We start from the raw sequence: 68534 nt of genomic DNA on the forward strand, positions 1-68534 counted from the left end.
TAAGTTTGAGGTTGGCTTTCTTGAGCACGTTGAGAGTGGACTTGAGGTTGTGCTCGTACTCCGAAGTGCTTTTGCTTTTGACGACTATATCGTCAACATACACTTCGACCTCCTTTCCAATCAGGTGCCGAAAAAGCTTGTCTACCATCCTTTGATAAGTGGCTCCGGCATTCTTTAAACCGAATGGCATCTTTTTATAAGCGAAAATGCCGAAATCAGTAATGAAGGCCGTTTTTGAAGCGTCAATCTCATCCATTAAAACTTGATGGTATCCTTTGTACAGATCAAGAAAACAAAAAATTTCAAAGCCTATCAAAGCTTCTACTTTTTTATCTATGTTCGGAAGGGGATAGCAATCTTTGGGACAGTGCTTATTTAGATCGGTGAAATCTATGCACATCCGCCATCCTCCTTCCTTTTTCTTGATCATGACAGGATTGGCCACCCATGAAGGATACTTCACTTCGAATAACACATCCGCCTTCAATAATTGACGGACTTCGTCATGGATGACTTGACTTCGTTCTGCCGCAAAGAGTCTTTGCTTCTGTTTTATCGGCCGGACCGAAGGATCAATATTTAACCGATGAGTGATTACCTCGGGGGGCACTCCGGTCATGTCCAACGGAGACCATGCAAAGACGTCTTTATACTCCTTGAGGAGCTGGATGGTTTTTTCCCGAAGTAGAGGCGTTCCCGCGAAGCCGATCTTAACCGTTCTGGATGGATCGTCTTCGTACAGCTGAACTGTCATCGAATTCGGCTCCGGTATGACTTCGGTCATTGCCTCTGACTCCGGCTGCTGTGATTGCTATGCTTGGTGGTGCCGATCTGACTGCTCGGCACTTCTAAGCGCAATTTGCAGACATTCCTTTGCTCTCTTTTGGTCACCTCGGATGACCGCTATCCCTCCTTTAGTAGGGATCTTGATGGTGAGGTGATAAGTGGAGCAAATGGCCCGAACTGTGTTGAGCCAGTCTCTTCCCAGGATGACGTTGTACGGGGACCGAGCTTTCACCACGAAAAACTCAATCATCGTACTGGAGCTAGTAGGCGCTTTCCCCACCGTGATCGGAAGGCTGATAATACCTTCAGGGCGGGTGTCCTCCTGGGCGAAGCTCTTCAGGGGAAGCGGAGCCGGACTGAGCCGAGCTGGGTCCACTTCTAGTTTGTCGAAGCACTCTTTAAAAAGAATGCTGACTGACGCTCCTGTATCCACAAACACCCTGTGGATCAGTTTGTTTGCCACTCCGGCTTGGATGACAATGGCGTCTTGGTGAGGAGAGATGGCCGGGACGGGATCAGCATCCGAGAACGTAATCACTTCGTCCTGCTTCAGCCTTTTATGCGTTGGCTCCTCTCGATTGGAGCCTCTGCGCTCTGACTTCAGGGACGACTTGGTCTTCCCGGCAGGGAGAGCGTCAATAGTCTGGATTACTCCATCATATTGCGGCTCGTCATCGTCTTCGGGATCCGGCTGCCTTTTCGGATCCTGAGGAGCGCAGTTCGCACCTCTCTGCTTCTTATTCTTCTTTGACTGCTTGCTTTGGTATTTTTTCAATGTCCCTGCCCTCACAAGAACATCGATACCTGCAGCCAAGTTTCTGCACTCCTCAGTATCGTGACCGTGGTCTTGATGGTAGGAGCAGTAGTTATCCTGGGGTCGGCGCGCGGCTGATTTCGTCATCCGCTTTGGCTTTTCGAACAGGTCAGAGTGCAGTTCGAAAATTTCCGCTCTCGGCTTGTTCAGCGGTACGAACTGAGCGGGCGGCTTCTCGGGATTGAGACGGGGTCCCAATCTGTCTTGCACCGGAGTCCTTTGAATCCTTTCAAAAGGAGTTCGGCGAGGATGTCCCTGATCGCCAAAAGGAGTTCGGCGAGGATGTCCCTGATCGCTATGATCGGGCTTCCTCCTGTCTCCTCGGGATGAGCTGTCTAAAGACCGTTTGCGACGGTCAGCCTCATCGGCACGGGAGAACTGGTCCGCAATGTCCCACATCTCTTGAGCTGTTTGCGGACTGCATTCCACGAGCTTTCTGTAGAGAGCTCCGGGCAGGATTCCATTTTGGAATGCCGAAATGACAAGTAGATCGTTGAGATCATCTACTTGTAGGCATTCCTTGTGGAATCTCGTCATGAAGTCGCTGATCCTTTCGTCGCGACCTTGACGTATAGAAAGCAGCTGAGCCGAAGTGATCCGGGCTTCCGCTTTCTGAAAGAACCTCCTGTGGAAAGCATCCATTAGATCTCGGTAAGATCTAATGCTGCCTTGGGGGAGGCTATCGAACCACCTTCTCGCGTTCCCGATAAGCAGCTCGGGGAACAGCTTGCACATATGGACCTCATTGAGACCCTGGTTCGCCATGTTATACTGATAGCGTCCCAGGAAGTCATGAGGATCCACCAACCCATCATAAGTCATCGACGGAGTTCGGTAGTTCTGTGGAAGGGGAGTTCGGGTGATATCGTCCGAGAACGGAGTCTTCAATGCTCCGTACATGGCGAACCCGACATCTCTTCGGTATGGAGGAGATGGAGATCTCCTGTGATTCCGGTACCGAGGAGGAACAGGAACATGTCGGGGTTGAGGATTCTTCTTCCTGGAAGACACGGCACTACTGCGGTAGTGACTTTCATGTCTGGATGAGGAAGGAGAATCCACCGTTTTCGTCTTCGGCTCTTGGCTCTTTTGCAGGAAGGCTAAGAACTCATCCTGCTTCTCAGCCAAGAACAGCTTGACAGCCTCATTCAAATCAGGCTGCTGGGAAGACTCGGTGTGTGGACCTTTTGAGCGGCTTGTTCCTTCATCGTGAAAACTGGAAGTAGATGTCTCCCGAGGCTGTTTTCCGGACCTGCGGGCTGGACTAGCTTCCTCATGGTTTTCACGAACGGTATTACGGGTAGTACGTGATCTGGTATGCATTTTTTTGGGGTGGAAAAAGGGTCAAAAATTCGCTTTATCACAAATTTTGTTCTCTGGTTCCCACAGACGGCGCCAGTGATGGATCCGCGAATTTCTGATGTTAGTAAATGCTGGTAGAGAACAAAGACTACGACACAAAGAATTTACGTGGTTCGATTTACTGAAGTAAATCTACGTCCACGGGAAGAAGGGAGGGCAAGATTGTATTGCTTGATCTGGGATTACAGCTTACAACACAGACTTGCTATATGATATTTTATCTCTAGAGAGCTTAACCTTTTTCTATCTGATCTAAGTTCTATTTATACATTGAACTAAGATCGTGGCTTGCATCACCACTAATGATGGTTGTGGATGTCGTGGAGGTCATGGCCTAAGATCGTGGATGTAGCGTAGGTCATGGCCTACGATCGTGGCCTGAGTTGACACCACGTGGTAGTGGGTGTGTTGGAAGTTGTGGAAATCCTGTATGGGTCCACTAACTCCTTGTTCGGTCGAATGCTGAGACCGAACTGCTTTGGTTGCCGATCTGAGAGTAGAGCTTGATGCCGACCTGAGAGCAGAGCTTGATTGGTTGGCTTTTACCGAGCTGTAGGCTGAGGCTGAACTCTTTGGTAATGCCGAACTCATACTCTTCCTTGGGCTTTGGGCTGATGGGCCGTCATTGCTGTTGGGCTTGTTTAGTACGCACCCCATCAATTGTCAATTTCTTGTTCCAAAAGAATACAGATATGATACAGCATTGAAACAGTAGTAGGAGCATGTTTCTACGGCATACAGCTTTTAATGATTGATGGTTGAGAGTTGCCGTTTTAATAAAAGCACCAAATGAACTTTTCAAACATTGTTGTAAATATTTGTAATGGAATTTGCTACAACTAAAGCTATCCAATGTCACATCAATTGATTAAAAAATGTCATTCGCCTAATTCCCAATTTCTTGAATTGGGCTTAGAGCATAGTTACCGCAAGGGGCCGGGCCGCAAATCGCGAGTCCCGGCCCGTCCTGCGCGTTGGAGGGAGAGACGTTGCGGCCTGGGCCAGTCCCGGGGTCCGGCCCGGGCTCGCGTCGGATGGTTCCATGCCGTGACGGAGCTGCAATTTTTCCCAAAAATTGGAAGAGGAAGAAGAGGGAGATGGGTGACGGAGCCCAATTTTCTGATTTCTTTTGCATTTGGAAGAGGAAGAATAGGGAGGGAGGGAGAGAGGAAGTTGAGCGAGGAAGATGAAGAAGAGGGGAGGCGTAATTTTTAATTTTTTTGCATCTTTTTTATGTTATAATTTTTAGTTTTTTTGCATTTTTTTATGTTATAATTTTTAGTTTTTTTGGATTTGTATTTGTTTTTCTAGGATTTGTAATTTCTTTTTTCGAATGAACAATTTATTTTCCTAGTTTGAATTGTTCAACGTATTGCATTTACGAGTCAAATAGGTTGAAGTTATGAATAGTGTCAATTATTAGTTGCGGCCCGGGTTGTGGCCGGGTTAGAGCAGTTGGGGCCTGGGCTGCAACTGTAGAGAAATGATGACGTGGAGGAGACTCGGAGCCTGAAACCGGGCCGGGGTTAATGATGCCCTTACATTCCAATTCTAATGCGACTCAATATTAAATGAACATATATAGTCATGAAACTCTATTGTATTAATATTTTTTAAATTTTTACTAATTTTATATTAAAATTTTAATCGTTTATGGTTAAGACTATTTTTTATATAGGAAAATAGTACTCCTATGTGTAATGTGTTACCTCTCATTCTTGAATTTAATGATAATACACATGTTTGAAATATTGCTATCAGCATAATAAATTCAGGCAATTTTGCTAAAAATCGCTACTCTTTTTTTAAAAATTCAATATCTAACTTTTAAAATTTATGTTCCCATATTCTTGTAGAATGCAAACCAAACTATAATTATTTTCTCCAACGGTTTCAGACAATGCTAGGCCCTCACAAACGTTATCTTTGTTTTAGGATTTTCATTTCCTCGTTACAATGTTAAGAATTTCAAAAAAGTTTAGAATTCAAAAATTATTTTTTCTTCAAAAAAGATAAGAAAAGACATCCAGCAGCTTTCACTGCTATGAATGTATCAGGGGCTACTCATCAACCAATTGTAGGACAGTACCATAAATCCGTTACCTATGATTACATTATTTTGTATATATATCCATGTTACTCTACTATTTTCTCTTAAATTTGAAATTTTTTTGGAAACAATGTACTCCTAATTAATTTATCATGTGAAATATTGCTGTTATAGTTTTATACTTTTATCCAATCTTTATATTTTTTCCAAATCTATAACTATTCATAAAATATCAATATTCTATCTAATATGGAGTTTTTTAAAATAGAAAATAATCATTTAAATCATGAAGTTTGATTATGTTTGATTATAATTTGGATAGTCACGTGAAGTTTAAAATTATAATATTAAATTACTCCTACATGATTTCACTTTTTTTTAATTGTTCCATCCAATTTCAGTTTTTTTTTTTTTTGAATTCTTGCATCCAAGAATAAAAATATAAAATGTGTCTTTTAATGAAATTCAAAATGACGTATTTTATTTAAATAAATATTTTTCTTTTCTATTTTAATACTACAAAACATTGTCTTATAAATTATAGTACTACTAATTGACTGCGTCGATCTTTTTTCAGTTACATTAATTTTCAAATTGATTGTGTTCATTTTTTTCGTACTCTTTTTGAAAAACATTTGTAGCAAAGTGCAAATATGGAGTTTAAAATTTTGAAATAGAGAATCCTTTGACTGAAGAAGATCATATTTATTTTTATGTTTTAGGAAAATGACGCATAGGATACACATATTTTTTTGTTATTTTAAAAGTATCAAAAATTACTAGTAGTATTTTTTTGTTATTTTAGAAGTATAAAAAAATTACTAAGTACTATTGCTCCCTCCGTCCCCTATATGTTTCTCACTTTGATCCGGCACGGGAGTCCTATTTTATATGGAGTATTAGTTTTATACTCCCTCCGACCCATAAAAATATGGGTATATGATATCACACGAGAATTGAAACAAAATTGGTAAAGTAAGAGAAATTAGGGGAATGATAGTTAAAGTAGTGTTAGTGGATAGTGAAGCTCACGTTATTATTAGTATGATGGTATATGTTTTAAATAACTTGATGTGTATGGTAAAAATTGAGATAACTTTCTATAAATGAAAATCTCATAGTATTTTTTTATGGGACATATGAAAATAGAATGTGCACATATTTTTCTGGGGCGAAGGAAGAAACAAAATGTGAGTGATAATGAGTTAGTAGAATAATAGTATAAAATAGACCAAAATGAGACAGCTAATAGTATAAGATAGACCAAATGAAAAATTGAAACAATGGAAAATTATGAATTTCATATTTTGGGAAAGGTATACCGCAATAGAAATTGTAGTTAACCATAAAATTAGATTGAACCAAATTACAATTATCACACCTAATGTCCTAATGCATTTGATTGGCTAATAGATCTTCTCAACTAACTAAACGATTCTAATGGTATGAAATAGTACCATACTACAATAATTGGAAAATATTATTTTATAGTGTACATAGATTGTAATCTTTGATCCATTAAAAAAGCAAATTTGAAGTCTTGAAGAAAAGGGCAAGGATATATTTGTTCAAAATAAGTTGTTAATCATCATTAGTTGTAATAGTCGGCTAATTAAAAAATTATGATGATAATTAGTAACAACCAAAAAATAGCATGGAAATATTCAAACGAAGCAAATACTACTTACTATGAGATAAGTTGACAGCCTATCACAATAACAAATATGCTTCTTGGATTACACGTATCACTAAGAGAATGTTTGGTTTTATTGATTTTATTTAAATTATGTGACAACCATGCCACCAAGTTTTTGGCTGGAAAATTGAATTTAGAAGAGAACCAACGTGAAATCCAGCACCAGACCAAACTTCACAAAATAAATTATAAACAAGATAGTGAAATCAAGGGTCACCCAATTTGGGAGTCTATCGTCATTGACAATAATATTATTAATTTCATTTTAATAATTTGTAATTTGAGCTATCCACAACAATGATACGATACCCATTATACATACGATACTTTCAATTTGTACAATCTAATGTTACAATTTTTAATTTCAATTTTTAGTGTAACAATATTTTTTAACTATTTAATTGCGAAAATTTAAGACAAATCAACCTCTTCGCTAGATAAATAAATCACACACTCGATCACTTGAGAGTGGAAATTATATTTTTTTCAATACGATAAATTAGTGAATTAATAGATTCAGTGCAGGTACATTATTACAATAATGTTTTTATTTATTTATTTTTATCTAGTTATTCTCGAATTTATTTGGCACTATGTTATTGGCCAACTTTAATTACGATTCATTTCATATGATATCGTCTGTTAATTATTTGTGTTAAAGGAATTACTAGTTTTCATATTAGACGCAATCATCAAATATATTTTCCCTCTGCGTTGAAATATGTTTACAATCACGAAAGTTCGTTTTAAAATAAGGCACTCCATATTTTTAGAGATGAGAAAATATTATTTAAAATGACATGCATCTAATGAGAAATCTAGATGAAATTACCGTGACATTCTGTTACTACTCTTTTGGGGATGATTATTATTTTCATTCTTAGTCTATCATCCATTATTAACGACGACCACAATATTGCTTTTGGTCTTCTAAATATTGATGGTGTTGACTATCTTTTTCTTTATGTTCGATTTAGTAAAGTTTATTGGATTAATCAGCATGTATCTTTCACATGCTTAAACGTCTTAATTAACTTCCTTTCCATTCTTAGGGAAGAGAGGATATACCATCACACGATGTAGAAATTGATGCGTAGTGGAGTACTTAATTTTTGCCTCATCATTAAACCGAATAAATCCCTATTAGCTAAAAATAGAAGGAAGAATCAGCCAACAAAATATAATCGTTAAATATTCGGTGCCGGTACTACTCCCTCCGTTCCAATTAAGTTGAGCGTATTACTTTTTGCAATGTCTCAACTAAGTTGAGTCATTTCATTTTTTAACATAAAAAACAAAACATTCTATCAATCTTACTTTATTCCCCTATTTACTTTATTTTCTCTTTATGTTTCATATTTTTCAATACAATTTCTTAATTTTCGTGTCCAAAAGTTATGTACGGGGTATCAATTTAGTGCGGACGGAGGGTTACTTATTTACAATGCAGTAAAAATTGGAAAAATAAATCAAAACCAAAATAAAAATCAAAAGTTTGTGTAAACGGGCCCTGCTGACGAAAACGGGCCCAGCTAAACGAGCTGGCATTTTTCAACTCTTCAACAGTCTGTTTTCACACACACACACACTACAGAAACCCTCCACTCCCCATATTAATAGCCTCTCACGTTCCCTATCTCTCTCACGTCTCACCCATCTCTTTCTCTCTCTGATATTTTCAGTTTTGTTTGCTCAATAGCCAAAAATCAGTTTCTTGTTTCCTTCCATCTTTCTACGTCCTAAAAAATCATTCATCATTTCTTCTGTCATGGCTGAGGAAACCAAGAAGGCAGCTCCCGAAACCGCCGAGGAGGTCGTGGTTTGTGACGTGCCGGTGGCGGAGGAGCCCACCAATGCCGTTGCGGGGACGGAGGCTGAGCCGGAGAAGGCCGTGGAGGGAGAGAAGGAGACAGAAGTTGCCGAATCTGTTTCCTTCAAGGAGGAGAGCAACAAAGTCGATGATCTCATTGATCCAGAGAAGAAAGCTTTGGACGAGCTCAAATCTTTGATTCAGGAGGCCTTGAACAAGCATGAGTTCACCTCTCCCCCACCTCCGCCGCCCTCCGCCGTTATAGAGACGGCGGAAGAGCCCAAATCTGAGGAGGTGAAGGAAGAGCCCAAATCGGAGGAGGTGAAGGAAGAGCCCAAATCCGCGGAGGAGAAGAAGGAAGAGCCCAAACCTGAGGAGGAGAAGACGGAAGAAGAAAAAATCGAATCTTGTGAAGCAGTTTCCGAAGCAGCGCCGCGGGCGCCGGAAGAAAAGGAGACACCGGAGGAGGCGGTGGTTGAGAAGGTGGAGGAAAAGGTTGAAGCTGCTGAGGAAATCAAGGAGACCATAGTTCAAGAAGTGAAGGCTGAGGAGGCCGCCGCAGCTCCGGCGGAGGAGGAAGTAGCGCCGGAGGAGGTGTCGATTTGGGGGGTCACACTTCTCGCCGACGAGAGGAGTGATGCAATCCTGCTCAAGTTCCTGAGGGCTCGGGATTTCAAGGTGAAGGAAGCTTTCGCCATGGTGAAAAACGTGGTGGCGTGGAGGAAGGAATTCAAGATCGATGAGCTGTTGGTGGAGGAAGGAATCGGAGAAGGGCTCGAGAAAGTTGTGTATGTGAATGGAGTGGATAAAGAGGGGCACCCAATTTGTTACAATGCGTTTGGAGAGTTCCAAGATAAGGAGCTGTATAGCAACACTTTCTCTGATGCAGAGAAAAGAGCTAAGTTCTTGAGGTTTTATATTCAGTTCTTGGAGAAGAGAATTAGGGGGCTTGATTTTAGCCCTGAGGGGATTTGCACGATTGTGCAAGTTACTGATTTGAAGAATTCGCCTGGGTTGTTCTTCACCAAGAAAGAACTGAGGCAGGCTACAAATCAAGCCCTTCAACTGCTGCAGGATAATTATCCAGAATTTGTTGCCAAACAGGTATGTGTGTGTGGAAGAAAAGATTGAATTTTGATGCTGTGTTCTTGCAATTCACTCATGTTTTCTTTGTGGGTTGATGCATGATTTTGAGATGAATTTGGTATATGCTGAATTTCATGCAAAATAGGTTAGATGCAAGAAAAGATTCAATCTTTATGTTGTTCTTGCAATTGTGTTTGTTTGGTGATGTTATGTGATTATGGGATGTTTAATTTATTGGTATTTGTGTGTTGGGATGAAGGTGTTCATCAATGTGCCATGGTGGTATGTTGCTTACAATAGGATGATCAGTCCATTCTTGACTCAGAGGACTAAGAGCAAGTTTGTGTTTGCTGGTCCAACCAAGACTGCTGAGACCCTCTTCAAGTTAGTAGTCTCGATTTCGCTTCTCTTACGAGTTTTTAAACGATACATTTCTAAAAAAATGTTGTCTTGGCTTGTCTCGTGTTTAGGTACGCTGCACCGGAGCAAGTCCCCGTGCAATACGGTGGTCTGAGCAAGGCCGGCGGGGAGTTCACCACTGCCGATACTGCAGTAGAGGAAATTATTAAGCCAGCAAGCAAGCACACAATTGAACTGCCAATTTCTGAGGTTGGAATTTGATTAAGCCTTATGTTTGTGTGTCTACTGTTTTATGGGTGTGCCGCGTATTGACATTGCAATTTACTCGTCGTAGGGTGGCACGTTGGCGTGGGAGGTGAGGGTCGTCGGGTGGGACGTTTCCTATGGTGCGGAGTTTGTCCCGAGTGCTGAGGGCGGATACACGTGGATCATCCAAAAATCGAGGAAGATCGGGCAGGCGGACGAGGATGTATTGAGCTGCTCATTCAAGATTGGTGAACCGGGAAAGGTTGTGCTCACATTTGACAACCAAACATCTAAGAAGAAGAAGCTTCTCTTTAGGTCCAACACCAAGTGCTCTGAGTGATGATGAAAGAGGGCTTCTTTGTTCATTCATATAATTCTTTTTGGGCTGATTTATTTTAAAACTTGTTTCTGAAATTTTAAGGTTGTTTGGGAGTAGTTTATTTATATTTCTTTGTTGTTTTTGTTAAGTTGGAATGATTATTTACATGTCAGAAGAAACAATTGGGAATTCAAAGATATAAATCTGTCAATACATCACTTTATGCTGTCCTTACTGCTGTAAATTTGGTTCTATCATTTTTTTTGAGGTTTTGTCGTTGCTTTTGTTTCTTTTCATGAATGATGATATTGAATTATTGATTCTTTACAACACATTCTTACTAGCTAACATTATTTATTGCCAAACAAAATGATCGATGTTTTCAAGGTAGGACCGAACTAACTTTATTAAGGTTAAACCTTAGTCTACGTCTCTACGATTGCAACAAGATGATATCATAGTATAGTATTATATCATTAGTTTTATCATTCGCATTGGAGTTTGTACTTACCTTTTGTAAAAGTGTGTTGAGATTCTTGTAACAATTTATTTTAAATAAACTTACCAAGCAATAGAACTTGGTACTAGTAAGCACTGACGGACACAGTAAGGAGCAGTGAGGGGCTTAAGCCCTTCCCAAAAGTTTTTTTTTAATGTTTTTCTTCTTCTAAATTGCTTAAAATTTTCAAAATTATAGCCCTTCCTAAAATTTTGCCATAGGGGAGCATATTGTTGAGTGTTGATGAGTGGAAGGGACTGAAAAATCTGAAAATTGGAGAGTTGCAGAAAAAAATGGATGCCACAACTTGCAACTTGAAGAAGACGACTAGTTGTAATGTTAATTATTATTATAATAAAATATCGCACGCTCTCCTAAATGGGGATGATCTCTGAATATAATAATGCTATAAAATGTGACGTGTCTTGACTGTAAACGTGTAGAAGAGTAATTATACTCCATAGTACTTCTTAGTTTGTGGTATAAATGCTTAAAAATCCATCCCTTATTGCTTCAATAAGCCTAGATTAAAACAATCCAGATTCATTATTTTTTATCACAACAATTTTTGGAGGTTGGCTTTAGTAATTTTAAAATTTCTCTAATTATTTTCTAGTGAATTCTATTATACAAAAATTGATTTTTAATAATTCTTTATATTTATTTAATTATAAAAACTTGACAATAAAAAGTAGAGTTTGTAGTTTGGTCCGGTAGGTTCAAAGCAACTATTATGTATCCTATTTTAATTTTTATTATATAAAATACTTCTTTCGTTCATGAAATAATATCAGATTTTATCATTTTGATACGCCTGCAATTTAAAATTGGATTCATTTTTTTGGATAAGTGAACCTGACACTCTACTAAATCATTATATTTATATTTCATTATAAAACCAATATGTAAAATTGAGACATTTATTCCGTTGACTTTTCCCCCTCACAGCGGGACTTTAAATTTGGACGAATAAAGTAAGAGTATAGCCCATGCCAAAATAATTTTTTGCGTCCGCCACTGCTAATAAGTAGTAGGAGTACTCACTTTATTCGTTGTAAATGATCAACTTTTTTTTATATAATTTTTTTAAAAAAATAATATTTATAAGAGAAGAGAGAACAAAATAGAATAGGAGCTCAAAGAAGTATGAAAAATAAAGAAAGAATAAAGTAGAAGATATAAAGAGATAATAAAGTAAAAAAAGAGAGAGTAAAGTATTGTTTATTTTGTTAAAAAGGAAAATCAATCACTTAAATTGGAACCAATAATAATCATCACGACATCAATAATAATCATTAAGTTATTATGATAAATATAAGTACTCCTATGTAACACAAAATAAACAATCTTTCCGTCCGTCATTAGGAGTCTCATTTGTTTGCGGCACGGGTTTTAAGAAATGTTAAGAGAAGCGGGAGGAAAAAAGTTAGTGGAATAGATGTCTCACTTGTATATATATGATTTAAATGAAATCTGAATGAAATGAGTTAGTGGAAGGTAAGACCCTATTACCATTTATGGTAAAAGTGAACCGGGACTCCTATTCACGGACGGAGGGAGTTATGCTAAACATAATAATTATTAAATTTATTATAATCAAATACAAAATAAATAATGTTAAACATGGACTCAGCAAGCTCACCAATAATGTTCAATTAACATATTCCTATAAATAATAATGCTGATATAAATACATAATTACAAATTTCGAACCCACAGCCTTTTAATTTATTAGTTCTGCTCTAATAGGCACTAAACTAAGACAACCACCATTGAGAAAAAGTGATTGATATTTTTTTTGGTTGTTCTATTACAAATTATATATATTTTTAAATTTCAATGCCAAAAAAAAGTTAATCACTTGCCATGGATAAAGTAGTTAATATTTGTGGACCATAATAACTTTAGCATTATTGGGCCGGGCCATGATAATGGAGTAACTATTGTTGATAATTAAGCCCAATTGTTTTTATGTTACAGAAAATGAAATTAGCTAACTACTAGTACGAAATTCGACCAAGTGAGCAACCCTCGAAAATCGAACTTGATTCTTGAACAACAGAATTTGGGGGAAAAAAGCTGTGGAGATTTCTGATCGATAATCTGAAATGGCGGACGGAAGCAAAGCGGAGATACCTGCGAAATGGGATGCGTGCCTCGATTTAGGCCTCCGTCGTTTCGTTTACTCTTCGCTCGCCGGCGCCGTTTCGGGTTTCCTTATCTTCCGTGAGTATTAACGCCGTTCTTTTTTTTTTTCTCGTTTTCAATTTATTTCTCTAATTTGAGGGTTTCTGTATATTCGGCAGCTCGCTGTTTAGTAGTTTTGTTGAATTTCGATGTTGAATTGATATTTTGAGGGAATTTTCTGAACAATGCTAGTGGAGTTGCTAGTTCGCTGATACGGAGTATTTGAAAATTGCTGTGATACTATATATTTTGGTTAATTTTAAATGTGGCTTAAATTACTTAATTCTGTTAGGAGATTTTTTATTAGATCTCCTTTGATAGTGTAGTATAGTTATTTCGGAATAGATTGTAGAGGAAGTTACAGTTGTGAAAGATTGCAATTTACTTATGGAAATGAGTATATGATGCAAAACCACGGGCAACGAGTTCATGATCATTCTTTGTAATGTGAAGTGTGTTATTTAATCACTTACGCTTGCCAAAACTAGTGCACCTTTTCTTTTCCTCGACACGCTTCAGAAGCATCACTACTTAGTTTTCTTTATGATACCAAAGAGCCTGTTTGGAGCATATTTACTGGTTTAGTTTACCTGGTCAACTTTTTGATGGTATTTATGTTTTAATAGAGTTAGAGTAGCTATGTACTCACCTTTTTTACAAGTGGTAGTAGTCTTATTGTTTCTTCTGACTAATGAGAGAGCTTGCATTCGCTGTTGTTTCAGGGAGTCCAGCTACACGGTGGGCGTCTATAGCTTTTGGTGCTGGAGTGGGGATAGGTTCCGCTTATTCAGAGTGCTCTCTTAAATTTGACGAATCTCCCCCCAAATTGACTTCTAATGTAGCCAGTACCCCTCTACCTGAGGTAAGTAGAACATGTAATATTGTCTTCTATTTATAGTTCACTACCTTTGTTCTTCCCAGTTTCAGATTTTTGTTTTAATGAACACTACCTTTACTCGAAGTAGGACAGAACTGAAGTTTATAAGTTGCTCCATCTCTTATCTGTATGGTATGAATTATAGGTGAAAATCTAAGTAGTCCTTGATACCATGAATTTGTTGTTTTGGCTATATGAGTTGTTTCATGCAAAATATAGGTCAAAACTCAAGTAGGTCTGCATGTTCTATACTCCCTCCGTCCTAAGGTAGTTGAGTCGTATTCCTTTTTGGGTTGTCCCAAGGTAGTTGAGCCGTATTCCTTTTTGGGTTGTCCCTAGGTAGTTGAGTCATTTCTTTTTTGGCAAAAACTTTACCATCTCTCTTATACTTGACTCTCTCTTCATCTATCTTACTTATTCCATCTCTTACTTTAATCTTTCCACTTTAACCTTGAATACATTTGTTTCTTAAATCCAACGCCCAAAAGAAATGCCCCACCTACCTTGGGATGGAGGGAGTACAATTTTCTTACTTTTCATCCATAAGTGATTGTAGTTATGGATTTGTCATCTTTCATGCTTGTCAACACATCACGTACAGTTTTATAAGTGTATCTTCTTTGGTGTTCGTATCATCTCAGAACCGACATACTAAAACAATGTCTTTCGATTTAATGCAGGGTAATGAGTGAAGTTGAGATTGTTGGGCATGCTTTCTCATTTGGAACTTCTGTTTTCTTTTTCATTGGTTGTTCTAATGGTGTATTTCCTGGAGACCGTTTGGCTACTATATCTCTCTCTGTGACGTGTTGCATAATTTTTTGTTATGGAAAATTGTCATTTGAAGTACAATTTTGGTTAACTTATGGTCGATCTTATATACTCCCTCCGTCCCAACTTAATTGTCACTCTTTTCTATTTCGGTCCGTCTCAACTTAATTATCACACTTCATTTTTACCATAAATGGTAAGTAGGTTCCACATTGCACTACTCACTTCACTCACATTTTATTATAAAACAAATACAAAAAAGTAGGTCTCACATTCCACTAATTTTTTCAACCAACTTTTCTTTAAATTTCTAAAACTCGTGCCCACTCCAAGAGTGACAATTAAGTTGTGACATAGGGAGTAACTTTCAAACCCAACTAATTAAATTAGTACCTCTCACAATTGTCTCATACGTTTAATTTTTTGAGGTGTCATTTAAAACTGAGGATATGGATGGAGCAATGTCGAATTATGCCATCAAAGAGAACAATGTTGTATTTCCCTTTAAAAGAAAACAGTATTGTTTCCTCTCAGGCTTAGCCCCAGTTCGACCCATTGGTCTTTCTCATGATATTCGACATTCCCTTGTTGGATTTTTTGTGCCCTTATTCGATACACGTTCATCCTCTTGTTGTCATTGCATTGTCACCGTTGAAAATGTTTGGACCACCATGCCCTCCTTTTGACGAAGCCAACAACAATAATAATGCAAAATTTGTCGACTGGAACAGTGTGGTGAAGACTGCGTTTTGAGTAAATGCACTAGAAATCCAACAAAGGAATGTCGAATAACATGAGAAATAGGGTTCATCCTAAGAAGAAAGGACATCGTTTTGTCCAAACCCTTTGCTTTGATCCACATCAGCGCCACATAAGTGTTTTCTCATTAATTAAATAGCGCTAAATAATTATTGAAAAATACTACTTGTTAGGGATTAACCATAAATCAATCAAAATGTATGATTTAAATCATGGAGTAATTTTTTATCCATAAAATTAGTTAAGATTATATGATTTTATTATCAATGATACTATAGAGACTGAGAATGATGGCATACGAAATTACCAATACAAATGTGGCATATAACTATGCATCTTATGATCTAAAGAAAACATATATAAAAGTAATTTTTTTGAAAATAAGAGATGTTTATAAATGTTAAAATATACTCCTATGTAGTTGTGGTCTAGAAAAAGAACCAAATGTGGCATATAACTATGCATCTTATCATCTACAAAAAACATTTATAAAAGTATTTTTTTTTAAAATAAGAGATGTTTATAAAGTTAAAATATACTCCTATGTAGTTGTGGTCTAGAAAAAGAAATCAGTGTATTTTTTTGGACACTCAATATAGCAAAAGAAAGGTGGATATTTTTTGTGGACACTCAATATATCAAATGTTGCATTATATTTTATAGATCGATTGAATCTTATTTTATTCTCATTATCATATCATTGGTGCACCTATTTTAACTATATAAACATTTTTGACATAAGCTGCATCCTAATTTTCGTGCAAAAAGAGTGCGTTGTAAAAAATAAAAATAAAACTCCAATCATCTTCAAAGTAAAATGAAGATAAGGCCCAACTTATTGGGCTGTGCACTTTCTTCTATAACTGGGTTTTAGTCTTTACGTATATATTCATCTAGGGTTTAGCTCACATTTCGATTTGCCATCTCTCGCAAAAAAAAAAAAATTTCGCACAAAACACAGTGAGAGATCCTGCAATGGCGCCCAAATCGGTTAAATCGATCCGTAACCCGGAACTGATCCCCGGAGTTCGCAAGTGCTCACGCTCACAGATGTACCACAAGCGTGGGCTCTGGGCTATCAAGGCCAAAAACGGCGGAAAATTTCCCCAGCATGAGAAAGCCGCCGCAGCGCCGGCTGTGGAGGAGAAGCCTCCCAAATTCTACCCTGCCGATGACATTAAGAAGCCCCTCTCCAACACGCGCAAGGCCAAGCCTACAAAGCTCAGGTTGCCTTGTTTCCAATTTTTTAGCTATTTTTATTTTCGGCTGATTTTTACGGTTATTTTTGGTTAAATTTGATTTTGATTTGTGTGTTGTTGTATGCAGAGCGAGCATCACTCCCGGGACAGTGTTGATCGTACTAGCAGGGAGATTTAAGGGGAAGAGAGTTGTTTTCTTGAAGCAGCTTTCCTCTGGATTGCTTCTTGTAACTGGTAAACTTTTATTTTGGTCTCCATTTCTGTTTTTTTGTTGCCTTCTTTGATACTTAAATTTGTGGTGAGTTTATATAATGCATTGCTTTTATTCTGTCAGTTTTCCAATTCCATGAGTTGATTTTTTAGTTTACTTGCAATGCCTTTTTGTTATGTGGACATAAATATTCAACTCTGATTCAAGATTGCTCTGTTGTTTATTTTTCCACTCTTGAGATTAGATGTTACTACGCTGAGCATTGGAGATTTTTGTAGCTGTATTTTATGTCACTATGTTTCATATTTTATGCTGATCTAAAACATCCTCCAACCTCTAGTAGTAGTGATTCCACAAAATGATTCTACTCTTGTAACTATTGTAGCTCATTTAGCTGAATACACTTTTGCTATTTACATCTTTCGAAACAGTATTTATCTATTAGCTATTCTTCTAATCTCTAGATCACATCCAAACTTCTATTATATGTTAATTATGTGCATGAAGTATTCTGTATCTTGTTTTGCCAAAGTTTGTGGTTTTGGGTCCTTTTCTACTTTTTAAATTGTAGATAAGAACTACTCAACTACATGATCCATGTGTGGCTTGGTAGTTGGTACCCCTTTTCTATGTTCAGTTGTGCAAGATATCTAAACAGATCGGTTTTCTTTCTCCTGATTATTTTAATTATCTTAATGTTTTATTGATTTTACAGGTCCATACAAGGTCAACGGTGTTCCTTTGAGACGTGTGAACCAGGCCTATGTCATAGGTACATCAACTAAAGTTGACATTTCTGGTGTAAACCTGGAGAAGTATGATGACAAGTACTTCGCTAAACAAGTTGAGAAGAAGCAGAAGAAGGGTGAAAGTGAATTCTTTGAGGCAGACAAGAAGGTAATTTTTCAGTTCACAGGCACCTTGAGACTGTTTTTCTGGTTCATTTCTAATAGTGCAATGCCAATACACAGGAGAAAAATGAGCTTCCTGCAGAAAAGAAAGAGGATCAGAAGGCTGTTGATACCTCCTTGTTGAAGGCTATTGAGGCTGTTCCAGAATTGAAGACATATTTGGGTGCCAGGTTTTCGCTTAAGGCTGGCATGAAGCCTCATGAGCTAGTTTTCTAGAAGAAGTTTTTGGTTTCAATTTTGTTTCTCTTATTTCCCCTTTGAGGCAAACCTTATTTGACAGGTTTATTGGTGATCAAATTCATTTAGTATAACATCTTGAGTTTTTGTTGAGTGGCTTTGATAATTTTAGCAAGGAATTTTATTGAAATATGTTTAAGTTTTATTTGAATCCCTCTATGTTGGTGTGTTTGTTTTGTTAGTATTATGATACATGTGTAGAATAACCGATGTAGTATATGATTGAATAATCACTACAGACAGTACTAGCTCATTTTTGTACAAGCAAACCATCATGTAACCAGTTTCTCATTATATTAAAAGCTTCCTCTGCATCTGCATCTTCTTCTGCAGTTGGCCTATGGATGAAACCATGACCTCTCCCGTTGAAGACAACGACCTTTGCACTATCATGGCTCTTTGTAATTTCCTCCAATTTAGTGATTGGGCATAGTGCATCCTCATCACCTGTGATTAATAGCAGAGGTACCTTTATCTTGCTAGCAACAGAAGAGTCAATCCTAGTACCATAAAATGAGACTCCAGAGCCAAAATATGCATCCTGGTCTTGAGCTAGAATATCTACAACTCTACCACCTCCAAAGCAGAATCCAATGATCCCTAGCTTGTTTGATATCCCTGCAGCTGAAAGTTCATCCCTTATCCATCTTGCTGATGCAAATACAGCTCGTGCCACGTGTTCTGGCTTCTGCTTGGTGATCCACTCTTCAAGCAGAGCCTGTGGCCTGTCTTTTCTCCATGAATCCCCTCTAAACAGGTCAGGAACTAGAACACTGCATTTCCATGAAGTGAAACAAACATGAGTTTTATGTGCTTATAAGTAGCATTATGCTTGTTGAGATGTGGGCTTACTTGTAACCGTTGCAAGCAACACGATAAGCAAAATCTGTGGTGGCAGAGTCATGAAAACCGAATATGTCAGAGAGGAGCAATATGCCTGTGCCATTGTTGTTTTTGACTGCCGTGAATAGGTAAGCTGGTATTACTTCTCCTTCGTCTTCAATTGTTAGCTCTGTTCCATTCACTAATTCACAGGCTTCGTCGATTATGCTCTTGTCTACACTCACTTTGCTGCATCCTACTGCCAATTTCTGCCTTTTCTCATTCCATGAATTTGCAATGCTTTTCTGCACAACTGAAGTACATTTCAAGAATGAAAATTAACAAGAAAGCACCTGCGTTTCACTAGTTTATCGATTTTCTGGAAGCGACCAACTTACAACGAAGGGCAGCCGGGGAGGCTCTGGTTATTGGTCTGAGGTGATTCTCGTGCAGCTTATAGATTGGTGGAGCTGTAGAAAGGGGAGCTGAACCCAAACCCATTTCTATCTAATTCCCACTAACAACAAACAAGAACCGAAAATGCATCAAGAAATATCCAACTCAAAATATCTTTTTTGTCAAGGAATTTGTGGTCAGGACTTGAGAATGATGTTTCCATTTGGTCCCATTTTAAATATTAATTGGCTCGAGTGGATTCTACTCAATCCTAATGCTTTTCTTATCTTATTTCTTTTTCCAAGTATAGATAGAGAAAAGTAAGAACTTTGCCTGCTAAAATATACTACTACTGCTTTGATTCCTCTTTTGCTTGGAACTTGCAATATAATGATTTGTAGAAAATAGGAAATGTTTGTAACCTAAGCATCTAACCTTCTAAATTATCTAACAGACGATTATAAGCATACATGAATATCTTTTATTTTTCCAAGCCGAAAATTAAGTATAAAAGTTACATATACAATCCTTGATGCTCTTACAAGATATGCTTCATACTATCTATTCTAAGTATATCTTACTCTGTTTTAACCAGAATTCATTATACAATCAAAGAATCATGATACATTCCAAACCAATCTCACACTGCTCATACTATATTATACTACATGGTATAACAAACAATCAAAAAGCAACTCAAAGCTCTGTGTGAACTATGTGCTGTGTAGTAGGTTGAACAATTTTAGCATCTTTGTCAGAAGAGGAGAGGCATTCTGCTGATGGATTTATGTACCCGTAGCCGATGCCCGCTGCAGAGTTGCAGTAGGTCTCCACTGTGCCGTCGCTCCTCTGCAGGTTGATGTTGTTAAGGATGATGTGAGTGCAAGGAACTGTGTCACTGCAAGAAAATTTCATGGCCTTTTGGCTTCTTGATGTTCCAGTTATGTTGCGGTACATGATTTGGGTTATGTTGACTGCTGATGTCTGATAGTAAGAAACGAAATTGTTAGGTCGTGTTGAGGTGACAAAAGATCGAGTCCGGATGGGCCATGATATCTATCGCATTATAGTGCCCGATAGTTTTCTAGCTCTAGTTGTTATGGCTTACCTGGTTTTCGCAACTTTTTGGCGAGTCGCAGTAGAATTGGTCTATGATGATCGGGTTGGTGACGTTTTCCATCCTGACATCTTGGTAGCGCACTGCTCGCACATAGCCAGAGCCTCCCTGCAACAGCCACGATGCATAACCAATTTGGATAGAAAAAAATGTCTTGCCAACTTAGATGTGCTTCATTATTAAAATATTTTATAAGGTACCTGCCAGGTCTTTATTCTGAGGCCGTTGGTGGTGCCTCGGAGGAAGGCCTTGTCCACAACCACGCTCTCGACAATGCCAGTTGTGTTGTCCTTTCCAAGGCTGCCAATGCTGGTGGTGCAGTGCAGTTTCTAGTAATGTTAGTCTAATGAAAATGGTTTGAAATTGTTTTTCAATGTAGAGTGTATGTGTATTGTTTGTTACCTAATTCCATGGCCTGGTCCGCAAAATATATTCTTTATCTTGATATTGGAGCTAGCATTGACAATTGATATGCAATCATCTCCTATAATCAACACATGTTTTGAAGTAAAAACACAATCCAAGAATCATGGTTTCTTGAAAAAAAATGAGCACAATACTAATGTAGTAATGTAATAAGAAACCTGTCCCAATTTTGCAGTTTTGAAGAACTACATTTGTTGATTCTGTGATATGAATCCCATCTGTATTAGGGCTGTCCTCTGGGGCAGATACTTTGACATTTATGACCCGAACGGAGTCTGAACGCCCGATGACAAAGTTCATTTGCTGCCCATTCTGAACTGTGATTCCTTTCACTCTCACAGCTGAGCTCGAGTCTATTGTGAGGGCCTGAAGAAAATAGAGATATTCCACTTCATTACCCGATTCTATGATCATGCATAGTAGGCGCATTTTATTAGGCGAATTGGTCTCACCGTTGGTGCACTCTTGCAAGGCTGAGGACAGATCATAGTCACAAACAAGAACAAGAAAAGCAATATTGGTTAGTAGATTGAAATAAGATTAGGACATGAATATTTGAATCAAGATTGGGATTTTATTTACATTGGACTTGTTTTTCTTGCAAGAAGCAGCCCACCATTTGGTGCCTGAGCCATCTATGACACCATTCCCTTGGAAATAAACCTTGGTTAGATTGTTGAAAACCAGCCAAGTTCTTGGATTCTTGGGATCCCAACTCTTGGGATCATCTGGTGCAACGATGGTCCCTTCGATCTGCAAACACAAGAGTCATTGCAAGACGAACAACGAGTTGTGATCCAAGACAAGGGCTTTACCTGGATCACAATCTTGTCTGCACAAGGCCCTCTGAATCTTGTTGCATTCACTAAGTAGCGACGCCCTTCGGGGACCAAGAAAACTGATTTTGGAGTGGAACAAGCTTGTTTCCATGCATTAGTGAAGGCCTAAAATAAACAAAAACAAAATAAGATTAATCAAGAATTTCAAAACACACTTTTTTTGTATTATAGTATTAAAACTTGAATGTGTAAAACCTGAGTATCATCAGCTACACCATCTCCAACAGCACCAAATCCATCTACATTGACAAGCACTTTGCTGATATGGCCACCATGCCGAGATGGGAGGTCTAAGGCTTCCAACGGGTCGTCCTCTCCTTCTTCGTCTTCCACATCCAAGTCGTGGAGCTTGGCGAAAACCTCAAATGTGTCAGAGAGATATTGGCCAGCACTTGAAAGGGGAACAAGGAGCAACACTAGAAAGCAAAGCAACATTAGTAACTTGTTCATCATTTTTTAAGGATGTTTTTGTCTGGTTTTTTGGTGGATCAAATGACTTGATTTTTGTAAGATTGTGGGATTATAATATATAAGTACGGATTGAGTTTGTAAAGTGCAATGGTTTTGTGGAGGGAGGATATGTCTTGACTTGAAAGGGCATGAATGTGCTACATTTTTCTTGATATGACTACTCTTCAAGGATAAGAATATATAAATTTCAAGAAGTTTGCTTTACTCTTAAACTATTGCCCAACTCCACTAAAATACATATTTCACTAGTTGAAAATTTTATCATGAGAGAGCAAAATAAAAGTTGTCTTTTCGTTTCTTAGTAGTTGAGATTGAAGAATGAGAATTGTATGGATTGAAAGCGCCATAACTAAGCCCACTTTATGTAATTGAACAATTTGGAGACCCTTAAAAGAGAATTTAGATTGATAAGTGTGTAGCACTATTGAGATTACTACGCATATTTCAATTTAAATTCACGTTATGTTAAAATATTTGTTTGAATTCTGTAAGGTTGCAATATTCACCATTGAATTAGAAAATCTAAAACATCATGTAATTGGTAGATTCTATTACAAACTATGTATGTACATATTGATGTCTTTATCAGAGATAAAATCTAAACTTTTGATTGCCAAAGTAGTGATGACAAAAACAGAACTAAAAAACATTAGTTTTCTCAAACCAAGATGGTTCCTATACCAATCTCAGAATCCATAAAACTGGAACAAAAATAATCCAATAATCTTGATCCAGAATCCACATATGGTTGACAACATATGTGTGTGTGAATCTAGTGATAATAATATATAAGAAGCCAAGGTTTGAGGTATGGGTCGGTCACACTATCTTTATAATTATTTGTTCATTCACCAAAAATAAAAAAATAAAACGAGGTAAACATCAATAGATCCTCAATTAGCCATGCTCATAAGTTAAGTAACATAGTTAATCAACATCATGTGAAATTACAATTTAACCCCTGTCCAAGTATAGATCAACCAATTCTTCCGCTATGTTTAAAAGGAGTACTCATTAACACATGTAATTTAGAAGCACTAATCCATGATTCTCAAATCTACATGTCTGCAACAGACCATAGATATGCCTCTGCCTCAGTAGCCCGTTTGTCGTTTGTTCTTTTAAACAGCTCTTTCTCATACCCTACAAGACAAAGAACAATGTATAAGGATTATCTCACTGTTGCTACACAATCTTAACATGAAAACGATGCAGAGAGGAGATCGGATGGGATAAGGAGACTCACCCGTGCTGCGGTCCACACCATCCCAGTGTCGGCCAGGCTTGATCCCATAGCGGTTAGGGGCTGCATCGATTCCTCTTCTTATCCAGCTATGAGTTGGGACCTCCTGGGGTATTATGAATCCAGATTCTTTCATCCTCTCACTATCACCTAGGTTCGGAAGGAGTGCATCCAACTGCTTTTTCTGAACAATCGGTATATAAACTTGGGTGAGTATGGAAACGGAAAGAAAAGGCCAAATTAGTTTTACTTCAATATATATGAGTTCAAATAATAATAAATGAGCAGCTCACCTTCGCCAAATGTGCCATGGGATCACCCCATCGAACTCTATCCTTGAGCATTGCATCAAAATCAGGGTCATCCCTACGTTACAAGTTGTCACGTGAAATGTCAGATTTAAGATCATACACACCTTAGTTCACCAAACAATTACCTCATATCTGTTGTATGCTATTATGACAATAAAAAATGCATTACAATTGTTTAAAAAAGTATAAATAAATGAAGAAGTATTGTGATACGTCGAAGTTCAGTAAGTATTAGATATACTGCAAGCAAATTATCATATTAACATTTAACAGCTCTATCATCCACATTGTGAAGCATGTTTGTTTCACTCAGAAGTTAAAGAATGACAAAAAGGAGAAATTCCCAATTAATGAAGCTGTTGATCCACGCCATTATATCTTTAATCCCCATAAATAAAATTCATGAGAGATATATTTAGGTAACTGTCAAAATCCACCAAGTATAGGACTTCAAAAAATACTACTATAAAATTATCTAGTAAGCATAAATGTGGTCAATGTGAAAAAGCTTCTGTTATCATATTTGCCTAACATACTATTGCACGATTTCCATTATATTACCTCATAAAAAGACTACAAATTGGTTTTCTTTCTAAATTTACCTGCTCCGAGCAAAGGGTTTATCCTTCTCCGCTTCCATTTCTTGAAGTCTAGCTTCAGCCTCCCTCTTCTGTGCCAAACCTTTGCCCCATTCTAGTTTTATTTCCTTTGGTTTCTCTTCTTTCTTCTGGGATTTCAGATATTCCTCCTTTGACATGCGTTTCCCAGTTTTGTCGCGGTATATTGCTTCTGCATCTCGGCCGCTTACTGAAGGATCCATCTTTTTAAAGCTACAAGATATAGGCACTATTAGAGTTTGACTGTGTGAGTAAGAAAAAAACATAAAAAAAATCATGCAATGAAACAGCTCAGAGCAATAGCATGTGGTATTTTTTATGTTTGCAACGGTAACCTATTTGCACTTAGACTATATGCCCAGATGCCGATATTACCCACCACATTTAACAATGTAAAACATATTTTTAGAATTATTAAATCGATGTTAAACATGGTATGACTTATGAGGCAAAGATAGGGAGGTAAGGATTTCACTGAGCTGGATAAGAAAGTTGCATTATGCTTGGGACTACAAAGTAGTTACCTTAACCAACTGTCCTTCTTCTCTTTATCGATTTGTTTTCTGATATCTTTACCGGAAAATAAACCAGCTCTCGGATTATCTGATTCCTTTGGCTTCCTCCTTGGAGGAGAAAGGTCAGAAACTGATGTAGCACGTCTAGGAGGAGATATTCCACCAGGTTCAACCAATGATGATTGCTTATCTCTTTGTTGTCGTCGAGGCGGGGACAAATCTCTGTCTTGATGCCTAGAGTCCGGACGAGCACGTCTAGGAGGAGATATATCTGAATCATTGGCCGCCTTATGGTGCAAGGATCTTCCAGGTTCTGGTGAAGATGCATGCTTATCACTTTGCTGTCGCCTAGGAGGGGACAAATCCGTGTCTTCACCATGTTGCTCAGGTGAAGGGGTATCATGCCGAGCAGTCCTCTCACCTGAAACACGACGTGACTTCCGTGGAGGGGAAGAGTCTGCATCTGCTCGTTCTGCAGGTTCTGGTGATGGAGTATCATTCCGAGGAATCCTTTTCCGAGGTGGGGAGATATCAGAACCTTGGTTTTCAGACTTTGTTAGACTGGGATTAGTGGATAAGGGAACCCAGCCACTTCCATCCTCAGAAATGACTCCAAAAGGGCGTTTGGACATCACCTGCTCCAGTCTTCTCATGCGTTTTACATCAATATCTTCGTCAACTAGAGGCTTCTCTTCATCTATACAAAATTCCAAACATTTAAGTTAGTCGTATTCAAGAATATGTTGGATTCTCTTATGCCAAAAGTAGAAAAGATCAAGTTACCTGCTGAATCTTCTTCATCTTCAATGTTAACAGGCTTTTGCCACACAGGATCTTCATCCACCACTATGACACCAGCAGCATTGGGCTTTGCTTTTCTCTTCTTCTTTTTCTTCTTATCCTTATCATCATTACTTGTGTATTTCTTAAGGTACTCTTTAAGTGAATTTGGATCTGAGGATGCACCAACCATTATGATCACTAGGAAGTGCCTGCAGAAATCATCAATTTAAACTGTAAAAGCAATACGCACTTCATTCCATACAACGCTACAAGACAAAGGAAATGAAAAATGGTAGTTAAAACAAAAGTAACACCCAACCAAAAAAAATCCTATACACTATCATCAAGACCAATCATACAAAGATGCCACGGATATCAAAGATCCAACATATTCCAGTTCCTAGTAATTCAGTGCAAAATGATATCTAAATGAATTCAAGAAATCCAGTTTTCATAAGCATTATACTTTGAAGAAAACACACTTAATATTATTGTATAAATCATGATTAATCTTATTGTATAAATCACTAAATAATTTACAAATTAAGAGCATAATCGGAAGTTGAGACGTTTTGATTTGGGATAAAAATTCATTATCTACCACCTAATTTTACCACACAAAAAATCAGCAAATTCAAAACTCTGCCAACCAACTGCTACTAAAACCAAGAGAAAACAACTCATATCTTAAAGCTAAGATTGAAGAAAACAACTTATGTCTACAGCTAAGATTGAATTTCTCACAATAAATGAAGAATTCATGTAAGAGTTTGATGTTGTCATCAGGAAAAAGCTTCAAGAAGTATGAACGATTAGGAACCAAAACTAACTACAGATATAAATTAAATTAGGGCTGGGAACTGAGTCAGGGGATTACTTTTTATCAAGAATCACAAATCAAATGTTTGATATAATTTCAATACACAATTAATTAATTATGTCAGGATTATGTATGCTCATAAATTGATTGAGACTTATACTAGGACATTTACCTTCGATCTTCTGAATCAACCTCGCTGTAGAAGAGAAATATAAAGTTAATTGAAGCGGCGGATTTAGCTGGAAAAAGCCACAGACCCCTCCACAGAAAAAAATTGAGAAGGAAGAAGAACCGTGGAGAACAATCCAAATCAGAAGGTGGCTTGAGTTGAGAAGATTATTGGAATACAACGACGATGGAGTTGTCGCCGGAAATGGAGATTTATCGCCTGCGCAGTGGGAAGGAGATACTACATATGAGTGGGCTGCCTGCATATGTTGGGCCTTATAAATTAGGACAAATATGAGACACTAGTGGGCTCCAATATAAGCCCAACTTGGATAAACTAGTATCTTAGTTAATTCATATTGATTTAACTTAAATTATTTAATTTAATGTCTTTATTTATCTAACAAATTATTATAAAAATTTTTATCAGATATTTTCTTGAACCGGATAGTTTAATCATCACGAGTCCAACAGTAAAGGAATATTTCTTGTTGTTTCATGAAATTATTCAATAAATCTTAATAAATCAAAAAATATGGAGCACTATGATACAATAAGTTACTCAATTTTGATAAAGTATCTAAAAAAATTAATTCATGTGCAAAACAAAAAATAAATACAAGTTCGTTTATATCCCTAATATTGTTTTATGGTGGTACACATCAATTTTGTAGTCGATTGAGTCAAATTCCAACCTAAAGAAAAGGCTAAAACAAAGGAAAAAGAAAGTGTCATTGTATACAAAACAAGTTATTAGTATACTTTAAAAAATAAATATACAGAATTATGATAAAATCCAATAAAATTCACACCTTTTGATCTTTCTGGTAGGACGGTCGTGATTAAATTCTCAATGGATCAAAGGCTGAAATAAGGGTCCGAGTGTAAAATACGTAAAATATGGAGTATCTAATTGTCAGCTGCTTATTATAAGATATTAATTGAATCAAATATCTAACATTTCGTATATCTCTCGACTTTTGACGTTCTCTGTTCATCCAGTTTCTTGATCAGTAAGTGATATCCAACAATTGCTTTTCTTTTTCAGTAATGATTGTGAGGTTTATCCTATTTCATGTCATGATCATTCAATAAAGTTTGATTCTTGACGAAGTGCCTTCAATTTCCACTTGTGCAGTTCTGAATTCTCAAATTTTTTATTTAACTTATGTCTTTCATGATGTTTCCCAATCGGTGTTTGTTTCTGTAATTTGAAGTATCTCCTTTGCTTGTACTACTGTGTTTTGTGTGTTTGTAGTAAGTTTCTACTCTTTTTTTTTTTTTTTTTTACATTTTTTAGTTTTTTAGTGATTGTGTTTATAGTCAAATAGATTCCCTCAACACGGATTGATTTTTGTGCATTTTTGCCCCTTTCAAGTTTGATGTCAGTTGGTGGGTTCTATGGCCTATTAATAGAAGCTTTCAAGTTTTGATTTTTATTGGATGTGTTTATAAAGAAGAATATGAATTCACCAAACAAATATTGATATTTTAAAAAAATAATTCCCTTTTCAAGTTTTGATGCCGGTTAGTGAGTTATAGGACCTATTGATTGAGGCTTTTGCAGTTGGATTTGATATATAATCAAGGCTTTTTTCTTTTTATTATGATTGGATCTGGTAAATTGCACAAGGATTCTCTTATGCCATATGTTTTAAGTGTTGTGAATTCTGTGATGAAAGTTATCTATCTTATTTGTGGCGTTTGAGGGATATATATTAAAGTTAATGTGTTTGTTTTATAGCCCTTTTTTGCAGTTGAAGTTTGTGTGATGGGGGGGAGTGCAGTTGATGATGATTGGGAGTTTACTTCACCTTCGAGGGAGGTTAGAACTGTGGTTTTAGTTGGACGAACGGGCAATGGGAAGAGTGCCACAGGCAACAGTATACTTGGAGAACGGGCATTCAAGTCAATGTCCAGCTCTGCTGGAGTTACAAGCACTTGTGAGCTACAGAGGACTGTCCTCGAAGATGGCCAGAGTCTTAACGTGATTGACACTCCAGGTATAATGTGTTTCTAAATAAAAAGTTTCCACTCCAACGAGCTTTTCTGATGAATTTTGAAATATATGTATGTGTGTTTGTGTCCATAGATGTGTATGTTGTTTCAGAGAGAAGAGTTTTGGGAGATAACAGATGATATCTGTAGATTTTTCATATTTCACTACCTTTGTTTGCTTCAATATGTCTGAACTCGAACCACTTGCAATTATCAGGACTGTTTGATTTTTCTGCTGAACCTGAGTTTATCGGCAAGGAGATTGTTAAATGCATCAATATGGCGAAGGATGGTATCCATGCTCTCCTTGTCGTCCTGTCTGTTAGGTCTCGCTTCTCAAGAGAAGAAGCTGCTGCTGTTGAGAGCTTGAGGAAATTCTTTGGCAGCAAGATTAGTGATTACATGGTTGTAGTTTTCACTGGTGGTGATGACCTTGAAGAAAATGAGGAGAGTCTTGATGACTACTTGGGTCGTGATTGCCCTGAGCCTTTGAGGGTAATTCGTTTATTAAATGAACTTACGTGGTTTCTGATCTTGAATAGTTTTGTGTTATGATTTATGGTTTCTGATCTTGATGCAGGAAATTCTCAAAATGTGTGGGAATAGGTGTGTTCTCTTTGATAACAAGACAAAAGAGGCAGCCAAGAAACGTGATCAACTAAAGCAACTTCTGTCGCTCGTAGATAAGGTTGTCGAAAGAAATGGTGGGAGACCTTACACAGATGATGTATTTCTTGAACTGAAGGTGAGTGCTTTAGCTGCTTGGCTCGTTGATGCATTCTTCCGCGATACGTTCATGATGATACTAATGTTTGTATTTGATCTTCAACAGAAAGGAGCAAACAAGCTACGTGATCAAACTGCTATAGTCAATTCTGTTGAGGGATATACCAAACAACAGATTTCTGAATTGACGGAGCAGTTCCACGAGGCCTACGAGGAGCAACTGAAGCGAATAACTGAGATGGTAGTTTTCTCATTCTGTAAGATTATGTTATGATCCTACCATTGAATGTGAGTGAGAGTAAGCAGTGACACAATTTTTTGTTGTTGGATAAACTTTATTTGAAGGTTGAGTCCAAGCTCAAGGAGACCACACATAGGCTTGAACAACAACTGGCGGAGGAGCAAAATGCTCGGCTGAAGGCAGAAGAAATTGCGCAAGAAGCTCAGATGAAATCGAGTGATGAGATACGCAAGCTGAGAGAGCACTTAGAGAGAGCTCAGAAGGAGACCGAGGAGCTGCGAAAGCAAGCTCAGAGCAGCGGATGCACCATTTTGTGATCACCACACACTAATAGGTGAAGTGTGTAATCTTTTCACTTACCTACCTACTTATAAGCCTAAGTTATCAGCAGCTCTCGTTTTCACACTCTTGTGTGTGCAAAGGTACTTGAATTGGTGTTTTCTTGAATTCAATATCTATTCGGTACTTTTATGTTCATACATACACATAACTAGAAGCTCGAAACCCTTATTAATAAGTAGTGAATTCAGCAAGATTCAAATATCAGAAGTTTGAGTAACAGAAGGACAGGAAATAAAACACAGAACAGAACACACACTATAATGCAATGAGTTCATGTCTCTGCACACACTACACAGCAATAGTGCTGCAACACGGTTCACGCTATTATCAAACACACAAACATCTCCTCGGCAGGTTTATTGCCTGCACAGACAAGAAAAGGGAAGAGAAGCTAGGTTATAAAGATAGGAAGTAGTCATGAGAAAGCTCTTAAAAATCCTGTAGTCGGAGATATACCTGATTTATTTAGAAAAACGAGAAGGGAAGGGGGCTTACCCGAGAGGAAGAACCTTCCTATCCATGATGGGATACACCGCTGCCTGCATCATATTCAGCTGGAGCACATTTCCAGAAAGGTACGCCTGCATCGCGTAGTCTTGACCACCAGGCATCATGCTCAGTTGCTGCAGCTTCTCATTTTCTGCTATCTGAATGTTGCAATTTAAAAGTATATATAACTGTTTTCTACAATGAAATTCCAAAGCAACACTTAGTTTTTTTCTTTGAAGAAAATACTTAATTTCCTTGATTGAAGCTCTTTATTAATCTATTCATCATTGTTTAATTAGTTGTTGCTAGCTAGCTTTACCTTTGCTCTGAGGCAGGCATTTTCCTGCTCCAGCTGAATTTCCTAGTAAGCAAAGACATGTTCCATAAAACCAAGGTTGTCCAGATTTTGTTTTGAACCGACAAAAAAGGAAAAAAAGAAAAAGAAAAAAGAAAGATATGTTTGTGTACTAATATACAGGAAGAAAAGTTGAGATAGAAAAGTACTCTTTTCTGCAAGTTCTCAGTTTCATTAAGTATGAGCTCATGCTGTTCAAAGAGAACAAGATCAATCAATATGAGATGAAACATGAAAAATGTATATTATATTCATGTGGTCGTGCCTTCGTACCTTTTTCGCCCTTATCCTAGCAATGCCTCGCTCGAGCCTACTCTCGAGCTGCTTCATCTCCTTCACACTTAAAGAAGCTAAGCCATCACCAGTAAGATGGCTGTAAAATAGTATATTCAGAGGATCAGGATTTCATTTCATCAATATTAATATCACAATTGCTTGATAATTGTGATGCACTCATATAGAATTATTACCTGTTGAAGTTCTGCATCATCTGGATTTGCTGGCGCAGTTTCTTGGATTCTTGCTGGTAAAACTAAATCATCAATCAAGAAATCAGATACACATGCACATACATATGTATATTATGAGCTTCATTTCATAAAATATACTACTAAGTAGGATTTTACACTAGACTATGTATAATGCAATAAATATAATAATCACCATCACTTACCTGAGTATTGATCTCTTGAGTAGTGTACGAACTTGAGCTAGAGGTTGCCCTTTTGTACCTCTCTATAGTAGACCTGATGCTGCAATCATGTGTGTGTAAATTTGTGATATTAAAAAAACGGAAGAGTAATCAAATTAATAATGAATTAAAGATATTAGGACAAAAGAATCAAATTAATAATACTGAAACTAATCTTCTAAAGTTGATAAAAACATGATCATAAATTTCATGATCATACAATTGAATATATTTAAATACACATTAACTATTTATGGTTTTAGACCTGAGACATGTATATTAAAAGTGTTGCATGGTTAATATAAATATTCTAGAATAGGAAAACGTTGGAAACATAAAGATGACCAAAAAGGTGAAAGAATCAGAACTGCTGTTATATCAGACAACATATTTGTGGTAATATCTGTTCGGTCTTCGATTCTCTATATCCAACTCTTTTTTTCCAGAGGCAAACTTGATAGTAAATCATTATTGCACAAAATTTGCATTTCTCTCTCTTACATTATATGCCAATTAGTACACCAAAATATTTCTTTTCACATGTATAATACTAGTAAAAAAAGAAATCAATTTTACATGAAAATGAGGAGTAGCTAGTGTTAGTTCTTGAAAAATTTGGTGAAGCCACAATAATTACTGACAGACTCTTACCTATTTTAAGAAGCTCAGTGTCACATGATCCCCTAATCTTTTCAAGATTTTGTGTAAGAAAAAGGTGAGGAACTGATAGAGCTAAATTTATTTAAAAAAAGAAATCAAGCCAATAAGAACAGTGAATTAAACAACTAAACTCAAGGATTTTGATATGGAAGACTCTTTGTTATTACACACAAAACATGCTATACCTTTATGATTTGAACCCAAGAAATGAAAGCTTTCAAAAAAAAATTTCTTTCTTTTTAGAATAAGCAAATATACTAACTTGAACCCAAAAAAGGTGAGGATTAACCCTAAATTTCTTAAAAAGCGAAAGTAAGCCAATTAATGCGAATATAAACAAACAGATTCAAGATTTTGGTTATGGAATAAACTCTTTGTTATTACACTCAGAACATGTTTAAGATTTTAACCCAAGAAATGAAAATTTTTATTTTTTAATTTTATAGAATAAGCAAAGTATCATTTAACTTGAACCCAAAAAGGTGTGGAACTGATACATAGAACCGTAAATTTCATCAAAAAACGAAATCCAGCCAGTGAGAATAGAGAATTAAGCAACTAAACTCAAGATTTTGGATATGGATATATACTCTTTGTTGTTACACACAAAACATGTCATACCTTTAAGATCTAACCCAAGAAATGAAGATTTTCATGTTTAAAAAAAAATAGAATTAGCAAATATACCACTTATCTCGATTCTAAAAAAAGGAGAGGAACTGATAGAACCCTAAATTTCATAAAAATAAAAAGAAATCAAGCCTGTGAGAACATAAACAGTTAAAAACTCAAGATTTTGGATATGGAATAGACTCTTTGTTATTACATACAAAACATGTTGAACCTTAAAGATTTGATGAACTCAAGAAATGAAAATTTTAATATATTGTAGAAGAAGTAGAATATATAATTAGGGGTTTGGTAGAAAGATTACTTGGTGTTGGCATACTCGTAGACTCGGCCACGAGTAGAGAAGCAAATTAGGGCAACCTCAGCATCACACAGCACAGACAGTTCATAGGCTTTCTTCAGCAGACCATTTCTCCTCTTGCAGAATGTCACCTGCCTATTCGTGTTGTTCTCTATCCTCTTTATCTCGATCTTCCCTCTCCCCATTTTCTTCATCACAATTTACTAGATTAATTAAATAACGTGCAAAAACAACATCATTATATACAGATTTGGAGAGAAAGAGAGAGAGAAAAAAATGCATTTGGTGCAGTGCCCTAATTTTGCATGACAAGTGCAAAAATATAATTCAAGAACAGTCAAGGAAAATTCTTGCTCTCTTTTTTTTAATTTTGAAAAAAATATACAAACCTGAACTGTCGTTTGTGGAAAAGCGTTGGCTGCCTTGGAAGTTGTAATTGTATTGTGCACAGACTTCTTCAATGGTTTTGCTTCAGTTTATATCCCTAGCTTTTGCAAATTTGCATAGCTGTGTGTGTTTAAAGAGAGAGAGAGAGAAGAAAACGACATGCTATATTTCCAGAATTAAGGGTTTGCGTGATGTTGCATGGTGGTTTGATTATAACAGGTGTGCTCTCAGAGCTCTCACTAAAAACTGCAATCCTCATCCCCTTTTACTTAGTGGACCAGTAAAAAAATTGACACCTACATTATTCATGTGAAAGTGTGTCCATGCAAACTACTGATTTGATCGAGTGGTGGAGCCTCTGCAGCTCAAAGAAGAGATCAAGAAATGAAGCTCGGCTTTGAGCTAGCCGAGAAAGGGAGTTCGGTTTTTGAGCCGAGAAGGGAGTTCGTTTTTGAGCCGAGAAGGGAGTTCGGTTTTGAGCCGAGAAGGGAGTTCGGTTTTGAGCCGAGTAGCGGTTATAACTAACTTTGGGAAATAGAGTTAGTTGGATTTTATTTCTTGATTGCATCTTGTATAAATAGCTCGATAGAGCTCAGTAGTGAAGTAGCAGAATTACACCATATACACACACACCCAGAGAGATTAATTCTCAAGATAGCGAGCGGTTGTGAGCGGTAGAGTGTGAGTGTGAGTTCATTGTAATTGTAAAGAGTTCATCAATAAGATTCCGGTCATCTTCTCCGTGGACGTAGGTGGTTTATCACCGAACCACGTTATATCGTTTGCGTGCTTTATTTTCTCGATTACGTGTGTGAGATCAGCGGCATCGCAACCCAACAGGTGGCGCCGTCTGTGGGAATTTCCCAAAGGAGTTCTTGATTGCTTTCTGGGATAGTTAGGGTCCAAGAATTCCGGTACTTGAGCTGATCTTGGCGATTGCCCACCGTCTGTTTGAGAAATGTCTACAGCTAAGTTTGAGGTGGAGAAGTTCACCGGGAAAAATGACTTTGGGCTGTGGAGGTTGAAGATAAAGGCCATCTTGATGCAGCAGGGCCTATGGAATATCTTGAAGAATGAAGTCGATGCCGAGAAAGAAGCGGAGGTCGATGAAAAAGAGAAAGGAAAGCTTCAGGATATGCAGTATAGAGCCTACAGCACCCTAATCTTGAATTTGTCAGATAGGGTTCTGAGGGAAGTCTCCAAAGAGGAGACAGCTGCGGGAGTATGGACAAAACTTGAGTCATTGTACATGACCAAGTCCATTACAAATCGTTTACACCTGAAGCAGAAGCTCCTTGCATTCAGATTCTCAGATGCGAGAGGAATTACAGAGCAACTTGAAGAATTTGGTAAGTGTGTAGATGATTTGGAAAATATCGATGAAATGATCAAGGATGAAGATAAAGCCTTGATGCTGCTGAATTCGCTTCCTAAGAGTTTTGAACACTTCAAGGATGCGGTGTTACTTGGAAGATAGTCCAAGGTTACATATGAAGAAATTCATTCTGCTCTGAAAATGAAGGAATCGCAGAAGAATGATTATTCCACTTCTACTAGACAAAATGATCCAGTGGCTGAGAGTCTTTTCTTGAAGAAGGGTCAGAACAAGAAAGTTTTCAACAAGAAGAAACAAAACAAAGATAAGGCTGAGGGAGAGAGGGAGACTAGAAGCTGCTACTATTGCAGAAAGCCGGGTCACTTGAAGAAGGCATGTTTTGCTTGGAAAAGGAAGCAAGAACAAGCGATCAATGCAGGTTCAAATACTGCAGATCTTGCTCAGGAAGTGGAGGCCAATGAGGCCTTGAATATACTCTCAGGGGCAAGAATTGAAGAATGTTGGATCATGGACTCGGGTTGCTCCTTTCATATATGCTCCCACAGATCCTGGTTTCAAAAGTTGACAGCACACACAGGATCAGTAATGTTGGGGAATGATCAGACATGTGATGTTAGAGGGATTGGAGAAATCAAGCTGAAGGTGAGTGATGGTAGTGTAAAAACTCTCACAGAAGTGAGGTTCATACCTCAGATCAAGAGAAACTTGATTTCTTTAGGGCTGCTGGAGTCCAAGGGCTACAGGTTTGAGTCCAGTAACGGAGTGCTCAGGGTGACAAAGGGTCCCAGAATAGTCATGGAGGCCAAAAGAAAGAATAGCCTGTATTACTTGGTGGGTGAAACCGTGATCAATGCAGCAAATGTTACTCAGTCAGAGAGCCTGGATCTGTGGCATGCTAGACTTGGGCATGTGGGGGAAAAAGGCATCAAGGAGCTTGCTAAGCTGGGTGTAATGAGGCTGGGGACATCAGAGAGGCTCAACAAATGTGAGTCTTGTATTCTTGGAAAGGCAAAAAGGCTACCATTCTCTGGTGGAAAGCACACTACAACAGCTCCCTTTGTATATGCTCACAGTGACTTATGGGGGCCTTCTCCAGCAGAATCCATAGGTGGAGGTAAGTATTTCATATCTATTATAGATGACTATTCAAGAAAGGTATGGGTTTACATCCTCAAAGAGAAGTCTCAAGCATTTGAGAGGTTTAGAGAATGGCATACTAGATACGAAAATGAGAGAGGGTCAGTGCTGAAGTACTTAAGAACTGATAATGGGATGGAGTTCTTATCTACTGAGTTTGATAGCTTCTGTAAAATGAAAGGGATAAGAAGGCATAGGACCGTGCCAAGGAACCCTCAACAGAACGGGCTGGCAGAGAGGATGAACAGGACGTTGCTAGAAAGAGTGAGATGCATGTTGTTCTACTCTGGAATGCCAAAGAAATTTTGGGCAGAGGCTGTTTCTACTGCAGCTGATCTGATTAACAAATGCCCCTCTTCATCAATTTCTAATGAGACTCCTGATCAGAGATGGTATGGAACTTTGGGAGACTACTCAGGCTTGAAGATTTTTGGGTGTGCGGCTTATGCACATATCAAGCAGAATAAGTTGGAACCAAGAGCAAGAAAATGTGTGATGTTGGGATACCAAGATGGAGTGAAGGGGTATAGGTTATGGAATATGGATGAAGGGGGTCAGAATATCATTGTGAGTAGAGATGTAGTGTTCGATGAAGGAGAAATGCCATTCAAGAAAAGTAGAGCACCCCCTGGTGGTGACAGTAGCTCTAGCATACAAGAGTTTGAGTTTGATGAGAAATCTGCTTGGTCTGATGCTGATGAGGATGTTGAAATCTCTGAACACCAAGAAGAAGGTGGAGCTTCCAGTTCTCAGTCAGATGAAAACACAAGAGGTGGAGATCCATCAAATCAAGGAAACAGAAGAAATCCAAGGAGGAATGCAGGCTTGCCCAGCAGGTTTTTAGATTATGATATGAGCTTCTTTGCTCTTTGTGTAGCAGAGGTGCTCATGTTCTCAGAGCCTTCAACCTATGAAGAAGCCATAAATTGCAAGGAAAGTCAGAAGTGGATCAGAGCCATGGAAGAAGAAATAGAGTCCTTGTTGAGAAATGGGACTTGGATTTTGGTGAATGACCCAGGGACTCAGAAACTCATAAGTTGCAAGTGGCTATTTAAGAAGAAGGTTGAAGTTGGGGAAGTTGAAAGCATACGTTTTAAGGCAAGGTTGGTAGCTAGAGGATTCACACAAGTAGAAGGTATTGACTACACTGAGGTGTTCTCTCCAGTGGTAAAACACACCTCCATTCGGATCTTATTGGCCTTGACAGCTCATTTTGATTGGGAGCTGCATCAACTCGATGTAAAAACAGCTTTTTTACATGGGGATCTAGAGGAGACGATCTATATGATGCAGCCTAAGGGTTTTGAAAGGCCTGGAGAAGAAAAGAAGGTTTGCTTACTTAAGAAAAGCCTATACGGGCTCAAGCAGAGCAGTAGGCAGTGGAACAAGAAGTTCCATGAGCAAATGGAGCTGATGGAGTTTGAGAGATCCAGCTTTGATAGCTGTGTATATGTCAAGAGAAGTGGAGATTTGATAATAGCCTACCTGTTACTGTATGTAGATGATATTCTACTAGCTGGATCAAGCTTGAGTGAATTGCAGATTGTAAAAGATGAGCTTAAACAAAAGTTTGAGATGAAGGATCTTGGGGAGGCAAAACGAATCCTAGGCATGGACATTGTCAGAAATAGGAAGAAGAAGGAACTGAGGCTTGTGCAAGCTGAGTACATCAAGAAAGTGATAAGGAAATATCAGGTGACAAATGCAAAGGCAGTCTCTACTCCATTAGCAGGCCATTTTAAGTTGAGCAAAGAACAGGCGCCTAAAACCGATGAAATCAGAAGGGAAATGAGTGCGATACCATATGCGAATATAGTGGGAAGCATAATGTACTTGATGATATGTACAAGGCCGGATGTGGCTCATGCTATAAGCGTGGCTAGCAGGTACATGGCTGATCCGGGTAGAGAACACTGGATGGCTCTGAAATGGATCTTGAAATATTTGGGAGGATCTGTTATGATTGGTTTGAGATTTGGTGGAAAAGCATGGTCTGAGAAAGATGAGATTCTTGTAGGCTACTGTGATTCTGATTATGCGGCCAACTTGGATAATAGGAAGTCCCAAAGCGGCTACATATTCACTTTGTTTGGTACAGCCATTAGTTGGAAGTCGAATCTACAACCGGTGGTCGCATTGTCTACAACTGAGGCAGAATATATTGCACTAACAGAGGCCGCAAAGGAGGGAAAATGGCTACAAGGAATCTTACAAGATCTGGGGATAGAGCTGGGAGCAGTAATGATTAATTGTGACAGCAATTCAGCCATATGCTTAGCCAAGCACCAAATGTTCCATGAGAGATCTAAACATATCGATGTAAGGAGGCACTTCATCAGAGACGAAATTCAGAGTGGGAAGATCAATGTGGTGAAGGTTCCCACTGAAGAAAATGCCTCAGACATGTTAACCAAGTCACTGCCAACTTTGAAGTTCAAGCATTGCTTGAAGTTGGTGGAAATTGTGGAATGTTGAAGTATGGAACAGGATTGAGAAGGGAATCTAGATATTGATGGAGTTTTGCAAGGACAAGGTGGAGATTTGTGAAAGTGTGTCCATGCAAACTACTGATTTGATCGAGTGGTGGAGCCTCTGCAGCTCAAAGAAGAGATCAAGAAATGAAGCTCGGCTTTGAGCTAGCCGAGAAAGGGAGTTCGGTTTTTGAGCCGAGAAGGGAGTTCGTTTTTGAGCCGAGAAGGGAGTTCGGTTTTGAGCCGAGAAGGGAGTTCGGTTTTGAGCCGAGTAGCGGTTATAACTAACTTTGGGAAATAGAGTTAGTTGGATTTTATTTCTTGATTGCATCTTGTATAAATAGCTCGATAGAGCTCAGTAGTGAAGTAGCAGAATTACACCATATACACACACACCCAGAGAGATTAATTCTCAAGATAGCGAGCGGTTGTGAGCGGTAGAGTGTGAGTGTGAGTTCATTGTAATTGTAAAGAGTTCATCAATAAGATTCCGGCCATCTTCTCCGTGGACGTAGGTGGTTTATCACCGAACCACGTTATATCGTTTGCGTGCTTTATTTTCTTGATTACGTGTGTGAGATCAGCGGCATCGCAACCCAACAATTCACTTTACATACACAAAAAAAATAATCATAAAATGTGTGTATTTGTTGACTTAGTGGTAGAGTGGTTGATATTCGGGCCAAATGTTTGTTTAACCATTAATAAAAGTCATAAAATGAAATGCATGTATGTATATAGAGTTAATAGGTATTTTTATACAAAAGAAATGTTCATGATCGCGATAGGTGAACAACATAGAAGCAGTTCAAAATATAGAGCAAAAACAAAAATAATATATAGGCAAAAGCAAATGTTCTAGACTAAATTATGTGACAGTAAACAAACGTTTAAATCATTAGTATATCTTTAAATTGTATTAGTATGTAGTTTTCGAGAATTTATATGTGTCGCGCCGATCACTGGCCACTATGGAATTCAATACTACTAGCAAAGATGTTTTGACTGATACACAAGAGTGAGGATGTTTTGACTGAACCCATGAACTAATTAAGGACAACCAATTATATAGCCCTAGCCATGTATGGGGAGAAAACTAGAAACAACTAAAATAATTGTCAAATATAGGGTTTTGCTGCATATACAAAAATGAGTCGTCAAACTACCCACAACTACAAGCGGTGTTTCGAAATATCAAGTTTGGATATTTGAATTCAACATGTATGTATAATGTATACAGAGGGGGAAAATTTAATTATTAATTAAATCATGATATAGGATCGTTAAGGCTATCTAGCTAGTTTAAATTAAATATCAATTCTCAATAGAACTCATATAAACTGCAAAAATCGACAAAATTATCCATATACCTTACAACAACAAAAATACTATGTCTGTAAACTAAGCTTGATGATAAAGAAGTTCCGTAAAAATTCGAGTGTTCAAGCACAGTGTATTATTTTAGCAAATTTTTAAGATTTTTCATGTTAAAATAGTTAAACTTTTTGAACTCATCATTGTCCATAATAAACTAGTTAACCTTATCGTAATTTGGATAAATTTTTAGTACTTTAGTAGAAAATATATATCCAAATTCAAACACATATATAATTAATAGGTTCTTAATTTTAAATTTATTTCCGCCATACAATAGTTTCTTTGACCTGATTAGGTGGCTATATATAATCAGAAATGATAATTGGGATAGCAAAATAAGATTGAGCGCTCTTAGTTTATGTGTCTGTCATCACAAATGTTTAAATTAGACATAATTACTAATATAAATATACATCCTTATTGATTTAAAGTATATACTTATATTGTTTTTCCTAAAGTGGCTACCAATATTTATATTGTTTGTAAAATGGCAAAAGAGCACAACTAAGAATATGAGTTATATACATTGAATTATTATTTTTATTTTCACATATTATTATTCCGACTGTCTTATTTGAATCTTTCATACATGTGAAACGATCTTTCATACTATATGATTATAATTTATATCTAAGAGTACGACCAAATCATAGCTTGAACAATAATCAAGAATGTAAACTTAGGTAAACTATAATTTCATTAACTAGCACCAACTACTAATTTCACGTTTAATGTTTGTTGTTTTGGTCCATTCATTCCATTTTGTAAGAGTTATGACAGAGACCAATTTGTAAAAGTTATGATAGAGACGCACAAAAGAGGGTAAGTAGAATTATTTACATTATTGAGCTCTGCATATATATAGTAAAATAAATTCACTGGGGACCAATAGAAGTTATTTTTGAACACCAAATTAATGTGTTACTTAGGTTTCGTGGTCATACTGGTTTTCTATAAATTTAGAGATGGATCCTACAGCAATAAATGCATATTTAAAATAAGTATATAAATATCGAAGTTATTTTATATATGTACAAAATGCATAGTGTAAATGGTTCTAGGCTTATAGCTACTTAACCATTCAAGACAGGTCACGCTTCAATATTTATAACTATATTAAACATTTAAGGTCTCGTGATTTCTCAATTTCAAAAGTTTGTTAGTAAGGAAAATGGATGCGGAGAGGTAACGAAAAGAAGAAAACTTATTTTTCAAACTTCTAAATTAAGTTATACTTTTACAATTTAAGAATAGAAAGTGACTTATAGTCACAATTTTAAATTATTTTTTTTAGAAAATATATAGTATTCTCAACATAATTTTGAATAAATGCTAGAAAAAATCAACAAAACACAAATTTTGTGTGTAAATTGTTCAAAATTTTTGTTTTGTTGATTTTTTTTCTATAAGTACATTATGTATGATATTAAAAATAGATGAATTCAAAATTTGTGAGGAACATATAAGTACATTATTGCTTTTAGAATAAAATAAGTATATAATAGAAACATTATGTGCTTAAACTTCAACCAGTCTCTTCATATGTAAAAAAACCAAAATTTTCATAACGGACAATATGACACATGATATTAAAAGTAGATGAATAAAATAAATAAATAAAACATGAATATTTAGTGGATAATCGATCGGGCTAGAGAATAAGCTTGTTAGTCCCATTGGACCCGGATAGTTCTTCCTCGAGTTCTTCATCTGGTTCGAACAACTTGACTAAGCCGGCTTCTTTATCCTCGCTTTTTTTCCGTTGTGCCTTCTTATACTTATATAGGAAAACACATAAAAGAGCAACTAAAAGGACAAGACACAATACAAGGCTCATCAGTATAATCGAATTTATCTTCATCTTTTTAGCCACAATGTCCACTTCATGACGAGTATAATCATACGTCGACGTTGCATTGTTCGCCATACTTACATACGCATACAAACCTAACAACAATTTTAGTCTGAGAGAGAGAATGAAACGAGAGATGTTATAAAAAAGAATTGAGGAATATGTTAAGATATTTTCTATTTTGTTTGAACGCAATCTTATAGAAAAAGGGAAGCATTTTAATTTAGTCAAAATATTAAATAAATATTTTTGACTAATTCTGAAAATATGCCATTTTTTCACTTAATAAGACTTACCAAAAAACTTTTAAGGATCCTTTCCGATTTGTGAACAAGATTTATATACAAGATTCAATGAATGCAATAGGATTGTGTGATATTTAAATCATTTAATGTTATTAATTTGAGTTCGCGTTGGGATTGATCGATTCAAATTTACTGATTTGGCTTAAGTTTATTATGAATCGCATAAATTTAAAACCGTCTTTAATAATTACCTAGTTATTCTCTTCTATTTTATTTATTGTATGTTTCTTCTATATATTTCGTATTAAAAACAAATATAATTTTTATCTTGAAGTTGTTAATAAAAAAGACATTTTTAAAGCCAACAACACTCCACTCGTATGATGCTTGCAAAAATGATTAATTAAAATTTCTTTTTTATATAGACAGATAGATCGATCATTAATTGCATGTTTTGTTTTTATGTAATTTTCTGTGTTTAAATTATTTATAATTTATTTAGTGGATTTTTATGATATATTTGAATGAGTCCGATCTTTGGTACTTAGTACTATTATATTTCTGTGATTTTCCGTGATTTTAGGTACGTCATAACCCTCACCTTATTTAAACCATCTTATATGAATTATTTTTTCAGAAAAAGTCATTTTGATAAATTTGTTTGGAAAAACAAAAAAAAAGTACTAGTAATGTTTTTAATATTCTCATTGTACGATGCTTTATAGCCCAATTAAAAAAATAAGTACTATAAATGTTGTAGGGCCAAGTAAAATTGGGTTTGGGAGTCAAAGAATTGTTACGTACGGAGTATAATATTTTCAGTTAAATTTACACCCTATCCTATGTATTTGAACTGATTTTCCTCAATTTCTATATAATACTCCCTCCATCTCACAATAAGAGTTCTGTTTTGCCATTTCGATCCGTCCCACAATAAAAATTATATTTCACTTTTATCATAAATGGTAAGTAGGCCCTACATTTCAATAAATTATTTCACTCACTTTTTGTTATAGAACTAGTGTATATATAAGTGGAACTCATATTCCATTAACTTATTCAATCAACTTTTCTTTACATTTCTTAAAACTCGTGCCAAACTAAACATGATATACTCCTATTACTATGGTACGGAAGTAGAATTTAATACTATGTGTCAGGCGAAATGAGTGAGTACATGTTTAAAATCCAAATAATCAGTTTAGCCCAAAATTATACTCCTACTATTGGTTAATTTAATTTTCAAACTGTAACCACCTCAATCGGAACCGACATAGTATTAATTTTATGTATTTTCAAACATATATAGCCTTTGTGGTGCAATGGCAGTATATGACATTGTCTCAATTCCAGACCGAGGTTTCTCATTTGCTACGTTTTATTTTAATTTCTATTTTATAAGTAATACATATTCCTATGTAGTATATAAGAAGTATTTTATCTATAACATATTTATTATATTGGTTCTTTTATATTTTTAAAATAAATTGAAAATTTACTCAAATCTTTTATGCTAATTGCAGTATTATATTCTTATTTATACAAAATAATCAAGTATTTAATCTAGTATAGTTATTATATATTTTTATTTTCTATTTAAAAAATAACTCAAATTTTGTTCAAATAACTTATACTACCATCTCATGTTACTCGCATTTTTCTTTTTTCGACTTGTCCAAAACTACTTATACTATTTCTATTTTAAGTAAGAAGTATGGAGTATTTGATTATGGTTTATAATTAATTAACTGTTTTCTTATTACACTTAAAACACTAATTACATGATTCTAAATTTACGACCTAAAATGAAAAGTGAAAGTAGTATGAGACAAATAAAGTATTAAATAATATTCCTACCTTTATGTTTCATCTACCACCAATAATCGTCCAATTTTTACTATTTTTGACCGTTTACCAATATATGTTCCATTTGTTTTTTACTGTTCTTTTTTTTATAATGGACCTTACATTTTATTAGCATTATCTCGTTTACATTTTATTTTATTACAAAATTAATGTATAAAAGAAGACTCATCTTTAATTATCTTTTTCCAATTTCCATTCACTTTTAATTATATTTCTTAAAATCTGTGTCTGGTAAACCTGGCTTTATATTGGTGGACGAAAGTAGTAGCCTTTAAATTTATTTTATCTATTTGTATAGTTATATTTTTCTTTTTTTTGCTTTTTAGAATAATTGGAATTTTGACTGAATATAGTATATGTTCATAAAGAGTTACTTTCAAAGAGTGGGTAACTATTATATTCATATTTAATAAAATAAAATATTTTTAGACATTCACAACTAATAAAATGGAAAGACAAAATTATCGGTCAAATTTATAAACTCCAAATCAATGTAACTATGTTTAGGAGGTCTGAAATTGGAATTGGAGCCTTCAATTTCAAATCCAATGTTTGGCACCACAAAAATGTTTGGATTTGGAATTGAATTGCAATTCCAAATCTTCCAATTCCACAATTTGAATTCTATATATCAAAAGTAGAAAATTTAAATTCCAAATAGTCATAAAATTAGATAAATTCACTATATATCCACAACACACACTTCACACACTACACACACTTCACACACTTCACACACTACACACACTTAACACACTAAACACAGAATTCACACACTACACACATTTCATGCACAACACACACTCCACACACTACACACACTTCACACACACTACACACATTTCACACACTACACATATTTCACACACTACACATATTTCACACACTACACACATTTCACACTTTTCACGCACTTCACACACTATACACATTTCATGCACTACACACATTTCACACATTTCACACACTTCACACACTTCACACACTACACACAATTCACACACTATATACACTACACACATTTCACACACTTCACACACTACACACATTTCACACACTTCACACATTTCATGCACTTCACACACTACACACATTTCACACACTTCACACATTTCATGCACTTCACACACTTCACACAATTCACACACTACATACACTACACACATTTCACACACTACACACATTTCATGCACTTCACACACTACACATACTTCACACAATTCACACACTACATACACTACACACATTTCACACACTACACACATTTCATGCACTTCACACACTACACACACTACACACATTTCACATAAAATACACACTATAAAATAACACACTATACATACACTATTCACAAACTGAAATTTCAAATTTGGTTCAGTTTTTAGTTTTTTGATTAGTTCAGTTTAAACTTTTTGAAAAATTTTAATTTTTCGATACAGTTCGGTTCTGATCGACAAAAATCTAAAAACAAAAAAAAATTCAAAAATTTATGCTTGAAATATGTGAAATGTTGAAGTGTGAGAAATGTGTGTAGTGGGTGAAATGCGTGTAGTGTGTGTAGTGCGTGAAGTGTGTGTAGTGTGTGTAGTGTGTGCAGTATGTGTTGTGCGTAAAATGTGTGAAATGTGTATTATGTGTGTAGTGTGTGAAATGTGTGTAGTGTGTGTAGTGCGTGAAGTGTGTGAAATGTGTGTAGTGTGTGTATTTTGTGTAATGTGTGTAGTGTGTGTAGTGTGTATAATGTGTGTAGTGTGTGAAATGTGTGTAGTGTGTGAAGTGTGTGAAGTGTGTGTAGTGTGTGAAGTGTGTGCAATATGTGTTGTGTGTAAAATGTGTGAAATGTGTATTATGTGTGTAGTGTGTGAAATGTGTGTAGTGTGTGTAGTGCGTGAAGTGTGTGAAATGTGTGTAGTGTGTGTATTTTGTGTAATGTGAGTGTGAGTGTATTTTGTATATAGTGTGTATGCATAAATTCTTCAAATTCAATTTCATATCAATTACTTCATTTTACCAAACATAAGATTTGGAATTCCATACAATTCAATTCCATCAATTCCAATTCCAATTCCAATTCCAATTCCAATTCCAATTCCGTATTTCAAACGCAGCCTAAATGTCGCATCCTAAAATTAGAAATCCAAGATATACCGCCGGTGGAGATGGAATGCCACAATGCCGAATCAAAAAAGATGAAATGGAATAGAAGAGAAAGTAATGATTATATGTGTTTCGATAAATTTGATGTTTGACTTTTAATTTTGTTGTTTTTGATAAAATTTTTTGATCTACTTAATTAATTAAAATTGGATTTAACATGTTTAAAAAATAAATTAAATGTTAGATGCATTATTTATAATCAACTTTTAAAATTTTAGACCTAGTGTAACCGTCCCCTAAATCCTAGTAGCACCGACGTTGCAAATTAGCTAACAATATAAATAGAAGCTTCGAGAGAACCCTAAACCTCTCTTTGCTTATCTACACCTCACTCTTGCTCAGAGTCGACCGGTTCCGTTACTCTACAGGTGATTTTTTTGCAATTTTGCGTTTCCGTTTCTTTCCCTTCGCTATTTCAGTGCACATTATCATTTTCGTCATTTCCAGCTGTTAATTTTTTTGTTGTTTTTAAGTACTGTATTTATTATTTGCTGCTGTTTTTGTAGATTCTTTTAATCGCGCGGAGCCATGCCTCTGGTGAGTTTTATTTCTTATTTCTTGTTTCAGATTTAGTTATATGTGTTGTATTGCGGCAGATCTATGAAGCATTGGATCATTGGTTGAAAACTAGATCGATTATTTTGAGTTTGAATTTGTGGTATATTAGGGAATGCTCTTTTTCCGGAATTTGATTTTAGTGATTGCAAAATTGAATTTGTATAATCGGTTATTGACATTTCTCTTAAGAACTGGTTTTTTGTTTAAGAAATGATTGATAAAATAACTTAAATAAAAAGTTCCACAAATATCATTGCAATTAATAATTTGTCCTCAATTTTGTGCATTTTTTTTATTTGTTTACATTTTAGTCATAGTGCTTCTATTTTATCTACCCCACAATTGTCAACCTAAATAATCCAATCATATTTTATCCTATTAAATATCAATATTATCTATGCTATCTGCCAAGCCAAATGCCCCCTTAGGAATTTGTGCAACTTCCCATTTTAGTCGATTAATGAAGAATATATCAATGTATCTGTGAGTCGATACTGTTGCATGCATTGCCATCTTGTAGAAACACAGCATTTTAAAAATGTTTCTTTCTTACCTGGGAGTTGTTGGCTTGTATTGAGAAAGTAGCCTTAGTGTCCCACAGGATGTTTATCAGTGTGCTAGAGGAATATACACTAAGTTAAGAATATCTGTTGTCACTCTATACTGCTGAATCTAGGTTGGTGTGTTCTCTTTATTGTTGTTTCAGCTTGTGATCTTATACCTTCTTCTGTACAGGTTTTGCATGCCGCGAGTGGGAACAAAAATGCCCTTAAGGCACTTGTTACTGCAGAATACAACAGTGTGAAGGTTGAACTGGCAAAGAATTTTGAGATGGGTGTGTCAAACAAGACCCCAGAATTTCTCAAGATGAATCCTATTGGAAAGGTATGATATAGTGTAAAGAAGAACCCTACTACTGATCAAGCTGAACCTATTCTGCTCTCTGATTTTCATTTTGTTGGTATAGGTTCCTGTGCTTGAAACACCTGATGGCCCGATATTTGAAAGCAATGCTATTGCACGCTATGGTACTTGCACTCTTGTTCGTTTTATTTGCTTTAATTGTGGATTTCTGGTCTATGCTGACCTGTTTCTTGCATGTTTACAGTGGCTCGATTGAAGCCTGATACCACCTTATATGGCTCTACGTTGATTGATTACGTAAGTGATTGTTTTTTGGTTGTAGAGTAGAGTCGAAAAGTATATATAATTGGTTTGCACAAATGTGTTCATTTTATAATTGAAGTTGGGGATCTGATTACTATATTCGTGTTTTTGTTTACTTGATCTTTTAGGGGCACATCGAGCAATGGATTGATTTTTCTGCTACTGAAATTGATGCTAATCTAGGGCGTTGGTTGTACCCCCGACTTGGTTACGGGCTCTATCTTCCTCCAGTATGTCAATTTAATGACTATCTTTCTGTACCTTGTGCATTTCTCCGCCACGAAAAAGTTTTCATTTGGATGAATCATGATGGATTATTGACATAATTGTTTCCCCTGTTGTACACAGGCTGAGGAGGTTGCAGTTTCCACGTTGAAGAGAGCTCTTGAAGCACTGAACATTCATCTTGCCTCCAATACATACTTGGTTGGACATGGAGTTACACTTGCTGATATTGTCATGATATGTAATCTCAGCATCGGATTTAAGGCAATCATGACTAAGAGCTTTACATCACAATTCCCACACGTGGAAAGATACTTCTGGACCTTGGTTAATCAACCAATTTTTAAGAAGATTTTGGGCGATGTTAAACAAGCGGAATCTATTCCCCCAGTTGCATCAAAAAAACCCACTCAACCAAAAGAGCCTGCAAAGCCCAAGCCAAAGGAGGTTAAGAAAGAGGAAGTGAAGCCACAAGAAGTAGCAGAGGAAGAAGCACCCAAGCCTAAGGCAAAGAATCCATTGGATCTTTTGCCCCCTAGTAAGATGATACTAGATGATTGGAAGAGGCTGTACTCTAACACAAAGACCAATTTCCGTGAGGTTGCTATTAAAGGTAATCACTCTAACCAGCCAAGCATATGTTTACTTTGCTTGCTGTGCTTAACTAGTCTTTGGTGATTTTTGATTGTAAAGTATGTTTGAGTAATCTATGTACCCCTAGAATTTCTTTCTTCTGTTTATTGTGATGTTAGGAGCCTCAGTGTGTCTGTGTCATATTGTCTGTGTGCGCCCATGCATGTTTGTCTAGTTTATCTGTGACTGGACGAGTAAAAGCATATCGTAAATTTGTACCCTCTACATGATGTGTCTTATATGCGTAATCTCAGTTTGACAATCAGACTGTGGCCTTCTTGTTTAATCATCGAAGCTCATTTCTTGCGCAGGGTTCTGGGACATGTATGATCCAGAAGGATTCTCACTTTGGTTCTGTGATTACAAATACAATGATGAGAACACTGTCTCTTTTGTTACCATGAACAAGGTCGGTGGTTTTCTGCAGAGAATGGATTTGGCACGCAAGTATGCATTCGGGAAGATGCTCATTATTGGTAACGAGGCACCATTTAAGGTGAAGGGGCTGTGGCTTTTCCGAGGGACCGAAATCCCTAAATTTGTTGTTGATGAATGTTACGATATGGAGCTGTATGATTGGGTCAAGGTAGATATCAACGACGAAGCCCAAAAAGAACGCGTCAGTCAGATGATTGAAGATGCTGAGCCTTTTGAAGGTGAAGCACTCTTGGATGCCAAGTGCTTCAAGTGAAGAAGATAATGCTTGGACTCCTATGGTTCCTTGATTTTGTCTTCCCGATTTCTAGTCTATCTTTGACTTTATTCTGCAAAGTAGCTTATTGAAACAGGATTTTTTTGGATCTAACCTTTGCTAAATCTTTTTGATCCGGATATTTCATCAACATACCCTTGTTTTTACTCAATTATCTTTATCAAAATGGCATTATGATTGTGGGTTGATAAACATTACTGGGCCATTTATTTCTCCTATAATCCGTGTCTAATATTATGTGAGGATTCATTAATCGTTATTCTAGAAAGAGGGAAGAGAAGCATAGGACTGTAGTAAGTGTTGGCATGCGATATACTGTATGATGTTGGAATAAATGATGCCGCCATAGCCACCCCTATTATTATCTCACCTGCACCTCCCAACTTATTATAGAGTACTCATTTGTGACGTTCGATTTTCTAAATAAAATACTATCAAGATATAATATATAATTGAGTTGTGAGATTATTTTGATTGTAGGGGTTGATCATAACTAATTATGATATAATTATCCATCTTGGATTGGGTTGTGAAATTTAATTTCATGAGCCAAATACACTATATATTTAATTCGAACAACTCATGGAGTATTTATGTTGATCTCTCCGTTCTTGATGTGTGACAACTCACGTATGTATATTCCAACATAATGATATTCACTATTTTGTGTGTGAAGTGAAGAGAATAAAATAACATAATGATATTCACTATTTTGTATGTGAAGTGAAGAGAATAAAATAAGAGAGAGGGAATAAAGTATATCATCTTAGTTGGGACAAACTAAAAATGAAAGTGGATTATCTTCAGTTTAACAGATGGAGTACTTATTCGAAACCTAAGCTTTTAATACATTTGAAATTGCCAAATAAGTTAATGAACTCATTTACTCATCCCTTACCACTTCCTTCCTGCGCCACCTTCAATAACCAGATTTGTTAAGTACAAATATGCATGCCAAATTATGATCTTGTTCTAGTCTTGTACGTGATTTCTTCTTTGTGTCAGCTCTTGTTGTTTTGTTTGGATCTGAAATCAAAGTCTGTAAGAGCAGGACTATTCTTGAATGAATCATTGGTTAAATTCCAACTCAACAAATGTTGCACAACAGTAGCAAATGTTACAGAAGACGAAAGATTGGAGTTCAGAGGAGTATGTTTCCTCACTACAAAGACATGAAGTTACAGAAATTCGGAAAAATCAAGTTAGAATCATGGCCTAGAGTGCAGCCAGTTGCTGTATGTTAATGGGATAAGCAAAAGATTTAGACATTGAACTATAAGCCTTCTTTGCAAGCAAAATGTTGGCAGCTTCAGTTGGATGAAACGCGCCCCAGAATACGTATTTCTGTCTGTTATCACATGGAGTTTGGAGAGGAAGACAAGTTATCTGGCCATTGTTCTTTCCTACTCCACAGCACCCTTTGTCCACCACATCAAATCCTACACTCCCACATTGCAATCTTATCAAAATCTGTTGCTAGTTTTCTCTTATAAAACTAGTCTCGTATTGCGCCTATGAATGCAAAAAGTGTACCATACCGTATGTTCTGGCCTTCTGGACAAGGTCTTGGCTGCTGAAATACGAATCAAGGTAGACGAATCTCGACCCTGGCAGCTGACCTCTGTTGGCTTGATCCACCAGCTGTTTGAGACCGCTGTTGAAAGGGGGGATCGCATTGTTGATCTCTTCGTTGCACCTGCTTCCACTTCCATTGTAACGGGGCCAGCTGATAGGGTATGCACCCTATCTGCCCAACTCCTGCCACAATAACTTTCCGTGCTCCCAAGTTGTAGAGCGCCTGCACACAAATACGGGCACGAGCATGGTCAAACGAACAAAAAAGACTATCAAGAAAATGGTGTGATGAAAAAAAGATTACTGTTAATTGTCTGGCATAATCCTGGAGGAGGGATTCAGCATAAGCCTTTGGTGTATAGCGGGAGCTGGTTGAGTAGTAATCGCGCATGAAGTAGTTGTTGAGGTAGTCGTTGCTTCCCAATCCGCAGTAGAAGATGGCCTTGCTGAGATAGGCGGCTAGCTCGTTCCCATCTCCTCTGAAGAATCGCCTTAGCTGCTGCACTGTTCTACCAAAGTTATCTACCTGCTGGTTCATTGAAATGTGGTCTCCCTGACAAAAAAAAATTCTTGGATTTATGTTATTTACTTCACAAACATAATGTAAAGCTATGAACAACGTTATACACACCAGATTATTTCCAGTTTCATCTCTGATCCCAGAAACTCCAGATGCATAATTTGCACCCTGAAGCAGTGCTCGGCCACGAATTGCAGCAAAGGGAGGAATATAGTTGGGGAAGCCCAACAATTTAGCTGGAAAGAGAGCAACAATATCAGTTGATGTTAAACAAGAGTAAGGACCAGTTGTGCTTGAGGAAAAGCATGTCGTGCACCTTAAACATCGACAAAAGTGAGGCCATTGGTGAAACGGCCCGTGGTTCCCTGAGGAAAGTCGAGGCCGTAAGGCATGTAATTAGCCCGGGCCAGAGTGAGAATTCCATTATTGTTGCCATTGTCAACTAAAGAATCACCAAATATAAAAAAGGTAGGAACTTGGCTATTAGGCTGTGAAAATGCTGCTCTTGCTGACAAGCACAAGAAAGCTAAAACAGCCCACATTATGGAAATTCCAAACTAAAACGAGACTTGATTTTGAATACAATGTAATGCATGTGTTTTTATAGTGTGTTTAAAGAAACAACCCGTGAGAGGAAAAGTGAAGCATTTAAGGTGAGACAGCGGTGAGAAGAGGTGATTATCTCGTGATACTATTGCCATAACTGAATAATAATTGCAACCAGATTGATCATGCCTTAAATGGAAAGAATCAAAACTATAGCTCCATCCATCACCATTAAATCCCCTATGATCAGTTGGCAGCTTCATGTGAGTGAATGTAAATCAAGCCATCAATGGTAAGCTATAAATGATTGCTAAATATATTCAAATAAGAACTTTCTTAAAGCGAGAAACGTAAAAAACGATTGCACTAATGATAGAACGGTTCTCACAATAACTATCCGGAACGTAAGAACACTTGCATTGCACATATAAAGTGAGATTATATATAGTGTTTTTCACGGTAGAAAAGTTTTTACAATAACCAATAAAACAAAATCAAATTCAAGATCATAAAGGCAACTGAAAACCGATAAAAACTTTTATTCGATAAAATCATCCAATGTGTGATGATTTATCTGAAACTAGGAAAAGGATGATAAAACTTTAGCAATCAAACTAGGGACAAAATGGTGTTCCTACACTGGTTTTTTTATGACTTGGGATATTGAAATGCCTCATCAGCTCTTTCTCCTCCACCATATAACCCTTGCAGAGAAAAGACATAGAAAATGTATCCTCCACCTGCCTATTAATATCATGCACAAACACATCAGTGTCACCGTCCAACCTGTTCCTGGCCAACAACCCAGCCGTGTAGATGGCGCTTGATGGGATGCGTACTAAACAAGCCCAACAGCAAAGACGGCCCATCAGCCCAAAGCCCAAGGAAGAGTATGAGTTCGGCATTACCAAAGAGTTCGGCCTCAGCCTACAGCTCGGTAAAAGCCAACCAATCAAGCTCTGCTCTCAGGTCGGCGTCAAGCTCTACTCTCAGATCGGCAACCAAAGCAGTTCGGTCTCAGTATTCGACCGAACAAGGAGTTAGTGGACCCATACAGGATTTCCACAACTTCCAACACACCCACTACCACGTGGTGTCAACTCAGGCCACGATCGTAGGCCATGACCTACGCTACATCCACGATCTTAGGCCATGACCTACACGACATCCACGACTTAGGGTGGTGATGCAAGCCACGATCTTAGTTCAATATATAAATAGAACTTAGATCTGATAGACAGGGGTGAAGCTCTCTAGAGATAAAATATCATATAGCAAGTCTGTGTTGTAAGCTGGAATCCCAGATCAAGCAATACAATCTTGCCCTCCCTTCTTCCCGTGGACGTAGATTTACTTCAGTAAATCGAACCACGTAAATTCATTGTGTCGTAGTCTTTATTCTCTACCAGCATTTACTAACATCAGAAACTCGCGGATTCATCAGCGCTCATCCTCCCGGGAAAGTAGTCGCTGTATCCTGTGACCTGTGGGTTCATCCACCATGATCAGATCCCACTGTGTCTCATACACAAAACTAGGCAAGCTCTTTATAGCAAGCCGGCATTTGGAGTGTCTTGGATCACACACTTGTTGGCATTGCTCTTGCATCCCAATCTAGTGGAGTTGTTTAGCTTGACTCCTCTTGGTGTCATACACAACGTGGTAGGATTCAAGAGACGGGTGCTGTTGAGTACAAACCTATCCCACATCGGAAATCCGAGGGAAGTTGGAAAGTGTATATAATTCCTGTCCAACCCCAATTAGTTTGAGGCCTTTTGGGTACCCTCAGATTTTCGATGTGGGATAGGTTTGTACTCAACAAACCTCCCCCTCAAACCGAGACCACATCGAGACACATTACGGGCCCGACTCAGACTTGTCAGGATCGTCGGCCCCACTCGAACATGAGTCTCTCAGACTAGACCCAACGCCAACCTGGCTCTGATACCACTTGTCAGGATTGTCGGCGTCGGCATATTAGTCCGAGACCACATCGAGACACATTACGGGCCCAACTCAGACTTGTCAGGATCGTCTGCCCCACTCGAACATGGGTCCACATCGAGACACATTACGGGCCTGACTCAGACTTGTTAAGATCGTCAGCCCCACTCGAACATGGGTCTCTCAGACCAGACCCAACGCCAACCTGGATACCACTTGTCAGGATTGTCGGCGTCGGCGTATTAGTTGATATTGTCCGCTTTGGGTCAAAACCAGCACGGATTTGTTTTTGGGTCACTCCCCAAAATGCCTTAAACTAATTGGGGTTGGACAAGAATTATATACACCTTCCAACTTCCCTCAGATTTCCGATGTGGGATTGGTTTGTACTCAACAAACCTCCCCCTCAAACCGAGACCACATCGAGACACATTACGGGCCTGACTCGGACTTGTCAAGATCGTCGGCCCCACTCGAACATGGGTCTCTCAGACCAGACCCAACGCCAACCTAGCTCTGATACCACTTGTCAGGATTGTCGGCGTCAGCGTATTAGTTGATATTGTCCGCTTTGGGTCAAACCCGCACGAATATGTTTTTTTGTGACAGAATAGAGCAATTGTGTAATTGAGACAAACAAAAACGTGAAGAAGACACAGATTTACGTGGTTCACCAACGTTGTTGGCTACGTCCACGGACGGAAACGGAGAACATATATTATTCAGAGTGTTTTCAGATTGTGGCTACAGATTTCAGATTGGATCTCAGATCACAGAATTATGTGTCCTACTCCCATATAAATAGGCACACATGAGATCCTATCCTAATTCGAAAACATAATCATATCCTAATTAGGAAACATAATCTATACAGATTCAAGGCATACTAACAAATCTCCAACTTGATTTGAATTCTCCCTTGGAGACGCATCATTACAATGCCAGATGAACAGACTTCTCCTTGCCTCAGATTTGCCCTCCTTAGGCAATTAACAACTCATGACGTTAAGTAAGTCTAAATAATGTTGAAACTTGCTCTGCGGGACCGGCTTGGTGAACATATCAGCAGGATTATCAGTAGTACCTACTTTCTTCACCCGGATGATGCAATATCAGCAGAGCCTGTCATGATGGAACCTTTCAGAATATACAAGGTAACCCGTTTCAATGTTGTCAGAACCACCTTCTAACCTTTCATAGTATGCATTACTCCACCTTCAAACCTTTCATAATATGCATTACTCCACCTTCAAACCTTTCATAATATGCATTACTCCACTTTCACCTTTGAAGCTGAATCCCTTACTGTCAAAGGTAATCAGATATATCAGATTTTTTGTCATTTGTGGAACATGCCTGACATCGTTCAAGGTGCAGAACACCCCATCATGCGTCCTTATTCTGATAGAGCCAATGCTAACCACCTTGCAGATAGCACTGTTGGCCATGGTAATATTGTTTCCATCTATCTGCTCGTAAGTGGTGAAATACTCTCTGTGCGGACACAGATGGTACGATGCTCCTGAGTCAAAAATCCACACATCGTTGTTGTGTGGCTGGTCATCTGCAACTAGCGCCAGGCTTACTTCAGAATCTGAGTCGTCAGCTTCTGCCACAGTTGCTGAACCATTGACCACCCCTTTCTTGCCCTCTTTCTTTTTCTTCTTCGGACAATCATACTTCCAGTGCCCTGGTTCTCTACAATATATGCAGATGTCGCCGGGTTAGAAACCTTTCGATCCCCTTTTGATTTCGACTTCTTCTTTCCAGGTTTTTTCTGATCCGTACCCGTAGCAGATAATCCCGACGCCTGACTTTATGTGGCTGAACTAGCTGCCTGTTGCCTATCTTCTCTGATGTGGAGAGCAGATTGAATATCTTTCAGAGACAGAGTTTCTTTCCTAGTCATAAAAGACTCAACGAAATTCTCAAACGACTCAAGCAAAGAAACTAGCAGAATTAAAGCAGCATCCTCATTTTCTACTTTAACTTCAACATTATGCAAATCCAGCAAAATTTTGTTCAAAGGTTCCACATGATCCCGAAGGGGCGTACCTTCCTGCATGAGTAATCGGAACAGACGTTGCTTCAGGGGCAACTTATTGGTTAGAGACTTCGTCATGTATAGACTCTCCAACTTCGTCCGGAGGGCAGCCGCAGTTTCCTGATCAGCGACTTCGATGATAATATCATCAGACAGACACAACATGATTGTCGAGTGAGCCTTTTCATCTAGGGTTATCCACTCGTCATCCTTCTCGTCTGCCTTTTTCGCTATTCCCTTTGCAGTTAGCGGCGCCCACAACCCTTGCTGCTTCAGCAAAGATCACATCTTGATCTGCCATAGACCAAAACTATTTTTCCCGGTAAATTTGTCGACCTTCACGTTCAGAGCGGACATCTTGATCGATTAACACAGAAACCCTAACAGATGCGGAATTCAAAAACCCTAGTTCGAAAACCTGGCTCTGATTCCAGTTTGTTGTGACATAATAGAGCAATTGTGTAATCGAGACAAACAGAAACGTAAAGAAGACACAGAATATAACAAACAGAAACTAATGTATTTAATACTGAAGATGGGATTTTGGTGCATGTGTTTGAAAAATATGAAGTGAGTTTATCAGAGGAATATGGGAATGTTGGTCTCTTTATCAGTAAGAAGAGAAAGAGGAGGAAAAAACAGCTCAAGATTAGCTTTCCATTCAGGGGCTTTGGCTGATTGCCTTTCATTGTGTTTGTGTGTGTTGCAGAATCTTCACACTCTCTCTCTCACCCACTCTCTCTGCTTGGATAAGAGAGGAGAGATATTCTGAGTTTGTGTGTTTCTTGAAATTTAACTTAATAGTTGAAGCAAAGAAGGGGTTAGTTAGTGCTGATTTGATTAGAGAATCATCTTGCATTGATGGTTTACCCTCTTTGTTAATGTGAGAGGTTTAATTCACAATTTATTTCTCCTTTTTTTGAAGAAGACAATTACCTTAACTTGCTAGGAAATGATCACACATTATTATACTTTCTGAAAATCGATACTTTAACTACCCACATCAATAGTACCTGACCTCTAAATATGGTTTGATATCCATTTAGACATGATTTAATAAATCTTCTGTAAGGAGCTGTTGGGAATAGGGCATGTCACTATTCTCATATTTATTTTCCATAAAAGATTAAATGCAGAATAGCATGACAAGGAAGTTAACCGGTCTCATATCTTTGGAGAAAAGAAGAAAATAAATGGAAAACTAGAAAAAGAAAACATTTTAAGAAGTGGCGATGAATAAATTATTTAAATAATGGACTAATAGTGCCAAAAAGGAGTGCATAGAGCTTTGGGAAAAATATTGCAGTTGATATTTAGTTCAATTGATTAGATAAGTTTTGGTACAGAAAATGTCAGTCTTAAATTATAAGAATTGGCATTAAGCTGTGACAAATCTTAATAAATTTATACATACAATTTGAGGATAAGTAATCTTAGACAACCGAACACAATGGTAACAAATGTAAATGCAGAATTAAAATAGGTAGAGATGTTGGTTTCATTTCGTGACAGATGTTGGGTGTAAAAATAGAGAAAATGTTAATATTCTCTTGAAGAGAACACACATTACATCCGAGTATAGAAACTTCAATATAAGGCAACGGCCGATACAAAAAATGCAACATAAATGACACATCAATCGTGGAGTATTTATCTACAGAACTATACCAATTCTAGATTTCAGATCAATCAGAGTGGCTCGTCACACAAATAAAGCAACCACTCGTAAGAATGCATGAACAGATTTTTCGTCGAAATCACCCCCTCATATTCTAAGATCTATAACTAGAGCTGGATGAAGGAGGAGCAGGTGGCAGTCGGTTAGGGGTGCGACGGCTACCAGAGTTTGCCCCTGAGCTCACATCACCATTTTGTGGAGGATCACTGTACCTTCGACTATGACCATTGGATCTAGAATCCCCATACGAATCACTTGGACCGTTGGCAGCAGCATCAAACGCCATTCTCCAGTCGTCGCCTGAGGATGGACCCGTGGCAGTTGGACTATTCTCTGCTCAATTTAGTATGGGACGCATAATAAGTTCACATGAGGATTGTATTGCAAGATCTTAATTCAGCAACTACATCATTTTTTGCCCTTGCCTTTTGTTTACTTATTTTGAAATCATTATTATGCATCCACAAACATTTTAGAACGACGCAAGTTTCCTACTAGAATACTTTTCAACCACAAATTTTTTAGATTAAGATACTAGACGGGACGGGACTAATGAAACCCTGACTGCAAGTTAAGATAGTCATTGATAATTTCTTCAAAAAATACCTGCTCCGTTATTGGAGAAGCTGGAGGCTGCTGCTGCCCTATTGTCGTGAATGCTTAAGTTCCTAGTAAGCTTGGAGAGAAGAGCGGATTGTTTCTGGTGGCGTTCTCGCCTGCGCTTTACATTCTGGTCCTCGAGGAGCAACTCTTCTATTCTAGCTGTGCTTTGGGCACTACAATTCCAATTTAAATCAAGCCATATCATGAATATGAGAACTGAGATTGAAAATCAACACATAATATTTCACTACTATTTAGAACAACTCTAGCATGGAAATGACACTAACCTGACAGAAATGTACAGTTTATTAAGCATGTCTTCTTTTGCCATCTCTACTTGGCAAAGTACAACCGCCTGCAATACAATCATTACACAAGGGAGCTTGACGACTCCAAGCCAAAAGACCATTTCAATATTAAACCCAACCTTTGGAACATTAGCAGCAAGACTGTTCAGAACAGCTTCAACATAACCACGCACTTCCTGAGCCATCCATCGAAGTTCTTCCTCAGGATCTGCAGGTCTTCGGGCCATTGTATCCTAGTCAAAGCAACCACAGTAAGATCAGTAAGCAGGGCTTTGTCGTGCAAATGTAGAGAAGATCTGATACTCCAGTGACAATACAAGGAATTAGATAGACTATTGAAAAATCACATTTCTTCCATACAGGACTTCGCATAATAAGTGTAACAACAATACATTAACATCATATCAATCAGAAAATATCAACCAGTTAAGGAGCGTATATGCATCAGACATTTGGAATGTGCAGAAGTAAGCAAATTATTTACAAGAGATCCGTCGGAAAGACTTTGCCGCATTGGAGGACCAGTTTCACCCTTCACTTGACCTCCTTTAGAACTGATTACATTTCTTAACTTACTCAACCACTCGGTCTTTTCTTGCATACTCTCAGCCTTCAAAACAACAGCACTATGAGCTGCAGAAATGAGTAAAGTTCTAGTCAGTTTTAATCTTTACTTCTTAACGAAAAGAATACCTCATGAGAACAAGAAATTAAAAGAACCTTTAAGAACAGTCTTATACTGAACCCTGCTTGTTAGCTTGAATGCAAGATTGGGTCCTTTTCCTGCATCACGACCACTTGCCTTTTTGTCTTTAGAACTCTTTGTAGGAGGAGATTCTTCTTCCTCTGAAACTTCTTCCAGGTTACATTCCTGATAATACGAACCATAATATACAAGTTGGTTTCCTAAATAATGCATTTGAGGGGCTCATAGACATGCAGTACACGACCAGTAAGTACCTCCAAAGTGATAACACCACGAAAATGCCGTTCTTCCTGTTTCTTGGTGTATCCAAGCTGCAGCAGAGATCCAAGAAAATAATGAATCAGCAGGGTACATCATAAGGTGACCAGAGAACGGAGCATAATTATAAACAAAAGCACAATTTTTTTTCATCAAATAAGAACGTCTTTTACTTGCTGTTAGAAACTCTTCATTGAACTACTGAAAGTAATTAAATAAGTTCAATGTCAGAACACAGAAGTAGAAAAACCAACTAAGAATATATGCATATACCTATTCACCTATTAGAAATATCGACTAACCACAAGTTTAAGAATATCTGCGATCCAGGAAAGTTCATACATAACAAGCTAAAAGGAGTTGGATCAGAAAAATGTATTTCTATTCAGCAACCCACAATTAAAAGATGGAAAAAAAAAGGAAGCATTGTTTCCCATTGATCTAATCACAACATGGAATAATTGATCTTATTCCAATACATCCAAACCATGAAGGGACTCACTTTTCCAGTCTTTTCGTTCAGAACAAACCATCTTTTGCTCCACCCGCTGTTTTTGGTACTTTTCTTCAACAAAAAGCCTGAAAAAAGTGGAAATTAATCCCTAATGGAAACTTAAACCAAAATTTTAAAATGAGTTAGAATATGCTAGTTTTCCGTATAAATGATAAATCCAATAGACAACACCAGGAAATTACCATATAAGTGGTCAATTAAAATGACCATCGATTTAAAATAGCATAAACACCAAATTCTTGATCAGTAGTTGCTTTACTAGTCAGAAAATTCTGTGCAAGGATGAGCCAAAACAAATTTTAATAGGGCATTCTCAAAATTTTATCAAATATCAAAGTTGCACTAAACCATAACCTGAGTGTTGAGACAATGATAAAAACAATAACAAAAACATAAACAAAAACCTATGGAATCACCACATCTAGATGCCAAATAAACGACATATTAGGGTGACATGCAGCCTTTGGTTTATCGACATATTAGGGTGACATGCAGCCTTTGGTTTATGAGAAGTGTAAAACTGCAAATAAAAAGTCAGCACGAACCTGCAGTTATTTCCCCTTCCGGCCCAGCAACTTTTAGGACTGGTTCATCTTGCACATCCTTTTCTTTATCTTGTTGACTAGATTTATTGTCCTTCATAGACTTTAAGCCACCCCCACTCTGCTGGCCTCCAGTTTGAGGACTTGTTGCCTGAATAAGGAACCAAGACAGTTAAATCAGAACATAAAGTTTAAGAAACTTTCTGCAACCAATATTGTAGGACAATGCAATTTGAGTATCCCTCAAAAGGAGAAAGAAAGGAAAGAGTAACAAAGAAAGCATCACATACCCTATTTAACATGGACTGCTCGGCTTCATGAGCCTTTTTGGAAGATCGACCTTTCAGCTCCTCTTCACGCCGCTGTCTATCCATCCTGGAAGAATGATCAAAAGAAACAACTATAAGAATATTCAATATGACCATCAAGAAAGGAAAAATCAAATTAATTCTGTATTACAAAAAGCCAACTAAACACAATAAATATAGAAAAAGTAAATTTGATAATCAACTCATTTTCTTCCACTACCTCTGCACAATTAGAAACCAACAAAAGTAAACAAATAAAAGATCAAACTAATTTTATTATCAATATACTTTCTCCTACTATTTCTCAAAAATCTAAAGAAAGGCAGATAAAAACTGCAAATGGTCCAGAACTGAATCAAATTGCTAAGCATACCGCCTCTGCACCAATCGGATAAAATGTTGGGGAGGAACAAATGCGCGTTCCATGTCAACAAGTGCTACTACCATATTTTTTGCATTAGTTTTGTAGCTTTCAAGAGCAGTTGAGGCAACCGCTATGACCTACACATGAAGCAGAAATATATTCTATGACTCAGAAGAAACAATTAGCATAATATTAACTGTTGAAATCTATAGCTCCATCTCAATCATGTACCTCTCGCTTAAATGGAGGATATCTTCCAAGGCCTGGTGTGGCATTCGCAGCAGCTGTTACGATATCAACAAGTACCCTGTGCACCTATTCACATGATTGTAAATATTGTAGCCTTGTTGTATGCAGAAGAGTGACATTGCATGAAAAAAATGGAAAAGGGGGTAGAAACAAAACCATGTGGAGCAAACACCAAGGTGCAAGTTACAAAATTCAGATAAAAAGATATAATTTCCATCAAGTTCAATATCCAAGAAAGGTCTGACTTCTGATCTGAGAAAGACGGCACTTTAATCTTGGATCATAATTAGGACATCATCCAACAGACAAAGAAATTATTCAAGGCATACCTCATCAACACAAAGACGTGAAGGTTCTTTAGCAAGCTCCAAAACACCCTTTATTAAAGATCTCAGCCCTTTCTCAGGAGATATAAGATAAGGTTGATAACCGTCAGCTTCAAGAACAATCTGGAGAGATTTACAAGAGTAAAAGAGCAAAAAATAAGACTTCAGATCATATCATTGTTGAGATGATGTAGAAAGCATACCCTCTTTATGTTATTGATGTCGAAATGTCTATCTAAAGGCAATTGCTTGATTCTATTGGGGAAATTTCCTTCAAAACTAGCAACAACTTTCCATCCAAAACCCTGCAAAGAATTGACTAATTCTTTTAAAGTGGGTGCCCATGGATGAACCATTGACGCTCCATCTATTGATCTTGTTTTAACTGACCCAGATAGTGTACAGCATATATAACACATTAAAAATATAAGATAAGTTAGATGCATTTATGTGTCACAAAGATAAGCTGGAGGAATTTGTCCTTCCAATTCAAGTTAAAAATGTTAATCAATACTACAATTGCAGGGCTAATCAGAAAATTGCTTTAATCATATCTCACCTCCCCAGTTGTGATGTGCTGGAGGAATCTGTCCTCAAATTCACGGCAAAGCTCCAAAGCTAAAGCCTTTGTACCCTCAGAGCTGTGAACCATCTGCTCACCAAGTCTGACTAGTTCATCCTGTACTATTTGGGACTTACCCTGGAGCCTTCAGGAAATGCAGAATAGGTACACGGTCAATATATGTATTCAATACTCGAACAAACTAATGGAGAAAGAGTAGTTTTTTAGTATCCATAATCAAATTACATAATGAGAAAATCATGTATCAGGGCGAACCAATCTTCTATGGGAGGGGTAAATCATAATAGAACCATTTCACTAAGTGTGCAATCAGAAATTTGGCAGATAGAGGCATATTCTAGCAGCATTTCATAAGTCTCAGACAATGTTTGAGCAAGTGACAAAATGTCACATGCTTTAAGAAAAATACAACAGTTACACCAGTAAAAATGAAAAAAAACCAAGAAAAAGCAATGTAAAATATAGACGTATGATTTGACTCCAAAACAAATGTTGAAAGAAGAAAATGTCTATGACATCTAATCTTTGTACAAAACAAAATAGCCACATTGTGGATGACACAGTAGCCACATTGTGGACGAAACAGGTTTTAATAAAATGGTTAGTAGTGTATGAGTGGAGTAAGGGTCTCACTATATGGTGAAAATTGTGAGCTGTGTGGATACTACAACTACAAAAGGAAAGTGGCAAAGTTTTTGCAGACGGAACGAAAAAGAAAGTTGTCACAATTTTTGCGTAAACGGAGGGAGTAGATGTCATCATGGGATAGATAAATCATTTTCCAGATGGAGAAAAATACTAGTTATGTTCATCAACTTCATCTTAGGAAAAACATTAAGTATTCACTATGTGGCTTACAGAAATAGAACATGTCTTCAAGATATATTAGTACAAGTGGTAAACCAAGGACAAGAAGCTTGAAGCAATATCATACCCAGATAGAAGGTTAGGAAGTCTAACTTTCATACGACTTCGGATCTGTTGAGCCAGGGTCTCTACCAAGGCTACTCGCCCAAGCTTGCTTTGAGGGGCTCCAGTCAGTATAGATTTCAAACTTTCAGTCTCTGCTCGCCATGCAGTTTCTAAGGAATTATCGGCACCAACGCTCCCCGATTGTGAGGATGCTATAGAGACAGATTGACCAATCAAAGCAACCCATGGAATATCAGATGTACTTCGGGGTCCTTGGTTCGATAAAAGAGCCTGCACAGCAGCTAGGACTTTTGGTTCTGAAGATGCTTGATCTATCTTGCTAATAACTCCAACAGTTCTCGTAACTAAGAAATAGAAACATAGGTTGATCACATATAGGTACAAAACTGGACGGAAGACGGAACTCTTTTATATTTCTTCCTAGTTTTTACTTTTCTGGAATGTTATAAATCATGAAGAGAAACAGAGCAAACCCACATTCTCCGTCAAGCTCCTTTGCAATTCTGATTGCTTTAGCTGAGGCCACTTCCGGGGCCTGGGAAGCAGGTATCACAACCAATAATATTGCATCACTGCGTTCAGCGTATTGACTCTGTAAGGGAGGAAAATGGGCTATCAGGATAATAAACTACAAGTTTCTGTGTCTAAAAGAAAATACTCAAATTCAGTCTAATGGATGTCCTTAATTAATCCTTACCAGTGGATCATCAAGACTCCCCTTATCCACTCCAGGCAAATCTATCAATTTCAATGGGGGAGCTGGAAGACAATAGATAACTAATATAAACATTCAAGGTACTCTAAGCTCAACAAGTAGAAGCAACAGCATGGAAAAGACCCAGAAACAAATAGGTAAAAATAATAATTTCCATAGACATACCTGTACTGGTTTGAAGTTTTAAATATATCTCATCTCGACTCTTGCCTGAACTCTTGCTCAATCTGTCCTGTAATGAATGCCGGAGAGCACCTATGACAGTTCAAAAGATGAAAAGGATGGACTCCGAGTGATCAGACAACCAAGATAGTATAGAATTCTTTTTTTATGGTCTGTGAATAGAATGCCTACTGGCTCCTAACTTTGCATTACACTTAAAAGTTCAGTAAAAGGCCTCACTTGCAGAAACTTGCTGTGATTTACTATCAATCTGCAGAATGATTGATTTACTGCTCATGGAGGCATCCCTTGTTAAATCAACAACTATGGGAGCACGAGTAGCACCACCTTCACCAGTTGGCTGTAGAATTAAGGTTAATAAGAAGGAAGCGCTTATTCTTATGTTAATATATAACAGATGATCATGAGTAAGAGCTCATGACACTCACCAACGCAGGATGCCCGATTAGACTATTTAACACAGCAGACTTACCTGCGCCCTGATAAAAATGTCTCAGTCAGAAGATATCCCATGACAAAGACAACATAAATACAGGCAAACCAGTAAGTCATGAAGTTAAAAGGTAACAATTTTATATCAGCCCCTACATGTTCACCCTAGTAAGAATGTAAGGCCAATCTTGGTATGATGGAATGAAGGAGGGAATGGAATGGTCCTACTTCCATTCCATTCTTTTGAATGGTATAATGGAATGGAATGATCATGTGATAGAATGGGGAAGAGAATGGAATGGAAATGCAAAGGAATTGTTATTCCATTCCTAACTTTATTCGATTCCACCCTCATTCATTCCATCATACCAAGAAGGGCCTAAGGTGCTAGCCTACCTTGAAATTTTAATTTAAGCACATTGAGTCATTAAACTCCAAAAATAAATTAGTTGAATAGACCTTGAGTAGATGTGCCATCGGCTAAAGCACGAGACCAAGGATCATCTGATTCGATGGTACGACCTCAATAAGAAAAAGTCCCACTAGAAGTTCCTACTTCTCCACTCCCCAGAATCTAATCATACACAACTGAAGCGCACATACATGGACAAATCAGGGACATAACCATCTGATAACAAACTTTTAGATCTTCACTGGCATTTTCTGACCTTATATTAAAGTCCTTGTCATAATTTAACACAGAGTATGTGCTATCAGTTTAGTTACGGGCTTGCTAAGAAGAAATAAAGAAACATATGTTCATGTTCATGCTTTTCACATTTAAGTTTCATGGAACGTGATCATGCTCATACTTGAGTATTCAAATTTGGAAGAAGCAAAATGAAAATCCATAAACTCAAAGCTGTATATCAGTACCTTTAAGGAGTTACAGAAGGTTCAGAAGTAAAGAGGAAATGTGATATCTTGAGAATTTCTGAAAATTCATCGTAAAAATTTCTGGCCATGCAATTCAACCTACTAATATCTCATACTCCCCCCCCCCCCCCCCCGCCGTCCCACAAGAGTAGGCACTTTCATTTTTAGTCTGTCCCACAAGAGTATGTACTTTCTAATTTTGGAATCTCTTTTCTCTCTATTGAGGTGGGACTCATTCTCCACTAACAATACTTTAATTAGTTTTTCTTTTTATCTCTCTCTTACTTTACCAATTGTGCATTAAAACTCGTGTTCAACCAAAAGTGCATATTCTTGTGGGACAGAGAGAGTAATATTTATATGTCTCTTGGGAGGTTTGAATGTTGACTATTTAGTAATGGAAGCTCCACAAATTATAAGAATATGGGTTGTAAAGAATGTGGACAAGAAAAAACAATACCATGAATGGCATAATGTGAGAAGTTATTTTATCCTACGATAGAATGACTCCATGACTCCTGTATAAATTCTGAAACTAAAGACATTAAGCTTGACATGAGAGTAAACATACATCTGAAAAGTTATACTCCCTCTGTCCGACCATAAGCAAGTCACTTTCCTTTTGGGGGTGTCCCACCATAGGTGAGTCATTTTCCTTTCTAACATATAATAATACATTTCCTCTCTCAAACTTTATTCTCTTACCTACTTTATTCACTCTTCCCTGCTCTACTTTTTCTCTCTTTCCACTTAACTCTTTAAGTATCAATTTCTTAAATCCCGTGCCCAAAAGAAGCGCCTCACTTATGGCTGGATAGAGGGAGTACTATAAATCATTTCAAATTCTAGATTTAGAATTTCAATAGTTTATGAATGCATAAGGAAAAAGGTAGAGATAGTTCAAAATTTTCAGCCCAATTCAAACTGATTATGCTGATAAGCATAGCCGAAAATTAATGTGAGACCTCATCATGCTGAGAAATGAACACAGTTATTACCAACTTGGAGTGCCATAACATGCATCTAACATCTTGCATAGGACTCTTTACATGACTCAAATCATATAGAACACTGGGAAATTTCAGATGCGTCAAAATACTTCTCTAAGGTTGTAAACGAGGCAAAAGTTTTATCACTCCCTTCTGCTCATTAGAATTTGGAACTGAAGTTAACCTACCCATACCTTGGATAAATAAATGCTCATTCTAAAGGCACATCAGCTCTAACAACATAGAATTTATTTGTGTAGCTATCCAAATCTTCTTCAATACATGTAATTGGCAAAATTCATGATCTACGCAGTCCAGCTTCCGTATGAGATACAAAAGAAAGTTGAGCAGTTGAATGAAACATCCAAACACAAAAGAGCATATAACCCCCAACTATGAGATCACAGGTGCACAATCTAGATTCCAAATTCAAATAACAGATCACATTTCCAGATCCGATGTATTGCATAGCAACGAAGGTCTAAGTCACTTTCGAGTACGGGGCACAACGAAGCTGTGATTAGCCATACTCACAGTGTTTCCGAGAGCAACAACATTGAGGAAAGTGGAGGGGCGTTTGGAAGAAGAAGCAGACGGCGTCTCATCCACGTCCTCGTCAGCAAGCAGCGCCGCCGCCTGCCGCATCGAATCGGAAAGCTGCGACAATTCCTCGATCGCGTCCATGGATGCCAGATAATCTCCTCCCGAGATATCAACGTCTCGGATGCAATTGAAACAATGAGTGACTGAACCAGCCGGATCGAAGCAGAAATGGCGGCAGATCCAACGGAATGGGAGGAGATCAAGTCAATCCGAGTCGGGTATCGAAGACTGTATCTATATGTGCATGTATAGATTAAGCAGAGATTAGGGTTTGAGCGTTGTTTGATTGTTTGTTTGGATTTGTGGAAATTATTTCTATATCGAAGACTGTATCTATATGTGCATGTATAGATTATCTGGCCATATCATTACTTATCTTAGTAACTTAGTTCACATATATTTGTGTAGGGTCATGATCTATGGCAAACACCTCTTAACCATATAACTAGAGAACAAATCATAGCCATAAGATCAAAAAAATCAAGGGCTAATATTAATTTTCGAATTTAATGAGATATTAGCTACCTCAATCACAAATTTACTCCATAATAACAAGTCAGGGGTATTTTGGTCATTGCACAGCGAATTAAATCCAATTTCGAAAATTGAATTCAAACTGTGTCGCGTCTTCTTCTCTTCTTCTCTCTTCTCCTCTTCTCGTCGCAGTTGGCGGTGTCGCAGAAGAGAGTTTTGGTGGCGACAATGGCGGTTGCCGAAACCGTCTTCGCTCTCATCGGTAGCTCAGCCGCGCAGGAAGGTCCCGCACCGGCGCTGGCTTCCGTCGCCGTAGATGTAGCTTCGTTCGTCGTCGGCGCGGCGCTCAGGACCTGAGTTTTTATTTTACTTTCTAGGCTATGGCGGAGTGTGTATGTAATATATATTGATTTGCGGTGTTTGGGGGTTTGGATCAGTTGAATTGCTGTGTTTGGGGTTTTTGAAATTCTTTTTCGGTTTGTAATATTCATTCGACATTTTTATGTGTGACTTCTAACAGTGTGTATCACACTATTAGATATTCATACTGTGCATTTGATGTTAATTAGGATAAGTAGTATAAAATTGCCATTTTCTCCAAATCGTATTGCCCGTAAGTTCTTACCAATTTTGATGTTATTATTATATTGATTTCATTACTTATTTTGTTGTTGTTGTTTATACTATAAACTGCAGATTGATGCTTGCTTTGTGTGCTCACTTTAATTGGGAATTAAAACAGATGGATGTCAAAACTGCCTTTTTGCATGGTGATTTAGATAAACCTATCTACATGAAACAGCCTGAAGGCTTTGTTGATCCCAAGTTTCCCAATCATGTGTGTTTACTAAAAAAGGCTTTGTATGGTTTGAAACAATCTCCTAGGCAATGGAATATTAAGTTTAACAGTTGTATGCATAAATTGGGTTTTGTAAGAAGCACTTTTGATGCATGCTTGTATGTTAAGGATCTTGTTTCCCCTGTGCCTGTGTTCTTG

At 37.3% G+C, this 68534-nt stretch overlaps 10 protein-coding genes and 1 pseudogene across 14 annotated transcripts; 5 read left to right on the plus strand and 6 right to left on the minus strand.

The window, feature by feature from the left end:
* The first annotated feature begins 8324 nt into the window (after positions 1–8324).
* Positions 8325–10773, plus strand: LOC121805956 (patellin-3-like). The gene is made up of 4 exons (XM_042206009.1): positions 8325–9622; positions 9864–9988; positions 10075–10213; positions 10299–10773. The coding sequence occupies exons 1-4, from the start codon at positions 8477–8479 to the stop codon at positions 10548–10550; spliced, it is 1662 nt and encodes a 553-aa protein (XP_042061943.1). The 5' UTR covers positions 8325–8476; the 3' UTR covers positions 10551–10773.
* Positions 10774–13024: 2251 nt separating this feature from the next.
* LOC121802899 lies at positions 13025–14944 on the plus strand. Its single transcript, XM_042202588.1, has 3 exons — positions 13025–13254; positions 13938–14077; positions 14773–14944. Exons 1-3 carry the CDS (start codon positions 13137–13139, stop codon positions 14782–14784), a joined length of 270 nt encoding a protein of 89 aa, XP_042058522.1. The 5' UTR covers positions 13025–13136; the 3' UTR covers positions 14785–14944.
* A 1574-nt stretch (positions 14945–16518) lies between these two features.
* On the plus strand, positions 16519–18331 carry LOC121805800 (60S ribosomal protein L6-like). Its single transcript, XM_042205803.1, has 4 exons — positions 16519–16848; positions 16949–17055; positions 17748–17929; positions 18004–18331. Exons 1-4 carry the CDS (start codon positions 16598–16600, stop codon positions 18157–18159), a joined length of 696 nt encoding a protein of 231 aa, XP_042061737.1. The 5' UTR covers positions 16519–16597; the 3' UTR covers positions 18160–18331.
* A 47-nt stretch (positions 18332–18378) lies between these two features.
* Positions 18379–19561, minus strand: LOC121805799 (carboxymethylenebutenolidase homolog). Its single transcript, XM_042205802.1, has 3 exons — positions 19401–19561; positions 19033–19315; positions 18379–18953 (listed from the first exon to the last, which is right to left on the minus strand). The coding sequence occupies exons 1-3, from the start codon at positions 19501–19503 to the stop codon at positions 18431–18433; spliced, it is 909 nt and encodes a 302-aa protein (XP_042061736.1). The 5' UTR covers positions 19504–19561; the 3' UTR covers positions 18379–18430.
* Positions 19562–19899: 338 nt separating this feature from the next.
* LOC121805798 (probable polygalacturonase At1g80170) lies at positions 19900–22382 on the minus strand. Its single transcript, XM_042205801.1, has 9 exons — positions 21976–22382; positions 21757–21885; positions 21524–21694; positions 21394–21414; positions 21100–21307; positions 20918–20999; positions 20716–20824; positions 20507–20623; positions 19900–20382 (listed from the first exon to the last, which is right to left on the minus strand). Exons 1-9 carry the CDS (start codon positions 22231–22233, stop codon positions 20095–20097), a joined length of 1383 nt encoding a protein of 460 aa, XP_042061735.1. The 5' UTR covers positions 22234–22382; the 3' UTR covers positions 19900–20094.
* Positions 22383–23127: 745 nt separating this feature from the next.
* On the minus strand, positions 23128–26955 carry LOC121802477 (BUD13 homolog). 2 transcript variants are annotated; one of them, XM_042202155.1, is made up of 7 exons: positions 26713–26955; positions 25721–25929; positions 24947–25634; positions 24408–24635; positions 23788–23860; positions 23498–23678; positions 23128–23394 (listed from the first exon to the last, which is right to left on the minus strand). In XM_042202155.1, the coding sequence occupies exons 2-7, from the start codon at positions 25908–25910 to the stop codon at positions 23309–23311; spliced, it is 1446 nt and encodes a 481-aa protein (XP_042058089.1). In that variant the 5' UTR covers positions 25911–25929; positions 26713–26955; the 3' UTR covers positions 23128–23308. The 2 variants fall into 2 exon arrangements, with proteins under 2 accessions (XP_042058089.1, XP_042058090.1); XM_042202156.1 differs by having other exon boundaries at positions 25721–25951.
* A 612-nt stretch (positions 26956–27567) lies between these two features.
* Positions 27568–30138, plus strand: LOC121805801 (immune-associated nucleotide-binding protein 9-like). 2 transcript variants are annotated; one of them, XM_042205804.1, is made up of 6 exons: positions 27568–27721; positions 28453–28711; positions 28924–29201; positions 29287–29451; positions 29539–29673; positions 29778–30138. In XM_042205804.1, the coding sequence occupies exons 2-6, from the start codon at positions 28480–28482 to the stop codon at positions 29988–29990; spliced, it is 1023 nt and encodes a 340-aa protein (XP_042061738.1). In that variant the 5' UTR covers positions 27568–27721; positions 28453–28479; the 3' UTR covers positions 29991–30138. The 2 variants fall into 2 exon arrangements, with proteins under 2 accessions (XP_042061738.1, XP_042061739.1); XM_042205805.1 differs by lacking the exon at positions 27568–27721 and adding an exon at positions 27807–27965.
* On the minus strand, positions 30111–33681 carry LOC121805803 (agamous-like MADS-box protein AGL11). 2 transcript variants are annotated; one of them, XM_042205807.1, is made up of 9 exons: positions 33531–33681; positions 33145–33329; positions 31533–31611; positions 31330–31391; positions 31133–31232; positions 31009–31050; positions 30824–30865; positions 30511–30662; positions 30111–30378 (listed from the first exon to the last, which is right to left on the minus strand). In XM_042205807.1, exons 2-9 carry the CDS (start codon positions 33324–33326, stop codon positions 30372–30374), a joined length of 666 nt encoding a protein of 221 aa, XP_042061741.1. In that variant the 5' UTR covers positions 33327–33329; positions 33531–33681; the 3' UTR covers positions 30111–30371. The 2 variants fall into 2 exon arrangements, with proteins under 2 accessions (XP_042061741.1, XP_042061740.1); XM_042205806.1 differs by having other exon boundaries at positions 33145–33344; positions 33531–33670.
* A 12531-nt stretch (positions 33682–46212) lies between these two features.
* On the plus strand, positions 46213–49458 carry LOC121804857 (elongation factor 1-gamma 2-like). Its single transcript, XM_042204555.1, has 8 exons — positions 46213–46337; positions 46476–46506; positions 47263–47412; positions 47495–47555; positions 47636–47688; positions 47823–47924; positions 48043–48532; positions 48864–49458. Exons 2-8 carry the CDS (start codon positions 46498–46500, stop codon positions 49241–49243), a joined length of 1245 nt encoding a protein of 414 aa, XP_042060489.1. The 5' UTR covers positions 46213–46337; positions 46476–46497; the 3' UTR covers positions 49244–49458.
* An 865-nt stretch (positions 49459–50323) lies between these two features.
* Positions 50324–51910, minus strand: LOC121803048 (annotated as a pseudogene).
* Positions 51911–57421: 5511 nt separating this feature from the next.
* Positions 57422–67388, minus strand: LOC121805808 (dynamin-2A-like). Of its 2 annotated transcripts, none has more exons than XM_042205815.1 (22): positions 66995–67388; positions 64592–64642; positions 64383–64503; positions 64146–64235; positions 63963–64024; positions 63743–63857; positions 63267–63609; positions 62309–62456; positions 61953–62054; positions 61753–61872; positions 61406–61489; positions 61184–61311; positions 60793–60877; positions 60506–60653; positions 59949–60025; positions 59443–59499; positions 59203–59353; positions 58967–59115; positions 58602–58715; positions 58462–58529; positions 58178–58347; positions 57422–57904 (listed from the first exon to the last, which is right to left on the minus strand). In XM_042205815.1, the coding sequence occupies exons 1-22, from the start codon at positions 67142–67144 to the stop codon at positions 57666–57668; spliced, it is 2772 nt and encodes a 923-aa protein (XP_042061749.1). In that variant the 5' UTR covers positions 67145–67388; the 3' UTR covers positions 57422–57665. The 2 variants fall into 2 exon arrangements, with proteins under 2 accessions (XP_042061749.1, XP_042061750.1); XM_042205816.1 differs by having other exon boundaries at positions 64636–64642; positions 66995–67118.
* Positions 67389–68534: the final 1146 nt, after the last annotated feature.

Source organism: Salvia splendens, chromosome 5, assembly GCF_004379255.2.
Source record: "Salvia splendens isolate huo1 chromosome 5, SspV2, whole genome shotgun sequence".
Lineage (NCBI taxonomy): Eukaryota > Viridiplantae > Streptophyta > Magnoliopsida > Lamiales > Lamiaceae > Salvia > Salvia splendens.

Bases quoted from the DNA above. Each gene is read 5' to 3' on its own strand.
- LOC121804857 (XM_042204555.1), top strand. The intron at 47,556-47,635 runs GTACTTGCACTC...GCATGTTTACAG, and splicing joins CAATGCTATTGCACGCTATG to TGGCTCGATTGAAGCCTGAT. The intron at 47,689-47,822 runs GTAAGTGATTGT...TTGATCTTTTAG, and splicing joins GCTCTACGTTGATTGATTAC to GGGCACATCGAGCAATGGAT.
- LOC121805799 (XM_042205802.1), bottom strand. From the start codon at position 19,503: ATGGGTTTGGGTTCAGCTCCCCTTTCTACAGCTCCACCAATCTATAAG. The intron at 19,316-19,400 runs GTAAGTTGGTCG...AATGTACTTCAG, and splicing joins CTCCCCGGCTGCCCTTCGTT to TTGTGCAGAAAAGCATTGCA. The intron at 18,954-19,032 runs GTAAGCCCACAT...ATGGAAATGCAG, and splicing joins GTTGCTTGCAACGGTTACAA to TGTTCTAGTTCCTGACCTGT.
- LOC121805801 (XM_042205804.1), top strand. From the start codon at position 28,480: ATGGGGGGGAGTGCAGTTGATGATGATTGGGAGTTTACTTCACCTTCG. The intron at 28,712-28,923 runs GTATAATGTGTT...TGCAATTATCAG, and splicing joins TAACGTGATTGACACTCCAG to GACTGTTTGATTTTTCTGCT. The intron at 29,452-29,538 runs GTGAGTGCTTTA...GATCTTCAACAG, and splicing joins ATGTATTTCTTGAACTGAAG to AAAGGAGCAAACAAGCTACG.
- LOC121802899 (XM_042202588.1), top strand. From the start codon at position 13,137: ATGGCGGACGGAAGCAAAGCGGAGATACCTGCGAAATGGGATGCGTGC. The intron at 13,255-13,937 runs GTGAGTATTAAC...CTGTTGTTTCAG, and splicing joins TTCGGGTTTCCTTATCTTCC to GGAGTCCAGCTACACGGTGG.
- LOC121805798 (XM_042205801.1), bottom strand. From the start codon at position 22,233: ATGATGAACAAGTTACTAATGTTGCTTTGCTTTCTAGTGTTGCTCCTT. The intron at 21,308-21,393 runs GTGAGACCAATT...TATTTTCTTCAG, and splicing joins CTTGCAAGAGTGCACCAACG to GCCCTCACAATAGACTCGAG. The intron at 21,000-21,099 runs GTTTCTTATTAC...TGTTGATTATAG, and splicing joins AAACTGCAAAATTGGGACAG to GAGATGATTGCATATCAATT.
- LOC121802477 (XM_042202155.1), bottom strand. From the start codon at position 25,910: ATGGTTGGTGCATCCTCAGATCCAAATTCACTTAAAGAGTACCTTAAG. The intron at 23,679-23,787 runs GTGAGCTGCTCA...CCGATTGTTCAG, and splicing joins CCATGGCACATTTGGCGAAG to AAAAAGCAGTTGGATGCACT. The intron at 23,395-23,497 runs GTGAGTCTCCTT...TTTGTCTTGTAG, and splicing joins TGGTGTGGACCGCAGCACGG to GGTATGAGAAAGAGCTGTTT.
- LOC121805800 (XM_042205803.1), top strand. From the start codon at position 16,598: ATGGCGCCCAAATCGGTTAAATCGATCCGTAACCCGGAACTGATCCCC. The intron at 16,849-16,948 runs GTTGCCTTGTTT...TGTTGTATGCAG, and splicing joins GCCAAGCCTACAAAGCTCAG to AGCGAGCATCACTCCCGGGA. The intron at 17,930-18,003 runs GTAATTTTTCAG...GCCAATACACAG, and splicing joins TCTTTGAGGCAGACAAGAAG to GAGAAAAATGAGCTTCCTGC.
- LOC121805956 (XM_042206009.1), top strand. From the start codon at position 8,477: ATGGCTGAGGAAACCAAGAAGGCAGCTCCCGAAACCGCCGAGGAGGTC. The intron at 9,623-9,863 runs GTATGTGTGTGT...GTTGGGATGAAG, and splicing joins CAGAATTTGTTGCCAAACAG to GTGTTCATCAATGTGCCATG. The intron at 10,214-10,298 runs GTTGGAATTTGA...TACTCGTCGTAG, and splicing joins TTGAACTGCCAATTTCTGAG to GGTGGCACGTTGGCGTGGGA.
- LOC121805803 (XM_042205806.1), bottom strand. From the start codon at position 33,335: ATGAAGAAAATGGGGAGAGGGAAGATCGAGATAAAGAGGATAGAGAAC. The intron at 31,612-33,144 runs GTAATCTTTCTA...ACATGATTGCAG, and splicing joins TACGAGTATGCCAACACCAA to CATCAGGTCTACTATAGAGA. The intron at 31,051-31,132 runs GTACGAAGGCAC...CTCTTTGAACAG, and splicing joins CTAGGATAAGGGCGAAAAAG to CATGAGCTCATACTTAATGA.
- LOC121805808 (XM_042205815.1), bottom strand. From the start codon at position 67,144: ATGGACGCGATCGAGGAATTGTCGCAGCTTTCCGATTCGATGCGGCAG. The intron at 64,643-66,994 runs GTGAGTATGGCT...CATTTTTATCAG, and splicing joins TTGTTGCTCTCGGAAACACT to GGCGCAGGTAAGTCTGCTGT. The intron at 61,490-61,752 runs GTATGCCTTGAA...TCATGTGAATAG, and splicing joins CACGTCTTTGTGTTGATGAG to GTGCACAGGGTACTTGTTGA.